The 72,089-nt window shown below is 39.8% G+C and overlaps 1 protein-coding gene across 1 annotated transcript; it reads left to right on the top strand.

Moving 5' to 3' along the window:
* The first annotated feature begins 24,928 nt into the window (after window positions 1-24,928).
* LOC122452932 (nucleolar protein 12-like) lies at window positions 24,929-61,269 on the top strand. Its single transcript, XM_043486751.1, has 4 exons — window positions 24,929-25,011; window positions 42,979-43,209; window positions 60,213-60,451; window positions 60,606-61,269. Exons 1-4 carry the CDS (start codon window positions 24,929-24,931, stop codon window positions 61,010-61,012), a joined length of 960 nt encoding a protein of 319 aa, XP_043342686.1. The 3' UTR covers window positions 61,013-61,269.
* Window positions 61,270-72,089: the final 10,820 nt, after the last annotated feature.

Raw genomic sequence — 72,089 nt, 5'->3', positions numbered from 1 at the left:
CAGTGGACATCTATGTTGCTTCCATGTCCTGGCTATTATAAACAGTGCTGTGATGAACATTGGGGTACACGTGTCTCTTTCAGTTCTGGTTTCTTCGGTGTGTATGCCCAGCAATGGGATTGCTGGGTCATATGGCAGGGTCTATTTCCAGTTTTTTAAGGAATCTCCACATTGGTCCCCATAGTGGCTGTACTAGTTTACATTCCCACCAGCAGCATAAAAGGGTTCCCTTTTCTCCTCACCCTCTCCAACATTTATTGTTTGTAGATTTTTTGATTGCAGCCATTCTGACTGGCATGGCATGGTACCTCATTATGGTTTTGATTTGCATTTCTCTGATAATGAGTGATGTTGAGCATCTTTTCATGTGTTTGTTAGCTGTCTGTATGTCTTCTTTGGAGAAACGTCTGTTTAGTTCTTTGGTCCATCTTTAGATTCAGTTGTTTATTTTTCTGGAGTTGAACTGCATGAGCTGCTTGTATATTTTTGAGATTAATTCTTTGTCAGTTGCTTCATTTGCTATTATTTTCTATTCTGAAGGCTGTCTTTTCACCTTACTTATAGTTTCCTTCATTGTGTGCATGTTTTCATCTGCTCAGCCAGTGTATGTCTTTTGATTGGTGCATTTAATCTATTTACATTTAAGGTAATTATTGATATGTATGATCCTATTACTGTTTTCTTAATTGTTTTGTTTTATTTTCTGCAGGTAGGGCTTTTCCTTCTCTTGTTTTCTGCCTGGAGAAGTTCCTTCAGGATTTGTTGTAAAGCTGGTTTGGTGATGCTGAATTCTCTTAACTTTTGTTGTCTGGAAAGCTTTTGGTTTCTCCATCAAATCTGAAGGAGAGTCTTGCTAGGTAGAGTTTTCTTGGTTGTAGGTTCTTCCTTTTAATCACTTTAAATATGTCATGCCATTCCCTTCTGGCTTGTGGAGTTTCTGTTGCAAAATCAGCTGATAGCCTGATGGGAGTTTCCTTGTATGTTGTTTGTCCTTTTGCCCTTGTTCCTTTTACTATTTTATCTCTGTCTTTAATTTTTGTCAGTTTGATTACTATGTGTTGCTGTGTTCCTCCTTCGGTTTTTCCTGCCTGGGTCTCTCTGGGCTTCCTGGATTTAGTTGACTGTTTCCTTTCCCATGTTCAGGGAGTTTTTGGCTATTATCTCTTCAAGTATTTTCTCAGGTCCTTTCTCTCTTCTTCTTCTGGGACCCTTATAATGGGAATGTTGGTGCATTTAATGCTGCCCCAGAGGTCTCTTAGGCTGTCTTCTTTTCATTCATTTTATATATTCTGTTCTGTGGCAACGATTTCCACCATTCTGTCCTCCAGGTCATTTACCCATGCTTCTGTCTCAGTTATTCTGCTATGGATTTCTTTTACTGTATTATTCATCTCTGTATGTTTGTTCTTTAGTTCTTGTAGGTCTTTAGTAAATATTTTCACCTCTTCTCAGTCTTTGCCTCCATTCTTTTTCTGAGATCTTGAATCAAATTCATTATCATTATTCTGAAATCTTTTTTGGAAGGTTGCCTATCCCCACTTCAGTTGTTTTTCTGGGTTTTTATCTTGTTCCTTCATCTGGGATGTAGCTTTCTGCTTTTTCATGCTGATTAACTTTCTGTAATGTGGTTTTGTTTTAGTCACTGTAGGAATATGGTTCTTGCTTCTTCTGTCTGCCCTCTAATGGGGGAGGCTAAAAGGCTTGTGTAAGCTTTCTGATGGGAGAGACTAGTGGTGGGAAAAACTGGGTCTTGCTCAGGTGAGCAGGGCCTTGCTCAGTAAAGCTTTAATCCAGTTGTCTGCTGTTTTTTTGGCCTGAGATGACCCAGCTCTATGGTCAGGTTAACAAAGGGGACCTTCCCAAACAGCTATTGCCAGTTCCCCCCATCTCTGCAGTGAGCCCCTGCTGACCCACGCCTCCACAAGAGACCCTCCAACACTAGGGGGTAGTTTTGGTTCAGTTTCCTGTGGAGTCATTGCTCTTTTCCTCTGCATCTTGGTAAGGTTTTTTTTGTGCTTTCCAAGTCTGGGGTCTGTTTTCTCCAGGCCTGTGGAAGTCTTGTAACCAAATTCCACTGGACTGCAAGGTCAGATTCCCTGGGGATTTCCAGTCCCTTTGTCAGTTCCCCAGGCTAGGAAGTGTGATGTGGGGACCTGAACCTTCACAACAGTGGGAGAACTTCTTTGATGGGGTATATTTTTTTGATAGGTTCCAGCATCCTCCTGTCGATGGTCGTTCAACAGCTAGTTGTGATTTTGGTGCTCTCGCAGGAGATAAGCACACCACCTTCTATTCTATTCCACCATCTTGAACCAGCTATATTTTGGATATTAATCTCTTAATGATTGCATCATTTGCAAATATTTTCTCCCATGCCATAGGTTATCTTTTCATTTTGTGTATGATTTCCTTTAATTAGGTCTCATTTAAAATTTTTTGTTTTTATTTCCATTCTCTAGGAGACAGATCAAAAATAATATTGCTGTGATTTATGACAGAGTGTTCTGCTTATGTTTTCCTCTAAGAGTTTTATAGTGTCCAGTCTTACATTTCGGTCCATTTTGACTTTATTTTTGTGTGTGGTGTTAGAGAATGTTCTAATATCATTCTTTTACCTATAAATGTCCAGTTTTCCAAGCGTCACTTGTTGAAGAGATTGTCTTTTCTCCATTGTATATTCTTGCCTTCTTTGTCATAGATTAGATGACCATAGTTGCATAGGTTTATCTCTGGGCTTTTTGTTCTGTTCCACTGATTAATATTTTTGTTTTTGTGTTAGTACCATACTGTTTTGATGATTGTAGCTTTGTAGTATCTGAAGTGAGGAAGCCTGATTCCTCCAGCTCTGTTTCCTTTCTCAAGACTACCTTGACTACTTGAGGTCTTTCATGTTTCCAAACAAATTGTAAAAATTTTGGTTCTAGTTATGCAAAAAATGCCATTGGTAATTTGATAGGGATTGTGTTGAATCTGTAGATTGCCTTGGGTAGTATAGTCATTTTGCATTATTGATTCTTCCAATCCAAAGAACATGGCATATCTTTCATCCATTTATGCCATCTTCAGTTTCTTTCATGAGTGTCTTATAGTTTGCTATATACATGTCTTTTGCCTCCTTAGGTAGGTTTAGTCCCAGGTATTTTATTCTTTTTGATGTAATGGTAAGTGAGATTGCTTCCTTAATTTCTCCTTCTGATCTTTTGTCATTAGTGTATAGAAATGCAACATACTTCTGTGTATTAATTTTGTATCCTGTGATTTTATTGTATTCATTGTTGGGCTGTAGTAGTTTTCTGGTGGCATCTTTAGGATTTTCTGTGTATAGTATCAAGTCATCTGCAAACAGTGACAGTTTTACCTCTTTTCCAATTTGGATTCCTTTTATTTCTTTTTCTTCTCTGATTGTCATGGCTAGGACTTCCAAAACTATATTGAATAAAAGTGGCAAGAGTGGATATCTTTGTCTCGTTCTTGACCTTAAAGGTAATGCTTTTCACCATTGAGTATAACATTAGTTGTGGGTTTGTCATACATGGCCTTTATTATGTTGAGGTATGTTCCCTCTATGCCCATTTTCTGGAGAGTTTTTATCATAAATAGATGCTAAATTTTAACAAAAGCTTTTTCTGCATCTATTGAGATGATCATATGGTTTTGATATGTTTATCATTGTACCAGGAATTTCTGATACAATGATAAACACATAGTTGACGCAATAAATATGTATGTAAAACAAAAAAAAAATTGATTTCTTTTGTCTGGATCATTATCTTCATAAGTTGCTGGGTCACATTTCCCTAAAACGATGATACATTTTCAATGATTTTCAGACTTTGGTAGATGAGATATCTGAATTATCTTGTTCCCAAGTGTACTCTTAGGCACAACTTTTACATTTTAAAGGTGAGGAGGGATATTTAGGGGCTACCAAGAGGAAGATGGGGGCAAAGGACTCTAGCAAGACAACTCTGCTGTTATTGGAATGTTGTTCATGTTATAAAAATAGCCTAAAGAGAGCGCTCAAGCTGCTGTTCAATTTTGATTGATCAGTGTCAATTGGGAAAGGAAGAGACCGGCATTGCTACTGAGTTGCTTCCATGCCCCTCACCTCAACTTCAATTAGAGCTGTCCAGTTTGGATCAACTAAATATATTTATATGTCCCATATTATTTTTCTTCAAAAAATGATTACACTTCTATGGGGGAAAAAGGGAGGGAAGGAAGAAACAAAAAAAAAAAAAGGAGAAAAAAAGAAAGAAAAGGAAGGTAGAAAGAAAGAGAAAAACTCAGTTTCTAGTGCTAGTCTTGAAGGAAATTTCCATTCCTAAATGCAAATCATTTGAAAGGCTAAAGAAGGGCTGTCTACTTTCTGAACCGATAACAGAAAATTTCTACTCCATTATGCAAGTCTAGAGAAAAGAAATGGTTTATAAACATTGGCTTTTTCCAATCCATCAGGGCGCCAGGACCCTGTGTTGCCAAGAGACACCTCTAGTACTGAAATGAAATAAGAAGACCCATGTTTACATTAACATCCCCATTTGACTCACTGTTTGATTAAGACAAAGGAGAGGGAAGAATCAGCCTGCCCAGCATCCTGATTGGAGAGGGCATAGCATGAAGAGAAGCTGTACACACAGTCCCCATCAGGGGCAGAGAGTAAGGAAGGCATTTTATGAGCATCATGCCTCAATCTCCATTCCTCACTCTGCTCCCCACCACTTGTGTCCCGTACAACCCCACCATTTCTTAATCTGGCGTTAAGAAAGAGACTGATAGACCTTCTGGCTAGTGCAGAGATGTCTGAGGAAGCAGCTAGAACACTGAAAACAGGGTAGGTTTTGGAGTCTGACAGGGGTACCGTTGGAAGTGTTTATTTTCACAGGAAAATGAACAAGAAGGTCTAATTTTTCATGAAGTCTGCCACTTATTATCTTCATCTACCATATATTTAATTATTTTTATGAAGAGTGAACAAGAGTGAGAGTGTTGTAGCTGAATGCCTCAAAAAAACATGAGGAGAGTGTTTTCATATGCTTGCTTTGTTCCTATCATTTGAGTAAAAAAGGTCAGAAAAGGTGCATGCAAAGAGAAGGATTGTGTATTGATGATTTAAGGCAGGTGTTCTCAACTTGACCCCAACATGTGACAGACACGTGGATGAGTTGCAGATGGTTGGGGGAGAGGAGGTAACTATGCAGGAGTGTTGTTTCTTTAAAAAAAAAAAAAAAAACTTTAATTGACATATAGATGATTTACAGTGTCATGTTAGTTTCAGGTGTACAACAAAGTGGTTCAGTTCTATATACCATATAGATACATTTTTCAGATTCTTTTTCATTTTAGGTTTTCATAGGATACTGAATATAGTTCCCTTGTTGGTTATTTATGTTATATATATATAGTAGTGTATGTATATTAATCCCAAACTCCTGATTTATCACTTCCCACTCTTCTTCTTTAGGAACCGTAAGATTATTTTCTATGTCTGTGAATCTATTTCTGTTTTATAAATAAGTTCATTTCTATTATTTTTAGGCCCCACACATAAGTAATATCATATGAGATTTGTCTTTCTCTGTCTGACTTACTTCATTTATTATGATAAACCCACAATGATCTCTAGGTCCATCCATTTTGCTGCATGACTGAATAATATTCCCTTGTATATAAGGTACAACATCTTCTTTATCCATTCATCTGTCAGTGGATACTCAAGTTGCTTCCATGTCTTAACTATTGTAAATGGTGCTTCTGTGAACATAGGGGTGTATGTATCTTTTCAAATTAGAGTTTCCATCTTTTTCTGGATATATGCCCAGGTGTGGGATTGCTGGATCATACAATAGCTTTATCAGGGTTTCCCTGATAGTTGGTAAAGAATCCACCTGCAATGCAGGAGACCCCGGTTCCATTCCTGAGTCGGGAAGATCCCTGGAGAAGGAATAGGCTACCCACTCCAGTATTCTTGGCCTTCCCTTGTGACTCAGCTGGTAAAGAACCCACCTGCAATGCGGGAGACCTGGGTTCAATCCCTGGGTTGGGATGATGCCCTGGAGAAGGGAAAGGCTACCCACTCTAGTATTCTGGCCTGGAGAATTCCAGTGGGGTCACAAAGAGTTGGACATGACTGAGCAACTTTCACTTTCGTAAATAGCTTTAAGGATGACGTTTCTAATAAAAGCTAAAGCACCAACATTTGTAAATAGTTCATTTGTTTGTTATGGATCTGACAAACTACAAAGGCATTCCTAAAGTAATGTCTATCTTCCTCATTTACATGTCAGCTTTCTGGAGTAAACCTGAAAGAAGTGGCCATATAAATCACCAGGAAGTCATTGAAAATATCCCCCCACCCCACCTCTCCTCTGCTGTCCATGCAGGAACCTTTGTGAGAAGTTACTTGAAATGTAGTTTGGGTTTTTTTATTTGTCTGAACTTTCTATCACAATTTTAGTCTGAGAGTGTGTTTCACTTAACAACATCCCATGTGTCATGGTTGAGAAGAGCCGAAGCCCTGGCATGCACAGGAAAATGCATTTTCCTGGATTTTGCCACATCAGTTCCTGAGCTGAATAGCTTCAGAGCATTCCTGAGGAGATTTTAAATGGGTTAAAAGTGTAAAGCACTCAAAACAGTGTCTGATGCTGTGTGTGCCAGTTGCTGTGTCCTTAATAAGATTAGGCACCAGGTTTAGAAGACGCTGATAAGACGTGTTCCTTGCCAAGATTTGCCGTGATGTGAAAGGAATACCTTTGCACTCTCTAATCTCTCTTCAAAAAGCACTAAAAGGCAATAAACCAGAATCAGGAGGAAATTATTAACAAATGAATTGTCCCTTTATCTGTTCTCTAATTTACTCTACCACTGATTTTGGTCTTTCCTCCATTATGACTTTCTTTTGTCTACTCAGATCACTTGAGGTTTCTTCTACCTTTTTACTCCTTCTTAATTCACCTCCACAAGCTTTGACTGACATCTACTATATGCCAGAAATTGTGCTAAATAAGCTCAAACATAGAAAGACAACTTCTCAAATGTTATTCTTCCACCCTCACTTAAAAATCTTGTTCCTTTGCACTTCCTGTCATCTGACTGTAACACCCACCTTCTCTTCTTTCAAAGTCATTTACAAAACTCATAGCCACTTCCCATGTTTAGTTAAGATTTTATCGGTAGTCTTCCTCTCCATCCTTGACTTCTCAATACCAAGTATGTATTCACTTTCCCAGTGGAGAACCCACCTTTTAACAACCTAATAATGTAATTCTCCCTTGACTTCCTCAATTCCAATAAGCTTCATCTTCACCACACCCATCCAGTCCTGCTTCAGTTCCCAATACCCAGGACCACACCTTGAATCTTATCAAGACTCTTCTACAACAGAAGTCACTGTTTCAAACATGCTACCACTCCCTCCCATCTCTCCGGCCTTCTCACTCACTCATCACAGATACTTAGACCTTACTGAGATTTGTCATCTTTGGACCCTTCACTCTCTCCCATCTCTGCTCTCTCTCTCTGCACTACCATCTCTTTCTAGCCCAACCTGCATGGTCCATTGCCTCTATGGTACTCTTTCAAATAATCCAAATCCTTCAGTCTTCTATGTCCTCCCAGTACATATGAAACAGAACTGTGCTGGAAAAAGCTATTTTAATTCCCTCAAAAACATTGCCATCTTAACATTATCATTTATTTCATAGGTAAACTTTCAGGAGTCACCTCCACTCTTTCATCTGCCATTTAGTCTTCAACCATTATCATATGTCTTCTACTTCCTTATTTCTAATGATAATACCTTCCCAAGATCATTATGTTATAGCCACACTTTCCGGGAAACAGACTCACTCAGAAGGACAATGCAGATAGTGGAGTGCAGTTTATTACACCGGCAGGCCCAAGGCAGAGTCTCCTCTTAGCCAAGGGCCCCGACCAGCATTTGTGAAAATCTTTTATACCCCATGTGTCCAAACCCACTACCCCAATTCCCTTGAGACTTACATAAACAAAGGAAGGGTAAATACAACTACAATAACCCCATCATTCACGTGTTATGTGTTCAAACAGTCAATAATCAATAAGCCCGCAGTTACATTCCAAATAGTTAATAACTGATAAGCCTGTGCTTACATTCTGATAGATAGTGTCCGGAGGCAGGGGTGATTAGTGTCTGTTCTTCAAGATTCCCCTGCCCAGAGCGGGGTCTTATCCTTCCATTGTCATTCCCACAGGCGCTAAGCACAGAGTTCAGAGTCCACTGGAGAGGTGGCCGCGCATGATCAGCACAGACAGGCCTGAGATGGAGTCCAGGCCCTATGAATTCCTTCTTCAATTACAAGCTCTTTGTTGATAAATCCAGAGGACTCATTTCATTTTTTATCACTGGACTCTCAGGACTATTTTAAACTTTCAGTTATTCCCTTTCAAAGCCTAGTACAGCTTTCTTAGCCCCATTCCTCTTCCTTCACCTGCTTAATTCCTACATTATCCTTGGAACTTAGCTCTAATGTCATCTCTTCCAGAAGCCTTCCTTAACTCTGCACAAGTACATTATGCTTCCATTTAATGTGTGCATGCTCAACCTTTCATTACAAATCATCCTGTGTTGTAATTTCCTGCTTACTTTCTTTAAGTGAATGACTATATAATCAGATGGACCCTTCCCTCATCATATCTATACCCTGAGTGCTTTTGACCTCCTTGTGGTTATCAGGAAAATGTGGTAAAAATTCTCACTAGAGTCATGAGACTAGATACCAAGTCACATCTCAGATATCTCATAGGGGTAGGCTTTCAGAGAAGTTTTTAATAGGTCAGATGCCTTCATTTTGCAATATCATTACTCCCATCACCATAACAACATCTTTCCCATTATAAGCAATGGGGACCATTAATTGCAGGGATAACTTGGGGATGTCTAAACTCATAGTACTCATCTAGTGGTCTCATCTTCTCTATAGGTCCTTCCTATGCATTGGCATGCATCACAACCAATCAACACCTGAAACTTCCCTTCGGGGTCAAAACCTTTACAGTAACTTGCCCGCAGGAATATTCTGAGCCATATTATTCCATAATGTGTGTGTTAGTTGCTCAGTCATGTCCAAGTCTTTGCAACCGCATGGACTATAGCCCACCAAGATCCTTTGTCCATGGGATTCTCCTGGCAAGAACACTGGAGTGGGTTGCCATTTCCTTCTCTAGGGGATCTTTCCAACCCAGGGATTAAACCTGGCTCTGAGCCACCAGGAAAGCCATATTCTATAATAATAACCCTTGGTATTCATTAAATTTAATAGGCCTTACATATCAAATATAAGAAAATAAAATAATCCTGATTCTATCAAATGATACTCTAATCATAGTATCAATTTCTCAAATTCTTAAGGGAAAAGTCAGGAGAGGTCAGCAGGTGTCATATTAACCATCATGAAATTATACAGGGACCTTTTGGAGGAATAAAAAGAAAAAAGTACAATGTAAACAATGAGTTTTAGATTCAAGATTATCACTAAAAACCCATTGGCTCTGGAGTTGTGTGCCCATCATAGATTCATACACGCCTTCCCAGTGGAAGGAAGAATAGAAGGATGGGAGGAAAGGACAAAGGGTGAGTGGTAATGGTAAAGACTAAGAGAAAGGAAGGGGAAAAGGAAGAAAGGAAATAAAAATTTGATCCTTGCTCTTAATAAGTTCATAGTCCAATGGTAAGTGGTTTTGACAACTGCTATTACAAAATATAAACAAGATGCTAAGGAGATCTTCATTAAGAAATTACTTTAAGGAAACAACCAAAACAGAAAGCTATATCTGGACTCATGACAGCAAGTCCCCACTTAGAAACACCTGGCAAAAAATATTATCACCTTCTAGAATGGGAGGAAGAGATAGTTAAGGAGTTTGAGATCAACATGTACACACTGCTGTATTTAAAACGAATAACCATCAAGGTCCTGTTGTATAGCACAAGGAACTCTGATGAACATCATGTGGCAGCCTGGAGGGGAAGAGTTTTGGGGAGAATGGATACATGTATGTGTATGGCTGAGTTCCTCTGCCATCCACCTGAAACAATCACAACATTGTTAATTGGCTACACTCCAATATAAAATGTTTGAAAACATGTATTATTTCCTTCTGCTGATGCTCACTTCCTCAACACATAGGAAGAGGCTGAGGAAAAGGACTTTGGAGTCAGCCTCACCTGGGTCCCAATCCCTGTATCTGCTGCCTGCCTATGTGATCTGACATCCCTGCCCAGTGTCTCTATTTCCTCATGTGTAAGCTGGGTGGAGGTATGACACCACCCTCCTCGCAGTCTCACTGTGAGCATTCTGTGAGATGTGGGGGAATAAAATACTCAACACTGTGGTGATTGTTCTTACTATGTCTCCATTTATTTCAAGGTTTCCTTTGATGTCTGTTTCAACCAAAACTCAGTAGGATAAAATGATGAGAAGTCCCCACACAGACTATGACTGTGGAGATTGCCCCATGCAGGAAGGAACATTACTTTGATGATGGCTAGCTCATCATTTTTGAAGAGAATAATGTGTGCAATCTTCCTTCAGGCTCTGGCTCCACACCTACTAAGAGGTGTGGAAGAAGATATGAGTTTGACTGAGCATAAAGAAAATTTGAGGATGCTTCATGGCATTTAATTACTTGAGTGCATGTCAGAACTTGTGTGGCCATGAGGTAAAGAGCTAGTGCTGTGAGAAAATCTAGCAGACATACATTTTATTTTGTTCATTATTAACAGATAAGGGTAGTTACATTTTTCTGGCATTTTACAGAGAGCATGTTTTAAGTTGCATAGAAGCAACTAACTTCAGAAAAATGTAGATTAGAAAACTACCCACAGAGGTTCATATTAATATTATCCACCCTTCAAGATATCTGAAATTCTATTGTTTGAGTTTGTAAAAACAAGGGCCAAAAATCGTCCTTATTAAAACATAAATGTCCATTGGGAAATAAATATTTTAAGCTATTTTCAGTCATTTGTACCTTAGGGTTAATGAATGTCAGCATTTGTCCTGTGAACATATTCATTTGTATCTTTGAATTAGTGAATGTCAGGGTCTGCCCTGAGATTATGTTTGGATAAGTCAGGCAGAGGTGAGGAACCACCAGGTCACTAAATTTCTGAAAGTGCAAGGAGAAAAATTACCCAAAGGAAAAGGAATTTTAACCCAAGAATCTGGGTGCAATAAACATTGACTTTGAGCACTTCATCACTGTATCTCACAGGAGGCCTACTTAGAGGCAACAGATGGTGCATTTTTTTTTAATTGAAATATAGTTGATTTTAAATGTTGTGTCAGTTTCTGGTATACATCAAAGTGATTCAGTTATACATATATGTGTTCTTTTTCATGTTCTTTTCCATTATGTTTATTCAGTGTATTGAATATAGTTCCCTGTGCTGTAGAGTTGGTTCTTGTTGTTTACCTAGTTTTTATAAGTAATTTGTATCTGCTAATCCCAAACTCCTAATTTATCCCTTTCCCATCCCCCCTTTCATCTTTGAGAATAAGTTTGTTTTCTATGTCTGTAAGTCTATTTTGTAAATTAGTTCATTTGTATTAATATTTTAGATTCCACACTTAAGTGATAATATGTGATTTTTTTTTCCTTCTCTGTCTAACTTACTTCACTTAGTATAATAATCTCTAGGTCCAGCCAAGTCACTGCAAATCACATTATTTCATTCTTTTTCATGGCTGAGTAGTATTCCAGTGTGTGTGTGTGTGTGTGTGTGTGTGTGTGTGTGACATCTTCTTTATCCATTCATCTGTCGATGGACACAGGTTGTTTCCATGTCTTGCTATTGTAAATAATGCTTCTATGAACACAGGGGTGCATTTATCTTTTCAAATTAGTTTTCTCTGGATATATCCCTAGAAATGGAATCGGTAGATCATATGGCAACTTTATTTTTAGTTTTTTAAGGAAGCTCCATTCTGTTTTCCTTAGTGGTTGCACCAATTGACATTCCCACCAGTAGTGTATCAGGAACACACCCTCTCCAGCGTGTTAGTTTTTTTTTGTAGACTTTATAATGATGGCCATTCTGACCCTTGGAGATGATACTTCCAAGGGTTAGAATAGTTTTGACTTGCATTTCTCTAATAGTTAGCTACGTTGAGCATCTTTTCATGTATCTATTGGCCATCTGTATATTTTCTTTGGAGGAATGTCCATTTGTATGATCTGTGTATTTTTTATTGCATTCTTTTGTTTTGTTATTGAATTGCATGAGCTGTTTGTATGTTTTGGAAATTAAGTCTTTGTCAGTATTTTTTAACACATGTGCTATCCATAATCTCAGTTTAAAGGTGCATCATTTTGAGAATGTCTGAGGGAAAGCTCCTGAAACATTTTGAGTCCTTGGAGAAAGAAAAGAGTGTGATAGATAGACAGATAGCTAGACAGACAGATTTTCCCATTTAAAAAGTTAGATTGTACTTTTAATGTGTTGGCAATTTAATGAATAATATTTTGCAAAATATTAATACACAGGGAGATTGTTTATTCATTTAAATTGCAAATTTTACAAATGAAAATCTCAGCAATATTCCACTAACATTTATCAAATGAAGGCATCATTCATCTAAGCTTGAGCCTCATCACCCTACAAAGTAATTGCCAAATGAAAATCAAAATACCTCTGAAATTTAGATTTTGCTTGTTATCTTAATTTACATATCTAGATCATATAACTCTTTATATATAAGCCTGAATATATTTGAATACAGAGTTCTGCTCCCAATATGATCAGTGGTACCCAAACAAGGTAGCATGGTCAGTGGGAAGAAAATCAAGTTTAAAGTCATATGGTTTGGATTCCTCCTCTCCCAGATCTGGAGCAGATTTAACATACCCATCTATGTTGAATTGAGTTGGCCAAGACGTTTGTTAGTGTTCCCCCGTAAGATGTCATGAAAAAACTGAATGAACTTTTTGGCCAACCCAATGTTTTTCTCTTTACTAAACAAAGATAATAGTAATACCATCCCATGGGCATTGTTAGGCATTGTGCTATGAGTGTTTACCCTATAGTTTTACTTTTATGAATGTTTTATATATTATGTAGAGACACACATTAAAAAGCAGAGGTCTTTATGTCCAGGTATAAAGCTTGGTCACTAAATTCTACATGTAAAAAAAAAAAAAAGACAAACATAATCTCTACATGTAAGAAAACACAGTCACAAAATTCCCTATGTTCATGTTTAAAACATGGTCATTAAATACTTACCTGGGAATATACATAAATGATGCATAAAACCAAAAGTAAGATCAAAGAAATGACTGCTTCAGCCCTTAGTTCCTCAAATAAAATATCCAACTTCAGCTCCCTGGCACATCAAGCTTATCACGGACTGACTTCACTGTGATCAGGTCCCTAAAGGCTTAGACACACAAGTGTGATTGTCTGTGCCCAGTGTGCTTATACACTGACCTATGTCAGAGTTCAAAGGCCACCTCTTCAAAGGGGACTTTTCTATTTTCTTTCTGAAGAACTATTATCTCACTAATCGCTCTCTGTGCTAAACCTGTTACTGCCTTTTTGCACCTATTACAATCTGAAATAGCTTGTTTATGTTTTCCCTGTGAGTTGCATGTCCATGGAGAAGGAAATGGCAACCCGCTCCAGTATTCTTGCCTGGAGAGTCCCATGGACAGCGGAGCCTGGTGGGCTGCTGTCCATGGGGTCACACAGAGTCAGACACGACTAAAGCAACTTAGCATGCATGCATGCATGTCCATAGCATCTCTGCTCCTCCTGCTCTCACACCACACAAAATATGAGTGTAAATTCCCAAGGAGTAGGGTATGTGCATCTTCGCTGTTATATTTACAACCTCTAGAAGAGTGTATGGAATCGTGTTTAATAAATAGACATCAATAAATGAACATCAAACAGTTCTCCATGTAAAAAACATACTCTGTGCATGCAACGTGACTTACACATTTATCTAAATCAGATCTGTGCCTTTTTCTTGACCAGATCTGGTGACATGTGCTATGTCTTTCTTCTGGAACTTTGAAAGAACTAGATCAGTGGCTCTACTTCTGACCCTGATTTCTCCCTGACAATCCAGGTATACTGGGTCTTGAAGTATTGAGGCCATTTCCCCAAAAGTGTGGAAATATGAGCTAACAGATTGTGAACTGCCAAATTCTCTTTCCAGCTCAGTCGGAACATCGTCAATGACAGTAATGTTGACAGGTTTAACTTCAGAAAATATAGGGATAATGTGATTTCAGTTATTCATTTCCTCTGGTTGATAGGTGGAAATCTGAGCACTGTATTTAGACACTTGGTAAAGAATCTACAGTTGTCCATTTTTACCTCCTTCTGACAAGGCTGCCATCACTCTGTTGCATCTTAAGAATTTTCCAGAACTCAAAGAACGGACAAGTTTTGTTAGCTTGCTTCTAAACTGGCTTCAGTGTATGCACATACCAAGGATTTGTCTTCAGTTATTTATACCAGCTCCTATCATTCCCTCAGCTTTGTGGTTATGAAAGCATCTTTTTTGGTTCCCTTATACGTATGGATTTTTATCACAGTTTAAAATAAAGTTTGGTGATCTTGTCGAAACAATATACCTAGTTTCACTATTTTTTTTTTTTTGGAACACCAAAACCCTTAAGATATAATTAGTGGTTTGGTGACCAAACTCCCCAGACAATTAGGGCAGATCACAATCTTTATGGCATGTGAACCTGATCAGAGTGAATGGATCAGATGTGCCCCACACAACGTGTTCAGCCACTCTCTCCAGCCAGGAGGGTCTCTTTAGTAAACCATTTCTTCAAGTGTGCTAGTCTATCATCACAGCAATAAACACTTAAAGCCCTCTCGCCATCAGCCATTGCCTCCTTCTCAGCGAGCCACATATGCAGGCACTTCAGTTGTGTCTACAAACACACACTAGTAGGGGAAAATCAAAGTGAAAAGCACTATTTATTTTGTAAACAACCACTCCAAAAATACACATTCTTCTAAATTTAATTATTTGCAAAATAACATGGTTGAAGACAGTCTTTTTTTTTACACATTCAAACCAGTCTTTGTTGATACATTCTTGTGCATTTATGAGAATTAAGGACTTCTCCAAGGTCATATGGTTTTCAGTGTCATCAGCTCATAACCTCAGCTCACACAGGAAGGAAGATAGAAGTTGCTCCTCCATGTGAGTTCCTATCCTGACAACAATTTGTAGTAGACTCTGGAAATTACATCAGTGCTTGAGTACCACCAGAACACTTTAGTACTTAACACCATCAACCAGGCTCCTAGGGATTACTTGAAAGATTGAAAGCAACTTCAAAAATATGAACTTAAACCAAGCTCTATAGAAGGTCAAGCTGGCACTTTTAGATTAACTCATTCCTTCCTTCCTTCATTTACTCATGTATTTCCCCCTCTATGCACACAAATCTTTCATTTCAGCAAAAGGATAAAGCCTCTAGCTTTGCTTTTTTTTTTAACTGAAAGATAATTGCTTTACAGTGCTGTGTTGGTTTCTACCAAACATCAACATGAAAAACCTCTGGTTTCAATGCAGCACCCCATCTTTGTAAAGTAAAGGTAGTTATGTTATATTCCGTAAGAATTATTTGTGGAATCTGCCCATTTCATATACACTTTTCCCCCCAGGGTTCATTGAAAGTTAGAGAAAATGGCTTAAGTCAAAAAGAAAAGCCATAACTTTAGTGATTGTATCTCAGGAAAATACTATTGATTATTGTGGTAAAGGATCAAAGTGAAAGTGTTTCAATTGTGTCCAAATCTTTGTGACCCCACGGGCTGTATAGTCTCCAGGCCAGAATACTAGAGTGGGTAGCCTTTCCCTTCTCCAGGGGATCTTCCCAACCCAGGGATCAAACCCAGGTCTCCTGCATTGCAGGTGGATTCTTTATCAACTGAGCCACAAGGGAAGCCCAGGAAAATACTATTGATTAAAGAGCAACTTTCAAATGGTGTGCATTTTTATTATTGGTAAAACATTTAGAAAACATATTTCAAAACACTTACAATAGGGTTATGGTTAGCATATAAGTACCATCATCGTGTGAGTTTAATTTTCAGAATCAAAACTCCAGTGAGTAGCAGTTTTATGAGTCCTAACACAGAGTACAGACTGTCACTGAGGTGGCAGAAGGAGGGACAGCCAGCTATGCTAACAGGGCACTATAGATACATACAGAGGAGATAATCAGCTGCCATTGGCAAAGGCTTTGACGTAAGTGACTTACCAAGTATTATGAAAATTGCCTCTGGCAGCCAAGAGTCAGCACAGGCAAAGCTTGTAAACAGAAATGAGGACGACAAGGTGGGGGCAGGTGATTGCCCCAAAGAAGAACTCACCTTCTTAAGATCGATTCCCTAATGCACACGGCTTTAGAAGGAAAAACTTCTGCTTTCTGGTTAGGCTGGTTCACAACTGTTTTTTGCATGTTTCTCTAACTTTAAATACATGATTTTCCGTCTTGCTTCACACAAAAGCCCCATTCCTAAAGCATGCTCCGTAGAAGTGCAGTTGCCCAGAGGAGCAGCCAGCAATGCTGGAATCATCTGTAATGCAGCAGAAGAGGGCTGTGGAATTGGAGAGCCTGGCTGCAGCGGCTCCACAGGCTTCCCTCTTGTAGAGGGAACATGTTGGCGTTGCACACCGGTGAGCCAGAGTTCAAGTGCTGTTATGAGTCACATTTCACACCCCTTGGCTACTGCAGAGTGTTTCGGAGGCAAACACCTCATCAGCCTTGTAGACTTGGACAAACAAGCCTCTTGAGAATCATGACTGATCTTTTTTCTCTCTTCTGAATAGGTGCCCACTCTGTCATTGTTTCAATGTAGACTCTGAAAAACAGTTCTGGAAACAAAAACACAGAAACTCAAGCAGGTTAGACTTGCTGGTCAGTGAAATTGTGAGAGTTCAAGAGGGAAGACAGTTGATTTGGAGTTGACTGAAAGTTGGGGTCATCCTCCTGTTTCCTCTTCTGCTTTACCAGCTTGGCTGTGATAGAAAAGAACGCCTGGTCCCCAGACACCCTTGACTATGAATCCATGGAAATCCATGTTGACTGTCATCTCCTTTGTGACCATCAACTCCATGATGTGAACTAGGGCTCCGTATTTTAGTGAGGTCAATTTTTCTGCACCTTTACCTGAGACCCTAACTCCTGATTCCAGAAATTTTAGCTTCCACAGAAATGCATCGGGAATTTGAAATACAAGCTATCGCTGGTGAAAGAAAGGGGGGGGTGGGGGTGGGCATGATCCCATGTTAATGCAACAAGAATCTGCCTCTTTGAAAAGGTCAATCAAGTCACACATGCAGAAGGCATGATGTACAATGATGGAGAAAAGCACGTCTTAATTCAAGTAGTTCTTTTGCTTTACTTTTAGTCGCGCTGGGTCTTCATTGCTACATGCGAGCTTTTCTCTCATTACAACGAGCAGGGGCTATGCCTTGTTGTGGTATGTGGGCTTCTCATTGCAGTGGCTTCTCTCTTGTGGAGCACAGGCTCTAGGCACGCAGGCTTCAGTGATTGTGGCATGTGGGCTCAGTAGTTGTGGCTCCAGGCTCTAGAGCACAGACTCATAAGTTATAGCACATGGGCTTAGCTGCTCAGCAGCATGTGGAATCTTCCCGGACCAGGCATCGAACCCTTGTCCTGTGCATCGGCAGGTGGGTTCTTGTCCACTGTGCCACCAGGGAAGTCCCAAGTGAGTTCTTTTAGTATCTTCTTGATTATAAAAATATGCTGAATACTATTTACTACAACTTTCAGAGGAATAAAAATCGATTCACATAATATGAACTGTGCCTCTGTGTGTATGTTAGTGATTCAGTCGTGTCCAACTCCTTGCAACCCCATGTACTGTAGCCCACCAGGCTCCTCTGGCCATGGAGTTCTCCAGGAAAGAAAATTGGAGTGGGTTGCCATTCCCTTCTCCAGGGGATCTTCCTGACCCAAGGATCAAATCCAGGTCTCCTGCATTCCAGACAACTTCTTTACCGTCTGAGCCACCAGGTTTCATGATTAGAGCTATGAAAAAATGCTTTTCTCTTACTCTTTGCAGGGGTCAAAAACAACTATTGCCTTCATCTCCATCTTGTGAATGTGACCTGATCAAACAATGGTTTCGTCACTACCACTGTTTTACCTAATTTTAAACTTTTAAGAAGCTATGCTGTCATTTCAGTTGGATCCTCAGCTTCAATACTCTTCTGTATATATTCGGATATAGTCTTTAAAACCCCCTTGGCTATTGAAAACTAAAGAGCACACATCTTTGATTTTGTCTTTCTTCCAAACTCATAGTGGTTTATCCAGTCTCTTCCACCACCTTTTTCAGAATTTGAGCAATGATGACACAGGAATATTTTGTGTACCATCACATAGATGCTATATTAGCTTGCTGGGGCTGCTGTGACAAAGTACCACCAACTGGGCGACTTAAACAAGAACAATTTATTGTCTCACAGTTCTGGAGGCTAGAAGTCCAAGACCAAGGTGTTGGGAGGGTTGGTTCTTCTAAAGGCTGTGAAAGAGGATCTGTTCACGGCTCCCACCTATCGTCTGGTGTTGTTCACTTGCTAAGTCATGTCTGACACTTTGTGACTCCATGGACTACAGCATGCTAGGCATCTCTATCCTTCTCTATCTCCCAGAGTTTGCTCAAACTCGTGTCTATCTTCTGGTAGTGTGCTGGCAGGCAAGTTTTGGTATTCTTTGGTTTGTAGATGTTTCACCCCAACCTCTGCCTTTGTGGTCACATGGAGTTCTCCCCGTGCCCGTATCTATATCTGCGTCCAAATTTCCTCTTTGGATTAGGAACCAGCTTAATGACCTCATCTTAACTTGATCATCTGAAAAGACCCTATTCCCAAATAAGGTCATTTTCATAGGTACTAGGCATTAGGGCTTGAACTGGAAAGGCATAATTCAACCCATAATTGATGCTAAATAAACATCTGTTGAGCTGAAATTAATTGTGCTCTAGAAATTGCAAACCTCTACCCAAACCTATAAGACAGAAAAAGCAGAACACGTTTGTCCTGCCTGAAAGAGGGCACAGTAAATGTAGGCGGCAAACATTTCATTCACCAGATACTCTGAGTGGGTTCAGGAAAAATGTTTTTGTAACTGGACAATTAATAAGCAAAATGTTTGGCCACAGATGTTTTAAAGCTATAGCCAGGACTATACATTCTGATGAGTAAATTGACTCCATCTATAAGTCAAGCTGGCTTTTTTTCTGATTTGCGTTTTGACCTAGATGAGTCATCTAGGTTGACCCCCCTGTGGTGGCATTTCCCACAACGTGCTGTTAAAGCAGCTGTTTCCTCTCAGAATCACCCCCACCCTGTAAACCCTCAGCAACTACATTCGCAAGTTAGAGAAGTAGAAAGCTGAACGGAGTGGATGCTTGGCGGCTGAATCACAATTCAAGACAGGTTTGCCTTTAATAAGTTAATTTTAAGTGTGAAGAATTGATTTATATCCCCAATCAGTGGAGTATACTTTGACCTCAAAGTTTTCATAGCCTTTTCTAGTCACTATAGATTTCTCATTTAGTGCATTTTCCTGTCTCAATCATGCATTCTCTTTAATTTCCTTTTTTTTTCCCCCCATGAAATGCAAAAGCAGAAAGTTCTTGGGCTCAAGAAGTTCTCTAATAATTAACAATAGATGAGAACCAAGACTTTGTTCATAACAGAGGTAGTCTGCTTTTGTTTCCAAATTAACTTGTTGATAGCATGGGTATAGTGTTTCTATTCGGTTTACCCCAGTGCCAAGCTCTGATTGGATGGAGTGGCATAGGGCAGCAAGTTATAAAAACAGTCATGAAACACTCCCATGTTTGCATTCTAGGTTCAAATATCCATGGGGAATTCTCGATACCTGTTCTTATTGTACAAAGATGTTTCAGACTATTGGGATCTCTTCAGAAGGAGCAGAAGAGAGAATAAGGATGGTAACTAATATTTGTTAAAAATGAATCATGCTTTAGGAACTGTTAGATGTACACATATATTAGCACTAATTCAAACCAATTCTGTAAGAAAGGTATTATTATCCCCACAGGCCAGAAAAGGAAACAGGGACTCAGAAAAGTTAAGTAGCTTTCCCAAGAACACAGCTGGCAAGAAGGAGAACTAGGATTCTGTTCTAGACACCAAAATCTACTCTTTCTCTTTTGTCATAAACATTAATATTTTTCACTTAATCAGCTACATAAAAGCTAAACCCAACACCCACTCTCATTATATTCATGAGAAAAGCTTATTACAGTCACTGGTAATTGCTCTTATTGTTTGCAAAAATTATATGAAGCTATTGTTTCTATTTCTGTTTAGGTTAATAATCTGTAGATATCTGAGTCACTTGTGAGAAATCCTGGATCTTTAGGTTAATAATCTGTAGATATCTGAGTCACTTGTATGAAATCCTGGATCTAACAGGATAGGGAAAGAATATCATTTTACATGCCATTTTCTGAAAATAAAAAATTATACATAAATCCATACTTAATTGAATTCAGCAGAAAACACTAATAAGAATTTATAGCTTGCAACAGAGGTCAGCAAACTATCACCTGTGGGCCAAATCCAGCCTGCTGCCTGTTTTTACACAACCCAAGAGCTAAAAATGTTTTTTACATTTTTCAAAGCTTAAAAGTCATAAATCAAAATAAGAAGACTATTTTGTGAGAACCATATGAAATTCAAATTCCACTGTCCATAAATAAGGGGTGTTTGTTGTTGTGTTGTTGTTGTTTGGAACACTGCCATCATCATTCATTTATGTACTGCCTGTGGCTTTGAGCAGAGTTGAGTATCTGTGACAATAGTTTTGGCCTGCAAAGCCAAAAATTTACTACCTGGCCCCTTACAGAGAAAGCTTGGCAAACCCAATTATACCAGTCACTGTGGAAGGATCTATTACTATAACCAGATGATACACAGACTCTGCTCTTCAGGAAAGTACAATATAGGAAAGGAATAGGATGTGTGCAAGTATTCTGAGGACAGATTAAGCAAGATCAGTGTCATATGAGATGTTCAAGTTCAGCAAATATTCAAAGTAGGGGAAGATATAAAAGGCATGGAGATGGAGGCTTGTGATCTATCTTGTATCCTCATCCTACTTTATATAATAACTGAAAATCAGGGTTAGTGCACATTGGGCCCTTTGTCTGTCTTTATTCTGCCTCAGACATGCACACACACATACATACACGTGACAGATCACAAAAGGCATTTTTTCAGGGGTGACCTTATTCTCAAAATTCTATTTTTACCCCAAAATATACCAATTACACCAAAGTCATGTATATGAAACTCTCATATATTGTCCATGAATTTTAGAGCTCAAAAGAATTTAGACACTATATAATCCAATGCTTTCATTCTATGGATGAAAACACCGAATCCTGAAAGGTAAAGATGATTCCCAAGTTCAAACAACTAGTCGATGACTGAGCTAGCAGTAGAGGAAGGGAAAGAACCTATAATAGAATACCTGCTTCCATTTACATTTTCTAATTTAACTTTCACAATAACCTTTCAAGGTGGATATTATCTCCATTTTCAAAAAAAGAAAAAAAACACCCTGAAGCTTAAAGAAAGTAAAGAAAACTTACCAAGGGTCTCACAGATACTTTTTATAGAAGCTAGAAACTAAAACTAAGACTCCAAATCCTCTGATTCTTCTACTTTAGAATCTTCTAGAGATCTTTAGTAGAAATATATTTATCCTAGTGCACATGAATTGCCTACTTCCAAAAATAAGGTTATCCAGCTTCAAAGTCACATATTGCCCAGAAAAATTGGTTTTCTTTTCCATGCATCTTACCCTGAGCATAGTTCTGGCAAACTTCATAAAATAACATTGGTCAGTTACAGATTTGCCTTATGTCATTCTTGCCTAAGATTAAATTGGTCAGGGTAAACATCTAGAAATGCTGATTCCCTTTCAGAAGAACATGAAGTAAAAAATCTGGCAGCAGCATATTACTTCCTTTCCTACATTAAGCACACACTAGGCCAAACCAATGAAGCATTTATTTTCATCACAAAATTCAGGCGTACATGTTAATCTGGTCCTTGGTACTTAGACTCTTGACCGTTTATTAGTTTTGAATTGAAGTGAAGTCGATCAGTCATGTCCAACTCTTTGTGACCCCATGGACTGTAGCCTACCAGGCTCCTCCCATGGGATTTTCCAGGCAAGAGTACTGGAGTGGGTTGCCATTTCCTTCTCAATGTGGTTATATAGAAATATATCCATTTAAACACACACACATGCTCTCTATAGCTTTTACCCTTCAAAGGTCCTGTACTCAGACCTGTAAAGGATATATCAGAGACTGGCTAGATGTTCACCCTGAACCCATTTCTTCTCCTGCCTATGCTTATGACTAGACTACATTTCCCAGCATCCACTGCAACTAGGTGTGGCCATGTACCTGAACTCTGGCCTATGAAATGTGGGCAGAAGGGAACCATTCCCCACCAGGTCAGCCAATAAACCCTCTGCACAATCATCCATATTGCCTTTCTCCTGAACTATTGACCACACATAGACAATCTGCTGAAGATCTTCAAACCATCTAAGAGGTGATTGAGCCTCTGAAGAGAAAGAAATTGGATCCCTAAGTGACTGCATGAAGCAGAGCATGTCCCTCTGGCCCCTTCTATCTGCACTGGCTGCTAAGAAAGGCAGAAATAAATGTGTTATTCACTGAGATTTCCATAGAATTTAGTCAGTCATAAAGACCCAAAAACGATTCCATTGAAGCAGCTTGAATATTTCCAGCTATTTGTTTTTATTTCCTTTGGATCCTATCTTACTTTATTTTTAAAGTTCATGTTCTCAGTTGAGGTGGCTTTTTATTGTCCAGGGTGAATTTGAGTATTGGCAACAAACAAATGAAATTTGATGCCAAATTTTGTAACTGAAGATTTAATAAAGCTACAAAAATCTGTTTAAAAATTAAGCAGTAAAGTTACTAATCAAAATTAATATGTGACTCTAAAGCAGTGACTCTAATGCAAATCTGACCACCCTATTGGCGCACAGCCACACTCACTGTTTACATATGGTCTGTGGATGTTCTCACACAGTATAGGAGCAGAAGATAGGAGCAGAAGTGAGTAGCTGCCACTTGGTTGGCAAATTTAGAATATTTATTATCTGACTCTTTATAGAAAATTTTGTTGACCTCTTCTCTAAAAGAACAAAATTCATTTTCTTTTTTAATTGATTTTGAATGCAGTTCCAAAATGTATGTGTGGGTATGTTAGTCGCTCAGTCGTGTCTAAGTCTGTGAACACATGGACTGTAGCCCACAAGTCTCCTCTGTCCAAGGGATTCTCCAGGCAAAAATATTGGAGTGGGTTGCTGTACCCTCCTCCAGAATAAAAATTACAAAATATTTTAGTTGTGCAAGCATTATAGGATCAATTATAGAAACCCCTAAGAAAATGATGTTGAAAAATATTACTTGTGAAAATATATGCCCCTTGAGATGGTAAAAATTCAGTAGCTTATACCCTAGGTCTTTTAATAAAGTTAAAAGACAAATTATATACTAGAAGAAAATAATTGTTCCTCAACTATTAGTGTCCAGAACAGATACAGAATTACAAGTCAATCTAAAAAAGATAAGTATATTAATAAGAATATAGAAAAAGGATAGGCAGAAGCAGTTCACCAAAGTCAAAATCTAAATGTCCAGTAAACACATGAAAATGGCAAATGCAAGTTAAAGCAATAATTAGTTCATTTAACATCCAAATGACTGGCAAAACTTTAAAATCTGAAAATCTCAAATCATGGTGAGAATGTGGGAAAGCAGGAACTTTCTTGCTAGTGGGCATGTAATTTTTATTGCTACTTTGGAAAATAATTTGGTAGTTCCAAGGCAGGTTGGCTCCTTGCATACACATCTTACAACCCAGCAATTTCATTTCTAGAAATGTACCCTACAGGAATTCTCACATATTAGAATAAGGAGATTGTCCAAAGATGTCCACTGAATCCCTGTTTTTAACAGAGAAAACTGGAAACAGCCTCTGTTAGTAGGGAACTGGATAATAGAACTAGGGATTATTCATACATGTAAAATTATATGAGTTAAAATGAATTAACCACTTCTACTTGGATACATCTCAAAAACATGATGATGAATTAACAAGCAATTGCAAGAAGAATACCCAGTAGCATACCATTTATTTAAATAGTTTAATATCTGGAAGTATAAGTGTTTGAGGACATTTTTATATAGTAAAATTATAAATTTAAGTTTAAGTAAATGTTAGAAAAACATAGATGTCAGGTTTAGATGATAGTTACCTCTGAAAAGGGAGGGAAAGGGCATATATGGGATGTTGCACCTTAGCTAAAATCTTATAGTTATTTCTTTAAAACAGAGAAAGAGTGAAAGTAAATGTGGCAAAATTATAACATCTTTTATTGACTGGTAAATATTTATTTATTATGGGTTTTTAAAATTTTTTCTAATGCTTGTTACATTTTTATGTGACCTTTTTTTTAAGGCTAAAATAACCAGTCACTCCCCTTTATGGTTGCAGTGGGTTCTCTACTGTCTGCACTCAATAGGATACCAGGCAGAATGCAGCACGTGATGTTCAGGAGATCCTGACTAGACTGTCCATTCAGGACTGGGTCCACCTAAAGAAGCCAGTTGCCATGACATGTCTTTGCCTTGGGATTTTTAGATAAAGTAATCTGCAGACCTCAAATTGGTATTTACCTACTCCCTGCTTAAGGAATTACTAACTCTGCAAAGTTACAACTTCCACAGCTTTTGAAATTTTAATCCATGATTAGTCATCTACTTCTCTCTCATTGTATGAATTGCCTTCCGAACATGGTAACTAACAGACCATCACTCGGAGCCTTGGAGTGTGCTGCTGCCTCAGTCTACACCCTTGGTCAGGTCTGTGCTGAAAAGTAACTTTCTCATGATGCAAGCAGACTAAACACCTCTTTCCCATTTTACCTTGTCACTGCACTCTCCCCTTATTAACACCTGTCACAGTCATAATTCATTAAGCACTCATTGATATATAATTGATGTATTTTATTCATGGTCTTCTAGAGAAACAGAACTGATAGGAAAGAAAGAAAAAAGAGAAGACTCATTATAGGGATTGGCTCCTGCAGTTATGGAGGCCAAAAAGCCCCACAAGCTTCTATCCGCAAGCTGGAGCCCCAAGAAGGGCAATAGTATAATTCAGTTCTTCTTCAGACCCAGGAACCTGCGGGCCACTGGTGTAAGTCCTTCTGTTTGAAGGCATCATGAGGTCTATCTCTCCCTCTAAACAGTGGGCTCACAGAGCAGACCTTCAGCTTGTCTACAACAGTGTCCCTGGAGCCAAGTTCTGTGCCTGGAACAGGTGCTCACTAATTTTTTGGTAGAATGAGAGTCAACTCTCTGCTGAAATGCAGAAAAGAGTCCTGTCCAGAATCAAAAACACTGCATGAACCAAATAGATTCTCCATGTCTGCTCAGCATAAATATCTTAACATGCAATGGATCAGTAGCACTCTGAAGATCTGATTTCCAACTCTGGCTTGGCCACTTACCAGCCCCAAATCCTCAGAAAGTTAGGAGTGCAAAGAGAAGTCTTCAACCTCAAAAGAGGCTATCTAGCCAGTGTTAGCTGAAGTGACTTAGCAGCAGCAGCAGCAGCAGCCAGTGTTTAGAGGCCCAGATCTCTCACTTCGTCCTTATGTGGTCTTGGGCAATTTATTTAATCTGAGTCTATCTCATTATCAAAAAAGCTGCTGCTGCTGCTAACTGTGCAACTCCATAGACGGCAGCCCACCAGGCTCCCCCGTCCCTGGGATTCTCCAGGCAAGAACACTGGAGTGGGTTGCCATTGCCTTCTCCAATGCATGAAAGTGAAAAGTGAAAGTGAAGTCACTCAGTCATGTCCGACTCTTAGCGACCCTATGAACTGCAGCCCACCAGGCTCCTCCGCCCATGGGATTTTCCAGGCAAGAGTGCTGGAGTGGGTTGCCATTGCCTTCTCCATTATCAAAAATAAAAAGCAATAATTGTACCCACCTACAAATTGTTATGAGTATGATTGTATGAGTTGTATCCTTGGATTGTTAAAATGATCACAAAATATAAGAAAGAAGGAGGAGATGGACAAGCAATAGGAAAGCTTATAAACTAGAAATTATAAACTCATGTGGTATTATTATTCTGTACAAAACATCTTACCATGCTCTGCTGAAAATGCAAAGAGATACAAAGAGCTATGACACATATTCCTTGCCCTTGAGCAGCTTACAACCTCAAAGAGAGAATAATGTGTATGCATTTTAAAATTTTTTTTTTCTTTGCCCACATATCTTAGCATGGGGGAGCTTACTTCCCCAACCAGTGATTGAACCCACACCCCCTACAGAGGAAGCATGGACTGTTAACCACAGAACCTCCAGGGAAATCCCTATGTGTGAATGTTAAAAATGAACAAATCCAGCAGTTGTGCTCCTTAGTGTTTACGTAAATGACTTGAAAACTTATGTTCACATGGAAACCTACATGCACATGTTTAAAGCATCTTTATTTAGAATTGTGAAGGGTGAATGGATAAATAAACCTATGGTCCATTCATACAATGGAATACTATTCAGCACTAAAACTAAATGAAATATCAAGCCATGAAAAGACATGGAGGAAATTTAAATGTGTATTACTAGATGAAAGAAAACAATCTGAAAATGCTACATACTGTATGATTCCAATTATATGACATTTTGGCAAAGGCAAAACTATGGAGATAATAAAAAGATCAGTGATTGCCAGGGGGGAGGAGGGAAGGAAAGACGAATAGGCAGAGCACAAAAAAATTTCAGGGCAGCTGAAACTATTCTGTGTGCTACTACAATGGAGATATAAATCACTGTATATTTGTCCAAACCCACAGAATGTACAACATCCAGTGAACCCTAGTGGACTTTGGGTGATAACGATGTGTCAGTCAGTATAGGTTTATCAGTGGTAAAAAGTGTACCATTCTGATGGGAGGTATTGATAGTGTGGGAGGCTATTCATGCAGTGAGGCAGAGGGTATCTGGGAATTTTCTACCTTCTGTTCAATTTTTCTGTGACCCTAAAAATAAAGTATATTTTTAAAAAATACTCACAATGCAAAGCAGTCCTAAGTGTCTAGGGTGTGGGGTAGACCAAAGTGCAAGGAGATCAGCAGAGACCAGGGCCATCAATGCAAAAGTAGCAAAGGTGCATGGGCACAGCCTAAAAAACAGGACTGGAATGGCTCCAGGAACCAGAACAATTCAATTCGAGGTCTACAGGGAATCCCACCCATCCAAACACGGCTGAGGATGAAGGAGGAGGAGGAAGCCCCCTTTTATCCAAGAACAAATTCAAAAGGCTATTATCCGAACTGTTGGCACTAAAAAGAGCAGTAAACACTCATCTCAATAAAACTCCTTAAATACAAAAATATTTAGTATGCCCAGTCTGGCTCCTCTCAGTTATTTTTTTGTTAAATTCTCAATGCAGAGTACAATTTACTTCTCCATTTAAAAAAAAAAAAAAATCTTTTTTCCATTCTGTTTTGGTTTGTGGGTTTTTGTTGTCATTTCTTCCTAAAGCGCTGTTTCCTCACATTTGCATCTCCCAGCCTTTTTAATGTGATATTCCATTTAAACTGCCTTTTAATTGTACGTGCTGCCTTGGCAGAACATGACTGATGTACTCGCGTTAATTAGGGCTCCAGTCAGCAGCCTGTGCCAGCTGGAAACTGAGAAACAAGCGTAAATTATTCTGTCATCAATCAGCTCGAAAATGTTTGAATCACTAATTAGTTTGCAATTTGGGTGACAGTTTATCTGACGCAGGCGGTGTCAGAAACTTCAGATCTTAGATGAATAATTTGCCAGGAACAAGCGCAGATTCCCTGCTTTTAAATACATGAAGGTTTATCTGCACGTTGAAAGGTGGCTCAGCGGTCGTCATTAACTTCCAACTGGGACTATGTAAATCAGAAATCAGTGTGAGCCTCTTCAGGCCTTGGTGGCTTAACAGATGATATTTAGAGAAAGAAAGCCTCTTTTCTCTTCTTTTTTTTATTAATAATTCATAAACTGATAGACAAGGATGTTTGGGTTTGAACAGCTTTAAAAAATCACAATGGTTTATTTTAAAAAGCAATCACCCCCCTTTTACATGAAAATTAGTTGCGCTGTATCTTGCTGTTTAACTGATTTATTCTCCTTTATTATCATGTGACTGGAATGTTAAACGAGAAGTGATTATTAGCCCTTGTCCTTTCAAGAAGGATCATTATTAGGATTTTATTAAATGGCAGACTTATGTTTCTGTTTAAAGAGAAAGGTATGTCGGCCAGGACTGGGGGAGATGGGGAGGAAATAAACAATAAAAAATAGAAAAGAGAAATTTTTGTCTAAAAGCGTCATAAAAATCTATCATTTGTCCAGTAACTCATGCTAGGTGGCATTAGTGGTAAAGAATCCTCCTGCCAAAGCAGGAGACAAAACAGACGTGGGTTCGATTCTTGGGTTGGGAAGACCCCCTGGAGTAGGAAATGGCAGCTCTCTCCAGTATTCTTGCCTGGAAAATTTCATGGACAGAGGAGCCTGGTGGGTCCTTGGGATCCTTGGAGTTGCAAACAGTCGGACATGAATGAGAATGCATACACATACATACAACGGACGCTAGTATGACCCCTGGTTATTTGAACTGAGGATCAGGCTTGCATTAACTGTTGTAATAATTCCCTGCATTAACTGTTGTTGGGAGAGTATGTCATCTGCGGGATACTTTAGGATTATAGTATGATTTGGATCTGTAGCTCCATTATTGCTGCATTAAAGGCCATGCGCTGCACTACGCATAGACGATTGAGGCTAAAGGGAGTTGTCACCTTTCAAAAGTTATTAGCAAGAGGTCAATTCAGGCCATCCTATTAATTATAACAGACCTAGAGAGTGGCAAAAGCAATACTGCCCACTTCTAGAGTGGAAAAGGGGAAGAGAGAAAAATGAATGAGTTGAGAGTATTCTGCGCCTTCCTCATAGCTGGCTTAGAGCTTGAGAACAGCTGTCTAGATGCAGGAGCAGTGGGATTTAAGGAATCCTCAAAAGGGGAGGGTGGGGGAGCACATGGACCAGTGCGCAGCGCAGACTCCACAGCCTGCTCAGCATCCAAGAAAGGAAAGACGGTGAGAGAAGCAGAGCTAAAAACTGTGTGTGTCACTTTTTCTCTCAGTGCAATGTCCTAATTTCTCTTTTTAAGAGATTGCTTGATAACCTCCCATAGCCCAAAGCCACCTGGTCAATCAGGCCTCCTCCCAGAATTTTGGTTCATCATTTCACCTCTAAAACTATTTCCTGAGATCAGGTGGGGCAGTCTCTCTTTGGATCAGCAAATCTAGCTCTTAACCAGAAACCCACGTGGGTCTCTTCTTCTCCTCCCTACCCACCTGCATACTTCAGGCCATTGCACTCCTTCCCAAAGCACAGGTGGGAGTTAGGTTTGGCAAGGGCAATGATAGTAACCAAAGATAAGATGTCCAGAATGCCCACAGTGTGTTGAGAGGAGAGTGGGGGGGAAAAAAAATCTGATTAATGAGTACTATAAAAAAAAAAACTACTGTTTCAGTTTGGGGATAGAATGTTTAGCCTGTAGGTAATGGGAAGTCATTCAAAATTTCCAATTATATATCTCCAAATTATAATGAAGTTAGTAAAGTGAAGGGTATAATGTGTACAATTGCAGTAATACTGCTTTCATTGTATGCCTTAAAATTGGCTTATTTGGAACAGAAATGTCCTAAAATCATCTCTGTTCTTTCAAAGTCATTCATTCAATTAAAAGAGAATTATGAGAATTTTTTTTGTAAAAAAAGCAAGATACAAAAAGATGACAAGACAAGCTAAAGCCTGGGAGAAAACATTAGCTAATCATATATCCAACAAAGGACTAGTATCCAGAATATATAAAGAATTCTCAAAACTCAGTGGTTAAAAAAAAAAAATCCAATTAGAAAATGAGTGAAAGACACAAACTGAAATTTCACTGAAGAGGATATACAGATGGCAAATAAATATGAAACTATGTTCAGCACCATTAGCCACTGGGGAAATGCAAATTTAAAGCACAGTGAGATATCACACATACCTAGCAGAATGCTTAACACACAAAATAGTGGTATCACCAAATGCTGGCAGAAATGCAGAGACTGGATCATCCATACACTGCTGGTAGAAATACAAAGTGGTTCAACCACTTTGAAAGTGAATGTGACAATTTTTCTCAAAACTAAATGAACCATACAAGTCAGCAGTTATACTCTTTGGCATACAGTCAAGAGAAATGAAAACTTACATTTATACAAATACCTGTACATGAATGTGCGTAGCAGCTTTCTTTGTAATAGCCAAAACTGAAAAAAACTCATATGTTCTTTAATGGGTGAGTGGTTAAACAGACTGATGTGTATCCACACTCTAGAAGACTACTCAGCAATAAGAAAGGAACAAACCCTTCATATACGCAGTAACTTGAATAAATCACAAGAAAATTTTGCTGAATCAAAAATAATCAATCCCCAAATGTTACATACTGTACAATTACAGTTTATATAACATCCTTGAAACAACATAAGTGTAGAGATGGAAAAGATATTGCTAGGTTTTAGGCTGGAGGAGAGAAGACAGGGAATGGGGTTGTAAAGACAACACAATAGATCTTTGTGATGATAGAACTGCTTCTGTATCTTGACGGGTGGTGGTCGTTACATGACCTATTAATGTGGTAAAATTGAATAGAATGAAATACACACACACACACACAAATGAGTACAAGTAAAACTGGGGACATATGAATGAGATGGGTCAGTTGCATCAATGTCAGTATCCTTGCTGTGATATGCACCAGGGTTCTACATGGGGAACTGAGTAAACAGCGTGTGGGGTCTCTCTGCATCATTTCTTTCAACTTCATGTGAATATTCAATTACCTTGAAATAAAAGGATTTATTAAAAAATATAGTCTGGAAAAAACACTGACAGTACCTCTGCTTAGAAATCTACAGAAACACAAGACCCATGTAGAAGTTCTGCCATCATTTCAGAGGTGAGCATGCGAGTGGGTGTAATTCGGGAATCCAGATTGGTGGCACCTCTCCCATGTTGAACACATGGCTTCTAAGGCCACTCTCGGGTTGGGGAAGTGGGGTTACCATCCCAGACGGCCGGAAGGAGAAGAATCTGGAGCAGCACACAAGGCAAACTTTATGAGCCGAGCTAGGAAATTATACATCCCACTTGCTAAACAAACAAACAGGAAAGTTCATCAGAGCCCAAGAGTAGACTCCAGCATTATTTCAGTCCTTTCCGTCCTCAGTACTTCTGAGAAGAATGAAAATAGCCTTTTAAAATGAAAATATTGAAAATTATATTTCTAGAATCTTTGGGATGATGGTGCAGCTTACCACTGCCAATGAAAATGACATATCTTTAAATCTTGATCACTTTTTTCAAATCATTTCACTGTCAAGCTATTCAGTAAAAATCCAAAACTGGCAAAACAATCCAGTGATAACCATATTAGCCTAGTAATGCCTACATTGCCTTTTATAACCCTCAGCATCCTTGGAGAGGGAAATGGCAATCCACTTGAGTATTCTTGCCTGGAAAATCCTATGGACAGAGGAACTTAGCAGACTAAGGTCCATGGGGTTGCAGAGTTGGACACAACTTAGCAACTAAACGACAACAATCCTCAGCACCTTAGTACAAATTGGGCTTTCCTGGTGGCTCAGAGTTTAAAGCGTCTGCCTGCAACGTGGGATACCGGGGTTCGATCCCTGGGTCGGGAAGATCTGCTGGTGAAGAAAATGGCAACCCACTCCAGTATTCTTGCCTGGAGAATCCCATGGACAGAGAAGCCTGGTGGGCTACAGTCCATGTGGTCACAAAGAGTCAGACACGACTGAGCGACTTCACTTACTTACTTAAGCATTTGAAAGGGTGGGACAGTAGACTGGTTAAGTTTTCTGTAAGAAGTTAGAAGGGAAGTTGTGCTCAGAATTTTTCAATAGATCTTTCCTGGATAGAGCATGACATGAAACTACCTTGGGGGAGCTAAGATGCATCATAAGAACTTTGACTGCCAGGAAGAATCTAGAAGAGTTTAGCCATTGCATATTTTATAGACAGCCATCTGATTTATCCAATCATTCATTCAAATAATGTGCACAAATGTGCAAGTACTACACTGGTGTGCTTGTGCTCAATCATGTCTGACTCTTTGTGACCCTGTGGACCATAGCCCTCCAGGCTCCTCTGTCCATGGAGTTCTCCAGGCAAGCATACTGGAATGGGTTGCCATTTCCTACTCCAGGGGATCTTCCCAACCCAGTGATCAAACCTGCATCTCTTGCATCTCCTGTACTGGGAAACAGATTCTCTACCACTGTGCCACCTGGGGAAAGTACCACACTAGGTATTAGAGATTCAGTGGAGAGCAAGATAGATCCAATCTGGGCTCCATGGAGTGTATTACCTCTTCAAGGATTGAGGTATTTTAAAGTTTTATTAGTGCTATGATAGGAGAAGTAGGGTTTACTTTAAGAACACATAGCAGGAGTCTAGGCTTAACCACTGAATGCTTCCTTATGGAAAATTAAACTAACTTGTGATGAGTAATTAAATAGGGGAAGAGGCGGGAAAAGAAGCAGAGATGTATATATCGGGTCAGTAATTCTTCCTTATGAGGGCAGTGGTAACAGAGAAGTGGACAAGTTTGGGTGAACACCCCAGGCTCCAATCAACCTAAAGAAATGGGAAGTTTGATAATGAAATTCAGTTTAGACCTCCTACGAAGACAATACAACTCTGTGATGATGGAATGGTTGCAGCAGGAAAAAGTGAATAGGACAACCTGCTTCCTCTGTCCACTCCTCAGTGATGTTGTTGTTTAGCCGCTATGTCATGCCTGACACTTTCCGATCCCACAGACTGCAGTCTGCTTAACTCCTATTCCCATGGGATTTCCCAGGCAAGGATACTGGAGTGGGTTGCTGTTTCCTTCTCCAGGGGATCATCCTGACCCAGGGATCAAACCCACGTCTCCTGCTTGGCAGGTGGATTCTTGGGAATCCTCTTAGCAGAGGGATTCTGGGAAGCCCTCTCCTCATTAATTGAGAAGACAAAATCCTCAGTTGTGTCTCCTTCTCTCCAAAGTCAGTTCTAACTTTTTAACTCATGTAGCAGCATATTTCAACCTTCTAGAGACTCTCTAAAATATTGATTTGCCACTGATATTAATTGGGCTATGGATTCAGCTATTCAATCTTGTTTCTTTGCCATTACCCTAAAGCACCACCTTCAACTGCATGGTCCAAGTTGACTTATTCCTTGTCCCAGTCCAGCCAGCAAATATTGCAGAAGGGAAAAGGAAAATAGGGGAATGTCCCTTTATCCCTAGGAACTGACAGATGTCCCATCTTCACGCATTCTATTGTCCAGAATTTAGCCAGGTGCCCACATCAAACCCTAAGAAAGGGAAATATTGCCTTTGCTCTAGGTGGCTATGTTCCTAGCTAAAATTAAAAATTTGGTTAAACAATGAGATGAAGGGAAGTATGCATATTGAGATAGATATCAGTCTCTGCCACACCATTTTCTTTAAATGTGATTGATCCTTCCAATAAGAGTTTAAATGTAGCTTTAATTCAGACTAACCAGTTGTAAAACCCCACTGATGCTGAAATACAAAGAAAAAAACAATTCTGTCTTATGAAAAGCTCTGATCATTCATTTGATGGGGGCACATTAGACCACATTATTTGGCTCTAGAAGTCTGTAAATTAAAGGAAAAGCTATCCTACCCACAAGCCATCTTGAATTTTACATTCAGAATTTCTATAGCTTTGGGTTGTTGTTGATGTTCAGTCACTCAGTTGTGTCTGACTTCATGACCCCATGAACTCTGCAGCACACCAGGCTTCACTATCTCCCAGCGTTTGTTCAAACTCACGTCCACTGAGTTGATGATGCCATCCAACCATCTCATCCTCTGTCACCCTCTTCTCCTCTTGCCCTCAAACTTTCCCAGCATCAGGGTCTTTTCCAGTGAAGACAACTCTTCACATTCGGTGGCCAAAGTATTGGAGCTTCAGCTTTGGGAAATGAGTCTAAAATTAGGGAAACAGAAAACAATTTTTTTGGCCTAGTGTGATACATACATCTGTTAAAAGACAGAGACAATTATTGGCCTGCTCCTTTATTCTATCATAAACATCAGAGCATAGTAATTCCACCCTATAACCTACCCAGATAAAACTACCTACATTCTGTCTGCATTTCTGACCCCTGCAGACTCCATGTAGTTTTCTGGAGGGAAAATATAAAGCTGGTAGTGCACTGCCGTACTACTGATGAAGTTTACCCCCATTTCAGCTCTAACCTCAGAATCTCAGTAGCTCAGAGATTGGGTTTCATTCTGACCTCTATGACTGAATCTTGCCTTATTTCTCACTAGCCAAATATTTGCCTCAACCCCCATTTCTCCTGTAAATCAGTTATCATCTCATATTTTCTTTCTCTTGCATTTCTTTCTTGCCCCACTTCCTATTTATAGCATCCCAATTCATTCTTTAAATGAAATGATTATCCCATTCACCAACTAATTTGGTGATTAGATGCTTAAATACCAGTCTGTTTGTAAAACAAACCATTGTTAAGCCAACCCATCTTAAATTCTTTTATAACCCACTTAAACAAGCATTCTTGCTTTCTCTCTCAGTCTCTTTCTCTTTTTTTCTGACAGACCAGTATTGATGCTTTATTAACAATATTAACAGTTATTTCCTACATGCAATTTTCGCTTTTTTGTCTTCTTTTCTACTTGAGAATTTCTATTCAAATGTATCCATCATTTGAAACATTAGTTTGGAGCCGCAGTTTATTTGTAGACATCTAGTCCTTTAATTCTGCCTCAGTTTCCTCTATTGCCTTCTACTATGGGAGATATTCCCATAACTACCTTAATTGGTTTGCGCCTTTGTGGAGTGGTGTTGCAGTCAGCTAGGCTGGGGCTTCCTTCATAGCTCAGTTGGTAAAGAATCCACCTGCAAAGCAGGAGACCCAGGTTTGTTTCCTGGGTGGGGAAGATTCCCTGGAGGAGGGATAGGCTACCGACTCCAGTATTCTTGGGCTTCCCTTGTGGCTCAGCTGGTAAAGAGTCTGCCTGCAATGTGGGAGACCTGGGTTCAATCCCTGGATTGGGAAAATCCCCTGGAAAAGGGAAAGGCTACTTCACTCCAGTATTCTGGCCTGGAGAATTCCATGGACTGTATAGTCTATGGGGTTGCAAAGAGTTGGACTCGACTGAGTGACTTTCACTTTTCACTTTTGCTTTGCTAGGTTGGGCGGGAGGAATAAACCCATCAGTTCAACAGCTTACTTCAACAAAGGCTCATTTTTCACTCACTCATGTCACATGTTGGCTGTAACCCTACACTATGCCATCCTTGTCTGGGAACATGGTCTGAAGGAGAAGCCCGCATCTGGGACATGCCAGCTCAAGGCCAAGAAGAAAGAGGGGTGGCAAAGCCAACAGTGCTCTTGGAGTCTCTACCCACAGGTGTCACGTGTCACTTTCACACATGGACCTTTGGTCAAAGCAAGTCACAGTGCCAACCGACATACCAATGGAGCAGAAATTATAATCCTCCCACAAAGACAAACTAAGCAGAAAAGGACCCAAGTCTTTTAACAGAAATACAATCTTCTGTAACTCCAAAACTGTCCGCATGAGCATTCTGGCTTACCTGGCAATGACTAGTTAAGACTAGAGGTATCTCCCCTGTGATAGGAGATGTTGAAACTTCACACATCTCTTACGGTCTCCACGGATGGCGTAACTGGTTTTTCCATTCATTACTGTAAACACCTGTCCCTTAAGTCTGTTTAGCATCCAGTCTTTCTGATCTCCCACTGATAAAGCTGCTCTCACACTTGAACTACTCCACAAGAGTAGAGTGGAAGGGAGCTGGGAAGGGTCTCACCCTGAGAGCACAACCACCAAGCTTCCACCAGACCCTGGCACAAACATGCCTTTACTCAGGACACCAACAAATAGGAGGCTGTGTGCCTGCTCATGCTGAGAGATCTATAAGCTGCTTCCTTAACCCCTGTTGGGTTGACATTTTGGAATTAATTCTCACTTCAATCTTCCATGTCAGAGCTTCAATTTACAAGGCACCAGTCAAAAGAATATTTCCTTTCCTTCTCAATAATATAATCAAAAACTGGACACACTGCTACCACGTATACATCATGAACAAATCCCAGCCTTGTATTCCATATAATCTGGCTTCCATATTCATGGTTAGCCACATCCAAATTAATTTAGCAAGCTCTTCCATTTATGTGATTATTCCCAAAAAAAAGAAAAAATAATAGAACATAGGTATTAAAACAGCAAATGCCAACAATTATTCAGGTTCAGTTCAGTTCAGTCGCTCGGTCGTGTCCGACTTGTTGCGACCCCATAAACCACAGCACACCAGGCCTCCCTGTCCATCACCAACTCCCAGAGTTTACTTAAACTCATGTCCATTGAGTAGGTGATGCAATCCAACCATCTCATCATCTGTCGTCCCCTTCTCCTCCTGCCTTCAATCTTTCCCAGCATCAGGGTCTCTTCAAATGAGTCAGTTCTTCACATCGGGTGGCCAAAGTATTGGAGTTTCAGCTTCAACATCAGTCCTTCCATTGAATATTCAGGACTGATTCCCTTTAGGGTGGGCTGGTTGGATTTCCTTGCGGTCCAAGTGACTCTCAAGAGTCTTCTCCAACACCACACTTCAAAAGCATCAATTTTTCGGCACTCAGCTTTGTTCATAGTCCAACTCTCACATCCATACACGACTACTGGAAAAGCCATATCCTTGACTAGACGGGCATTTGTTGGCAAAGTAATATCTGCTTTTTTATATGCTGTCTATGTTGAGCATAACTTTCCTTCCAAAGAGTAAGCCTCTTCATTTCATGGATACAGTCACCATCTGCAGTGATTTTGGAGACCAAAAAAATAAAGTCAGCCACTGTTTCCACTGTTTCCCCATCTATTTGCCATGAAGTAACGGGACCAGATACCATCATCTTAGTTTTCTGAATGTTGAGTTTTCACTCTCCTCTTTCACTTTCATCAAGAGGCTCTTTAATTCCTCTTCACTTTCTGCCATAAGGGTGGTGTCATCTGCATACCTGAGGTTGTTGATATTTCTCCCAGCAATCTTGATTCCAGCTTGTGCTTCATCCAGCCCAGCGTTTCTCGTGATGTACTCTGCATATAAGTTAAATAAGCTGGGTGACAATATATAGACTTTACGTACTCCTTTCTCTATTTGGAACCAGTCTGTTGTTTCATGTCCAGTTCTAACTGTTGCTTCCCGACCTGCATACAGGTTTCTCAAGAGGCAGGTCAGGTGGTCTGGTATTCCCATCTCTTTCAGAATTTTCCAATTTGTGGTGATCCACACAGTCAAAGGCTTTGGCATAGTCGATAAAGCAGAAATAGATATTTTTCTGGAACTCTCTTGCTTTTTTGATGATTCAAGGGATATTGGCAATTTGATCTCTGGTTCCTTTGCTTTTCTAAAACCAGCTTGAACATCTGGTAGTTCACGGTTCATGTACTGCTGAAGCCTGGTTTGGAGGATTTTGAGCATCACATTACTACTGTGTGAGATGAATGCAATTGTACAGCATTGCCCTTCTTTGGCATTGCCCTTCTTTGGGATTGGAATGAAAACTGACCTTTTCCAGTCCTGTGGCCACTGCTGAGTTTTCCAAATTTGCTGGCATATTGAGTACAGCACTTTCACAGCATCAACTTTTAGGATTTGAAATAGCTCAATTGGAATTCCACCCCCTCCACTAGCTTTGTTTGTAGTGATGCTTCCTAAGGCCCACTTGACTTCACATTGCAGGATGTCTGGTTCTAGGTAGTGATCACACCATCGTGATCATCTGGGTCATAAAGATCTTTTTTGTACAGTTCTTCTGTGTATTCTTGACACCTCTTCTTAATATCTTCTGCTTCTGTTAGGTCCGTACCCTTTCTGTCCTTTATTGAGCCCATCTTTGCATGAAGTGTTCCCTTGGTATCTCTAATTTTCCCAAAGAGATCTCTAGTCTTTCCCATTCTATTGTTTTCCTCTATTTCTTTGCACTGATCACTGAAGAAAGCTTTCTTATCTCTCCTTGCTATTCTTTGAACTCTGCGTTCAAATGGGTATATCTTTCCTTTTCTTCTTTGCTTTTCACTTCTCTTCTTTTCACAGCTATTTGTAAGGCCTCCTCAGACAGCCATTTTGCTTTTCTTGCATTTCTTTTTCTTGGGGATAGTCTTGATCCCCGCCTCCTGTACAATGACATGAACCTACATCCATAGTTCACCAGGCACTCTGTCTATCAGATATAGTCCCTTAAATCTATTTGTCACTTCCACTGTATAATTGTAAGGGATTTGATTTAGGTCATACCTGAATTGTCTAGTGGTTTTTCCGACTTTCTTCAATTTAAGTCTGAATTTGGTACTAAGGAGTTCATGTCCTGAGTCAGAGTCAGCTCCCAGTTATGTTTTTGCTGACTGTATAGAGCTTCTCCATCTTTGGCTTCAAAGAATATAATCAATCTGATTTTGGTATTGACCATCTAGTGATGTCCATGTGTAGAGTCTTCTCTTGTGTTGTTGGAAGAGGGTGTTTGCTCTGACCAGTGCATTCTCTTGGCAAAACTCCATTAGCCTTTCCCCTGCTTCATTCTGTACACCAAGGCCAAATTTGCCTGTTATTCCAGGTGTTTCTTGAGTTCCTACTTTTGCATTCCAGTCCCCTACAATGAAAAAGACATCTTTTGGGGGTGTTAGTTCTAGAACAATTCAATAATAGTTCAACAATTATTAACCCTAGTCTATTACTTTTCATTTCAAAAAATAAACAGAATCTAAATAAACTCAAATACCAAGGTAACCCTAAGGAATTATCTTAAATTTTTTTCGTTTCTTTTAACTCACTCAAGAGATTATATTTACCTATTTCTCTCCCCTACCATAATATAGTTGTGAAAAAGCCCTGGTCTTGAAGGTTTCCCACTTCTACCAAAAGCTTGTCTATGTAACAGTGTTTATATGTGCATCTATAAGAAATGATCTGTGATCATTTAGCTGAAAAAGTAACTGCTAACAGACTTAAATATATTTTAGCCCTTTGATCATCATTTCCCCATACCATATCCATGGCAGATATTAACAATCAATCTCAGCACTCTGTCTTTCCATCCCTAATGTCAGCCTTAGGATCCTGCTCCTCACAGTGCTCCTGGCAGTAGCCCACTACTGATGGAAATCATGCTGGAGGTGGAACTAGACATAGAAACTGCCATCTTGGTACCAGTAATCACTGGAAGTTCTTTGACACCATGAGAGCTACCTGTGATCAACCTTTTCCTTACCTAGTCTCTGGGGCGTTTCTCCAGGTTAGTTTCCCTTTGCTCAGAACTTGATGCTTTCTATCCATATAAAACATGATTTACCCATCACTTGATTTTAATTTAGTGAGTTTTCTTCCATTCAATACCTTGGTTAACTGCCTCTTGTGCCTAGAATTTGTAACCCTATTTTATTTTGAATATTTCAATCCACATAGACACTGCAACACTATTAATATCTTTAGCAGACTCCTGGTTCATTTAAACATTTCCTTTCTACACCTTTGCAAGCATCAAAGTTTTGAGCAGAGATATAAAATAATTTTATCAAATAAATATCTGGAGTTCTAAATAAGCCATTGTAATTTCATGATGTTTTAATTTCCTGGGGCTCACTTAACAATGTACCATAGTCTGGATAGCTTAAAATAACAGAATGTATTATCCTACAGTTCTGCAGTCTAGAAGTTCAAAATCAAGGCATTGACAGGACCATGCTCCCTCTGAAACCTATAGGGGAGCATCTTCTCTAAACCCTCTCTTGCCTCTGCTCATTTGCCAACAATCCTTGGGGGTTCCTTAGCTTGTAACTGCAGTGCTTTGATCTCTGCCTCCATCGCAGGGTATTCTTTCCTCTTGTGTCTATATATCTGTGTGTCTTCCCCTCTTCTAAAAAAGACACCAGTCATACTGGACTAGGGCTCATTTAAAAGACTTCCTCTTGACTTGATTGCATCTGCAAAGATAATAGGGTCACAGTCACAGGTACTAGGAATTAGATCAGTTTACCTTTTGGGGCAACACAGTTCAACCCATAACATAGTTTTGGATATAGTTCTAATTCTCTAAGGTAACATATTGCATCAGAGCCTAATTAAGGGAGATGATGCTTCATTGTTGTATGAGAGGTTTGTCTCAGCTCATTCATCTGCTTGCAAAAGTGTGTCATCCCCAAACATTTATGTTTCCAAATGAGGCACCGTATACCAAGTGAGAGAAGATTTACTGGCTACTCTTCCCATATGCAGTCTCACCCTGAAGGAGTGGTTATTAAACCAGCAAGTACTCTAAATAGGTTCTGATTCCTTTTCTATGAACAACATCTTCTTTTTTAATTTATTTATTTTTAATTAGGATAATTGCTTTACAATACTGTGTTGATTTTTGCCATACACCAACATGAACCAGCCATAGGTATACATATATCCCCTCCCTCTTGAAACTCTCTCATGTCCCACCCCATCCCACCCCTCTAGGTTGGCAGATAGCACAGTTTGAGCTCCCTGCATCATGTAGTGAATTTCCACTGGCTATCTATTTTACATATGGTAATTTACATGTTTCCATGCTACTCTCTCAACTCATCCCACCCTTTCTTCTCACACTGTGTCCGCAAGTCTGTTCTCTATGTCAGTGTCTCCTTTGCTGCCCTGAAAATAGGTTCATCAGTACCATCTTTCTAGATTTCACATATATACATTAATATATTTTTTTCTCTTTCTGACTTATTTCACTCTGTATAATAGGCTCTAGGTTTGTCCACCTCATTGTAACTAACTCAAATGTGTTTCTTTTTATGGTTGAATAATATTCCATTGTATGTATGTACCACAGCTTCTTAATCCATTTATCTTTCGATGAACATATAACCTGCTAACATATCCTAGCTATTGTAAATAGTGCTGCAGTGAACACTGGGGTTCAGTTCAGTTCAGTTCAGTGGCTCAATCGTGTCTGACTCTTTGCGACCCCATGAATCGCAGCACGCCAGGCCTCCCTGTCCATCACCAACTCCCGGAGTTTACTCAAACTCATGCCCATCGAGTCGGTGATGCCATCCAACCATCTCATCCTCTGTCGTCCCCTTCTCCTCCTGTCCCCAATCCCTCCCAGCATCAGGGTCTTCTCCGAAGCGTCAACTCTCCATATCAGGTGGCCAAAGTATTGGCGTTTCAGCTTCAGCATCAGTCCTTCCAGTGAACACCCAGGACTGATCTCCTTTAGGATGGACTGGTTGGATCTCCTTGCAGTCCAAGGGACTCTCAAGAACACTGGGGTACATGTGTCTTTTTCAGTTATGGTTTCTCAGGGTATATGCCTGATAGTGGGATTGTTGGGTCATATGGTAGTTTTATTCCTACTTGTTTAAGGAATCTCATACTTTGAACAGCATCTTAATTCTTGATAGTATCCTTTGCAAGGCATAATGAATCTGCATGAAAACGAAAGTATCTTATTTACACATTTATTATATATCATGTATAAATGCTGCTGGTTTGATGTTATAAAAATAACACACTGCCATTATAGAAAATATTTTTTAAAGTTGTTAAAAAAAAATAAAACTTATGTAGTCTACTATCCTCATCTACTTTATTAGTATTTTTACATAATTCCTTCTAGTCTTTACATATAGATTTGAAAAATAATTATGATGGTACTACAAATACTAATCTGCATGCATATTCTAGTGAGTGGCTTTAAATCTGTAGCTTAATTGTGATGAAAGAAACAAGGTCTACTGAGTTTCTAGTAAGGAGAAGAAAAGAAAAAGACAATACTTCACTCATTAACTCCAAGTCTCAAAAGTTACATGATATGTGTGAACAGCTTTAGTTCATAATAGATAAGTAAGGATTAGGTCATCAGCTTATAGTAGATAACAGAGACATTAGGTCTACCTAACAAAGAAGTTTAGATACAAATGACCTAAACAATACCATCCTTTGTTCACCTCAGATACATGGGACACTGTGTAAATATTGAATGGGATACATGTGCTTGTAGCTATCACATAAACCTAAATAATTGAAATGTAGAATTCCAACATTAAATAAGCTGCTATATGTGCCCTGCTTTTCTTGAAGAAAGTGATATGTATTTCTTAGAGCTAATGAAATATGCGATAGAAATATAAGCAATGTCTTTAGTTTCTGATTTGTTTTCTACCTTGCTTGTAATTCACAGCAGTTTCAGTTTATCTATCACTACACGGGCAATTCCCCCAACATTCTGACCTCTCGGTTTGTCATCTTCCTGAAATCTAGTCACTTTGATCTCTGTACCATTAAAGCTGCTCACTGATAAAGCCACATTTGGAGTCCAGTATTCACTCAAAATTCTCTCTATTTCTCCAACCAGCACCTCCTTTCTCTCAGACTCAAAAAAAGTCTAATTCCTTGAAATTTGTCAATTATTTTGCTTATGAATCTCATCTTGACCTCATATTTCTATACAAATCGTCAGTCTTTGGTCATTCACCATTTTCTCCATTTCTACTACTGAGCAAAAGAATTACAGAAAAGTCAAGAAACTTTGCGAATCTATCTTCAACCAAGCCTTCATTGCTTAATGTCTCATTTCAGAGGATTACTGCTCCCTCAAGAATCTTTCCATTTTCACATGCTTCAGACCCTCACCTCCCCCTGAGATTCACTCTCACCACCCAGAAAATGCCACACCTGCCACTTTTAAGGAAGGTCAAAGCCTTTGTGGTCAGGCCAACCTGAAACCTTCACATAGCAGCTGTGTGACCGTGAGGGAGGCAGTTCACTTCCTGTGGCCTCGGGTCTATTATGAGGATGAAACAAAAGAAGTCTGTGAGGACACATCAGCCAGCACCTGGCAGATGGTCAGAGCCCGGTAAATGTGGGTAGGACCCCAAAGTGGAGTATCAGACAGCTGCCTACACTGCCTTTGCTTAAGTCTGGCCCAAGCAGGGTTTCTCACATTGAGACTCAACTCTTCACAAGACAGAGGGCTAGAAGGAGGTGATGAGACCCAGCCATTCAAGCTGACTTGAGGAGCCTCACCCTCTTCCTTTCTTTTTCTTTTCCTGGCCTCTTTCTAAGAGGAGTAGATCTGTGATTTATAAAACATCACTGAAGAGAGAGAAGACAGGCATGTGAGGTGAAAGCAGGAGAGAGAGGATCTGGGTCTGTCAAGAGTGGTTAAGTTTTCTGTGTTCACTTGTGGAAACTAGAATGCAGAATTGTGTGTCAGCCTGTCCAAATTGAAGAGACTATATGTACAATGTACTGATTTACAGCTAGGGCCAAACTGAGGCACAATGAGGCTTCAAAAGTTGGCTTTGGTAATACCTTCCTACTTCTCTTTGATGGTCCCCATTGCCAATGGACCCCATCAGGCTCTCCTCCCCACACCAGCCTGGTATTCTACCCAGGCCTCCCATGGGGTTTCCCTTGTGGCTCAGATAGTAAGCAATCTGCCTGCAATGCAGGAGACCTGGGTTTAATCCTTGGGTCAGGAAGATCCCCTGGAGAAAGGATAGGTATTCTATCCTAGTATTCTTGCCTAGAGACCCCATGAACAGAGGATCCTGGTGAGCTACAGTCCATGGGATCCCATAGAGTTGGACACGACTGAGTGACTAATACCCTCTTTCTCTCCACTCCCTGGCCAATCCATAGACCTATTGTTGTTTCTGTTGCTTAGTTGCTAAGTCATGCCCAGCTCTTCTGTGACCCCATGGACTGTGGCCAACCATGGATCGCCACTTCCTTTCAAAATATGGCTGTCCTGTGTTCCAGTCCCTAGGGGCTGAGTGACAGCCACCTTCTCTAAGAAGGAAATTTTAGGTTACGCACACGTTTATGAATATTGACTCTCTGTCCTCTTCCAGTTAACATACTTTCTTATTGTCCCAATACTGTGGCTCTAATGCTGAGAATTTGGGACATTTTGACAGAGCTTGAGGAGGTATTTTTAGACCTTCAATACTTTGTGGCCCCACCATGGAGATGACCGTCTTTATATTAATAGTTTACACGAAAGTTCAATCTGCAGTAAACAGCTCATAAATAGCAAAAACCACAGCTACTGAATCAAAGCGAAATGAGCTGTTTCAGTAGTCTGGGGGTTAATGAATGTTCTGACTCAGGTAGGGTGGTTTAGTGAGCAGCAGGTGCCATGGACCAAACTAGAACTCACTGCCCTTTCTAAATCAGTCGGGTCACTTTATGGAGAGAAAACAGGAGGTCTGCAATGTACTAGGTGCCATGTAATTTTTTAAAAAATCTCTCAGAAAATAGAATCCCTTATCCAAAATAGAGGAGGGGTATGATGGTGGTAATGTCCTGATACTACTTAATTAAAATAGTACTTATGGGGCCCATAATGTGCACCCCAGGTGTTATCCTAAGTACTTTACATAATAACTCACTCACTGCTCACAATAACCCTCTGAAGTGGGTCCTATTACTAGCTCCCCTTTACAGAAACAAACCCAGCGGAGCACGTCTGACAAGAGCATGTATTGCCTCATTAGGCTCCCATAGCCCCTCTGTGAGATGCATGGTATTATCTATTCATTTTGCAAAGGGGCAAATCGAGTGCGATAAAAATGCTGTAAGAGGTGGCAGGTAAAGGTTACATAGATTTGGTGCTAGGTCTCTGGGCTCTGAAGCCTGTCTCTTCTCATCACCTCAGGCTGCCTGATCTCCTAAAGTCACCACTTCTCCTTCCACAAAAGTGGCAACTGACAACTGAATGGATTCCTGTCAACAGACACACACAACGGATAAGCTCAGGCATCTTGGCAGGTCTCCCCTGTGCATTATGGTCTCAGTGAGGAGGGCTATAAAACAGGGACAGAATGAAAGGAGTTATGAGTACTAAAAGGCTATAAAATCTCCTTGGATTTGGTTTCTAACAAATCAAATGTAGAGGAAAATCCATCCTGCTGATCTCTGAGCTCTGCAGAGCTGGTCTAATTCTGAGTTCTTTCTGAAAGCTTCAGCACTTTGCAACACAACACTCTACTGCTCCTGTTTTTAGGGTGCAGTTGTTTTGCATGGGGCACTTTTGAAGCTTGTCCATGGTTCTGATAATAGTTCTCGATTAGGACCTGGATTCTGGACTCCGTTCAGTCACTCAGTCGTGTCCTACTCTTTGTGACTCCATAGTCTACAGAACACCAGGCTTCCCTATATATCACCAACTCCCGGAGCCTACTCAGACTCATGTCCATCGAGTTGGTGATGCCATCCAGCCATTCATCCTCTGTTGTCCCCTTCTCCTCCTGCCTTCAATCTTTCCCAGCATCAGGGTCTTTTCAAATGAGTCAGTTCTTCCCATCAGGTGGCCAAAGTACTGGACTTTCAGCTTCAGCATCAGTCCTTCCAATGAATATTCAGGACTGATTTCCTTTAGGATGGACTTGTTTGATCTCCTTGTAGCCAAAGGGACTCTGAAGAGTCTTCTCCAACACCATGTCTCAAAAGGAACTATTCTTCAGTGCTCAGCTTTCCTTATAGTTCAGCTCTCACATCCATACATAACTACTAGAAAAACCAGAGCCTTGACTAAATGGACCTTTGTCAGCAAAGTAATGTCTTTGCTTTTCAGTATGCTGTCTAGGTTGGTCATAACTTTTCTTCCAAGGAGCAAGCATCTTTTCATTTCATGGATGCAGTCACCATCTTCAGTGATTTTGGAGCCCAAGGAAATAAGGTCTGTCACTTTCCATTGTTTCTCCATCTATTTGCCATGAAGTGATGGGACCAGATGCCATAATCTTAGTTTTCTGAAGGCTGAGCTTTAAGCCAACTCTTGCACTCTCTTCTTTCACTTTCATCAAGAGGCTCTTTAGTTCTTCGCTTTCTGCCATAAGGGTGGTGTCATCTGCGTATCTGATATTTCTCCTGGCAATTTTGATTCCAGCTTGTGCTTCATCCAGCCCAGCATTTAGTATGATGTAAAACTCTGCATATTAGTTAAATAAGCAGGGTGACAACATACAGCCTTGACGTACTCCTTTCCCGATTGGGAACCAGTCTGTTGTTCCATGTCCAGTTCTAACTGTTGCTTCCTGACGTGCATACAGATTTCTCAGGAGGCAGGTCAGGTGGTCTGGTGTTCCCATCTCTTTCAGAATCTTGCACAGTTTGTTGTGCTCCACACAGTCAAAGGCTTTGGCATAGTCAATAAAGCAGAAATAGATGTTTTTCTGGAACTCTCTTGCTTTTTTGATGACCCAATGGATGTTGGCAATTTAATCTCTGGTTCCTCTGCCTTTTCTAAATCCAGTTTAAACATCTGGAAGTTTATGGTTCATGTATTGTTGAAGCCTGGCTTGGAGAATTTTGAGCATTACTTTGCTAGGGAGTGAGAAGAGTGCAATTGTGTGGTAGTTTGAACATTCTTTGGCATTGCCTTTCTTTGGGATTGGAATGAAAACTGACCTTTTCCAGTCCTGCAGCCACTGCTATATTTTCCAAATTTGCTGGCATATTGAGTGCAGCACTTTAACAGCTTCGTATTTTAGAATTCCATCTGGATTCTGTAGGAATTCCATCTGGATTCTGGATTGTCTATGAGGAAGTCTCTCTCCCCATACATTGAAAGGATGCTTGTATCCCTTCTCCAGCCCACCTCACAGAAGAGTGACTTCTGGCATCAAAACCAATCCTTGGTGACTTATGTTAATGTCCTGCAGTGGTGTGATAAGAAATGGAAGAAGAGGAAAGGAATGTTGTAGATGATCATGAAGGATGTGGCCACTTGAGCAGTAGAGAATATTCAGATGAGTTGGAGAGAAATAGAAAAACAGTGTAACATGTATCCATTTGGCAATTAAGATAAGCATTTTACTCTGCAAAGGAAAACTTTATAAATATTTGGATTCACTTACTTTGTTAAGCGTTTGCTATTTATATAGTATTAAAGATATTCCAAACACCTAGTAGGGACTCAGTAAATTACTGTTGAAGGAATGGATTAATACAGATACTAAAAGGGGACAATGCCATCTCTAAAATGTATAAAAAAGGATAGACAATAAAATATTTTAACATTCATGATTTTACTTTATATGTTGGGGAAAGCTTCTTTTAAAATACTTATTTGCTCTCACCACTGCTTTTGTAGCCTTGCTTCCCTTATGAATAATGCTAGTACATTATATGGAAGCTCCATGTTGTTAGATACACTTTATTAAGACCATGGCTGCTGACTTCTTGGGGTTTTCTTTCCTCCAAATTGAAAATGTTAGTTAGCATTGGTTGTTCTATGACAGTAAGAACAGGCAAAAAAGGGGACAATGGTCCACTGTTCTGCCTGTTCTCTTGACCCTGCAGTCCCTGATGAATGAATTAACTAAAACCAGCCATGGGAATATTGTTTGTTGCACATTCTGTTTCTATTTTTTTTAATGTTTGGTTTATTCCTTTTTAGTAAATGTGTAATTCATTTACTTTTTGCTGCACTGGATCTTTGTTGCTGCTCACGACACTTCTCTAGTTGCAGTGAGTGGGGGCTACTCTCTAATTGCAGTTTGCGGGCTTCTCATTGCTGTGGTTTCTCTTGTTGTGGAGCACAGGCTCTAGAAAACAGACTCAGTAGTTGTGTCTCATTGGCTTAGTTGCCCAGCAGCATGTGGAATCTTCTGAGACCAGGGATCAAACCTCTGTCCTCTGCATTGGCAGGTGGATTCTTAGCCACTGGATCACCAGGGAAGTCTCTGTTCAGGCTTTTTATATAAAGTAAAGTCACTCAGTTGTGTCCAACTCTTTGTGACCCCATGGACTGTAGCCTACCAAGCTCTCCTGTCCGTGGGATTTTCCAGGCAAGAGTACTGGAGTGAGTTGCCATTTCCTTCTCCAGGGGATCTTTCCAACCCAGGGATCGAACCTGGGTCTCCTGCATTGCAGGAAGACACTTTACCATCTGAGCCACCAGGGAAGTCTTTTATATATAAAGCGTGCTGTCAGACTGCACTGCCAAACTGAGGTTGGGTTGATCCCCCACTAGGGGTTATCAGGAGTAGAGAGGAACCTGCTTAAATGGAGTGCATTCAGGAGAAAGGCAGAGTGGCTGGTGGAAGCTGGGGTTTTTAGTAACAAGGAGATTGCATAGAAAGCATCTTTCATAGGAAGTCAGCCAGAAAGAAACAGTAAAATTAGGGCAGAAACCACAGCCTGGAATAGAGTGCAGGGAAGTATGGAAGCAACAATCAGAGATCAATTACAGGCAGTCTGGGTGACGTGGAGGTATTCAGAGGATCTGATGAGGGTGAAGGGTATAATGAGTGATGGAGTAGAGTAAATGTGAGTCCCAAGGAGTCATATGAATGAATGTCTGAAAAGAAATCAATAAGAATATGAACTAGACTGATCAGGAGCCATTCAGTCAACCAGAGTGGTGGCACCGGGCAGGCTCACTTAGTGTTCAGGATAGCAGTGGTCCAGAGGCGGAAGTGCAAGTAATCTCACCAGTTCAGTTCAGTCACTCAGTCGTGTCCGACTCTTTGTGACCCCATGGACTGCAGCACACTAGGCCTCCCTGTCCGTTACCAACTCCTGGAGTTTACTCAAACTCATGTTCATCAAGTCAGTGATGCCATCCAACCATCTCATCCTCTGTCATCCCCTTCTCCTCTCACCTTCAATCTTTCCCAGCATCAGGATCTTTTCCAATGAGTCAGTTCTTTGCATCAGGTGGCCAGAGTATTGGAGTTTCAGCTTCAACATCAGTCCTTCCAAAGGATATTCAGGACTGATTTCCTTTAGGATGGACTAATTGGATATCCTTGCTGTCCAAGGGACTCTCAAGAGTCTTCTCCAACACCACAATTCAAAAGCATCAATTCTTGGGCACTCAGCCTTCTTCACTGTCCAACTCTCACTACTGGAAAAAACATAGCCTAGACTAGACACGCCTTTGTTGGCAAAGTAATGTCTCTGCTTTTTAATATGCTCCCTAGGTTGGTAATAGCTTTTCTTTCAAAGAGTAAGCCTCTTTTAATTTCATGGCTGCAGTCACCATCTGCAGTGATTCTGGGGCCCCAAAAATTAAAGTCTGTCACTGTTTCCATTGTTACCCCATCTATTTCCCATGAAGTGATGGGATCAGATGCCATGATCTTAGTTTTCTGAATGTTGAGCTTTAAGCCAACTTTTTCACTCTCCTCCTTCACTTTCATCAAGAGGCTCTTTAGTTCTTCCTTTGCTTTCTGCCATAAAGGTGGTGTCATCTGCATATCTGAGGTTATTGATACTTCAGCTAACAATCTTGCTTCCAGCTTATTTTTCATCTAGCCCAGCGTTTCTCATGATGTACTCTGCATATAAGTTAAATAAGCAGGGTGACAATATACAGCCTTGACGTACTCCTTTCCCTATTTGGAACCAGTCTGTTGTTCCATGTCCAGTTCTAACTGTTGCTTCCTGACCTGCATACAGATTTCTCAAAATACCAAGGGAACATTTCATGCAAAGGTGGGCTCAATAAAGGACGGAAATGGTATGGACCTAACAGAAGCAGATGATATTAAGAAGAGGTGGCAAGAATACACAGAAGAACTATACAAAAAAGATCTTCATGACCCAGATAATCACAATGGTATGCTCACTCACTTAGAGCCACACTTTCTGGAATGCAAAGTCAAATGGGCCTTGGAAAGCATCACTACAAACAAAGCTAGTAAAGGTGATGGAATTCCAGTTGAGCTATTTCAAATCCTGAAAGATGATGCTGTGAAAGTGCTGCACTCAATATGCCAGCAAATTTGGAAAACTCAGCAGTGGCCACAGGACTGGAAAAGGTCAGTTTTCATTCCGATCCCAAAGAAAGGCAGTGCCAAAGAATGCTCAAACTACCACACAATTGCACTCATCTCACACACTAGTAATGTTCAAAATTCTCCAAGCCAGGCCTCAGCAGTACGTGAACAGTGAACTTCCAGAATCAGCTGTTCTTAGGAAAGGCAGAGGAACCAGAGATCAAATTGCCAACATCCATTGGATTATCGAAAAATCAAGAGAGTTCCAGAAAAACATCTATTTTTGCTGTATTGACTATGCCAAAACCTTTGACTGTGTGGATCTCACCAGGCATCCAAGAAATGCAAGCACCAGGGACACAGACAGTGTAGATGTCCTGTGAGGGTGCGGCAGCGCTGGTGAGCTAATTGGTATGTCTTATTTTATTTGCTGGAACAAGCTAAGACTATCAAACTTTGCAGGCTCAGAGAGAGGAGATAATCAAGGCCATAGGCCTGACCATGGCCTGGCAGCCCCTGGTTGATTCTGGTAAAGGACATGAAAGTCTGGGTCATATTGGGGGATGGATAATGTAAATAATTGAAGGCTCAGGGTTCTCCATTTAACATGAAGTTATTAAATGCCTACTATTGCCAGCCGTTGTGCCATGTTCTAAAGGCTTCAGTTATTTGCAGAAGAGAAACAGTCCCTCTGATGTTGGAGTTTACAGGTAAAAAGCAATTACAAATACAGAGTGAAAAGTACTGTAATGGTGGTGATCCAAGACTTGATAGAAACAGAAGAAGGGTCCCTTGTCTAATCTTGGGAGTCAAAGAATATTTCCAAGAAGTGACACCTAAACTGAGACCTGGGGATAATGAACAGCTTAGCAGATAAAAGGGCGAGTGGGGTGTTAGAGAGAAAAGAAGACTCAGGTGTAGGGTGGGAAGGCTACAGTGGAGAGTGGAAGGTTAATCCAGTTTTGTTGGTATGGAATATATTCAGAGACCTGACTAGAGAGATACTCAAAGGCCAGAGAATGAGGTACTTTCTAAGGATGTTAAAGAGGATGTTTATCCATGCATCTCAGCCCCGTCCAAAGTGTTTAACATTATGATATGGAATGTAGAAATCTCACCCTATATTGTATTAAGACAGCTTGAGTTTTAGGGTTGAGAAGGGCTGGTTTAGATCCTGGCACTGCCACATACTTGGTAAAAGTGGGTGATTGCTCACATTCTCTGAGCCTCAGTTTTCCCTCCCTGAATGGGGATTCTTTTTCAACATTGCATATTTATTTTTGGAATTAAAGTGTTTCTCATGTGGAAAGAGCAGCCATCCATTTAGGGAGAAACATTCAGTAAATGGAAATAATGATTCATTCAGGTTTTCTTTTACTGTCCTTGATATCTTATGACACTATTTGAAGTCTTGATGGTCTCAGTAAGAAAGGACAATGGCTACAGCATTGATACAGAAGATAAATTTGAAGCCTCCTTTCCAATGTGCCACTAACAGTGTCAGCTGAAGCCCAGAGTAAAGTGGTTTCCTATCTGTTAAACAGGGGCAATAACACTTGATTCCTCACTTCCAGGCATGTTGTAAAGTTTAATTAGATGTTAGCCATAAAGTACCATGAACTTCTCAGAGAAAGGCAGCATATAAATACAAGTTACAGAGCTCTTATTATTCATCTTTCTTCTCTGATTTATCTAGAAGCCAGCCTCCTATAACTCAGAACTTAAGCATTTTATCCCCAAATATTCCTGATCTTTCTTAGAGGAAGAGTTAGGCTCTTGTTCTTTTTTCCTCCCTCTGTAAATGTCTGACGCTCTGAATTTCACTCAGCCTCTCCCTGCTCACTCATTTACATCATCTGATGGATTGCCTTCACTCACCCTATGTGCTTTGATTGGATGACCACAGAGATAGCTTGATCTTCCTGAGTACTCTCTTGAACTTTCAACTTTAATAGGTACCAATGGAATTCTAATCAAGGCAGGGGAGACTATTGATTATTTGGCACTATCATGAGTGCACGATTCTCTAAATCTTTTCTATTCCATTGGTTTGAGAGTAACTGGTAAGTCATTAGGATTGAGACCATGCCCTTCTAAACTGAAGACAAATTTCTAACTTGGTCAGGTCACTTGTGCCTTAGCGCCTTAAGACTGTCATTTCTGCCCAGTTTTATTTTTCATATATTATTAAACAAGACAGATGTTATCATCTGCTTTTTCTATGAGTGGGGTTTCCACAGACAGAACTAAAAGCAATGTAGTCTTACAGAACTGTTGAAACCTATGAATAGGTTCCAATTCCTTTTCTCCTCAAATGAAATTCATTGTTTTTGTACAAACTGCAAAACAGGAACTAATGTTATTAATTCTTAATGGGGAATTATGAACTTTAATGAAAATCCACAGTTGAATTTTTCAAGGTTGGACTCAAGTATTAATCTCTCTGGTATCTTCAGGATTTACAGCAGATACTGCATGTGTCACAGACTACAACAATATTGGATAAATAGACAAAATTTGGGGGGGAGTGAAAAGGGATCAGACCATTTCACTGTATCCTAGAAAGGTAGAAAAAAATCACTAAATCAATATTTAGATGTGATTTCTACCAGAATTTAGCTGGGACACAACAAATATCTAGTTCTAGAGAGCAGGATAGATGGAGGGTTCAAGGAGAAGAGAGGTTTGCAAGAGTTTGCAATTGTATCCATAATACTTAACTTTAAAAAAAAAGATCTAACGCAAAGAAGGTAAAATGCTAAGATTTTATAAGTGGCAAATGCATGGCTATTCTTTGTACTATTTTTATTCTTGTGTAGAAGTTTAGCATAAAAATATAACATTGCAATAGCAGCACCACTTGCAATACTTGTAATTTTGAAAAAGAATAGAATCATGCATATAAATTGGTTTCCCCCTTATGGAAGCTTCAGGGCTCTAGTCAAGGACCTTGCACGCTTCCTTTACTGGTAAGATGTTACTAATGAAAAGCTGACACTGAACTTGGAAATGGAAACCTTCATGTGGTTTTGAGAGTGCCATTTATGAATTAGTTCTAAAATTCTTTACAACTAAAAGCAGAAATTTACATTTGTCCTTGTTACTCTTCATCTTAAGGGCCCACAGATCTAACCTATTGAGATATTTCTTTTAAAAGCATTTATTGTTTTTATAAAGTCAATACACATATATGTTTTAAAAATAAAGCAACACAGAAAAAAAGAAAGCAAGAAATTGCTAAAAATTGCACCCTCCAGAAATAGATGCATTGTTCATCCGCATTTTCATTCACAAATTAAAAGATAAGGAATATTTAAGTGGAAAAGAATGTTTTCATTGAGTTTAAACATATTTTCATTTAAAATACATTTTTTAAGATAATTGTAACAGATAGAAATCTATTGTGGAAACAGAAGGAATTGATAAACTTTGGATAAGTGAGTCTTTTCCACAAAAGATATTAATTCTATGCTAAACGCTCTAGCAGGGGGGATCGGGATGGGGAATACATGTAACTCCATGGCTGATTCATGTCAATGTATGACAAAACCCACTACAATATTGTAAAGTAATTAGCCTCCAACTAATAAAAATAAATGAAAAAAAAAAAAAAAAAGAGTAGATTATAGAGCTCTGGGTTCTGGTCTGGAGTGTAAGGAGTTTAGACGTCTTCTCCATCCTAACAAGCAGAAAACTGAACTAACTGAAAAATCAACAATTCTTAGATCTGTCAGAGAAGTCACATGAGCAAACCACAGCCCCCAAAATTGAAGAGACAGGTAACTTGTGGGAGCAAAAACCTAGACACCAGAAACTTCTATAGGAAACAGTACTAGGGTAGAAAATTCATAGCTGTGATTGACAAATTCCTGGAGGTTCAGTGTGAACAAGTCTGGGAGATGAAAACTCCAGGCGGACCAAGTCAGAGTGCACCTCGCACTTTCTTAAATTTTAGTCCTGGGAGTTCTACGTTTCTCATGGTAAAGACGAGAGAAAAATCCCCTCTGGCTTCTCTCAGAGGGAAGAGGAAAAGTGACCATTTTGAAACACACCAGAACATTGTGTTCTTAGCAAAATCTGCCCTCAGGAGAAATGCCTTTGATTGGTTATTTGTAGTCTGGACATGACCAAGAAAAAAAATCTCTGAGTTTGAGAACATGTCAATAGAAACTTCTAAAAATACATAACAAAGAGAGAAAAAAAAAAGACTGGAGAACAGAATATCTAAAAACTATGCAAGCAAGATGAGAGTGGAAAGAAATATTTAAATTAAGAGGAAAAGCCCATCCAGAATTCTCTACCCTGTGAAATGACTCTTCAAAAGTGAAGAATTAAAGACTTTCTCAGACAAACAGAAACTGAAGAAATTTGTTACCAGTACACCTTCCTTGAAAGAAGTGTTACAAGAAGTTCTTCAGGGAGAAGGAAGGCAGTATGGGTCAAAAATTGTTATCTACATAAAGAAATGAAAAGCACTGGGTAAGTATAGGTAAAATTAAAACTTTTCTTATTCTTAATTATCTAACAAGTAAGTTTATTCAAAATAATAATGACAACGTATGTATTTAATTATATATGCTTTTTATGGCATACTTCTGTAGGCTTATATATTAGTAAAATAAATGAAAGTAATGATACAGGGGATGGAAGGGAGAAATTCAAAATATTTTGATATTATAAGGTACTGGCACTTCTGTGAAGTGGTATAGTGTTATCTGAAAGTGAACTTGGATTACTTGTTTAAGTATATTGCAAAGGCCCAAAATAGCCAACTCAATATAGAAGAAGAGCAAAATCAGAGGACTCACACAGCCTGACTTCAAGAATTACTACAAAGCTACAGTATTAAAATGTGTAGCATTGGTTAAATATATATATAAAATATATGTGTATATATATATGCACACACTCACACAAATAGATCCATGGACCAGGATATATAATGCAGAAACAGACCCACATAGATAGAGTTGGCTGATCTTTGAGAAAAGAGCTCTGTGAAAGACAGTCTCAAGAGAATGAGAAGACAAGCCACAAACTGAAAGAAAATATTGGCAAAAGGCATTTTTGAGAAAGGACTGTTTTCAAAACATACAAAGAACTCTTAGAATTCAACAATAATAAAATGAACAGCCTGATTTTAAAAACGGGCAAAAAAGCAGAAAAGATGCCTCACTGAAGAAGCTATATAGATGATAAATAAGTAAATTTAAAGATAACATAATTTGTCATTAGGAAATTGTTAAATTTCAATGAAGTATTAGGCTTCCCTCCTAGCTCAGTTGGTAAAGAATCCACCTGCAATGCAGGAGACCCCATTCGATTCCTGGGTCTGGAAGATCTGCTGGAGAAGGGATAGGCTACCTACTCCGTTATTCTTGGGCTTCCCTTGTGGCTCAGCTGGTAAAGAATCCACCTGCAATGTGGGGGACCTGGGTTCCATCCCTGGGTTGGGAAGATCCTCTGGAGAAGGGAAAGGCTACCCACTCCCATATTCTGGCCTGGAGGATTCCACGGACTGTAGAGTCCATGGGGTCACAAAGAGTCGGACACAACTGAGTGACTTTCACTTTCACATCCCTATGAAAGGGTTCCCCAGGTGGAGTAGTGGTAAAGAATCTGCCTGCCAAAGCAGGAGACACAAGAGACGTGGGTTCAATCCGTGGGTCAGGAAGATACCCCTGGAGTAGGAAATGGCAACCCATTCCAGTATCCCTGCCTGGAAAACTCCATGGACAGAGGAGCCTAGCAGCTATAGTCCACGGGGTTGTGAAGAGTTGGACACGGCTGAGCACAAATACACATACCTATGAAAATACTCAAAATCCAAGATACTGACAATACCAAATACTGGTGAGGATGGGAGTAACAAGAATTCTCATTCATTGCTGGTGGGAATGCAAGATAGTAAAGCCACTGTGGAAGACAGTTTGGCATTTTGTTACAAAACTAAACATACTCTTACTATAGGATTCAATAATCATGCATCTTTGCATTTACCTAAATGAGTTGAAAACTATGCCCACACAAAAACCTGCACATAGATGCTCACAGAAGCCATATCTGTAATTGCCAAAACCTAAAAACAACCAAGATACCCTTTTTTTAGGTGAATGGATAAACTGTGGTGTATCTAGAAATGGAATGTTATTCAGCACTAAGTGAGCTATCACACCAGAAATATGTAGGAATCTTAAATGTCTGTTAATATTTCAGTGTTATAGATTGAATAGAAGTATCCCTCTAAAGTTCACATTTGAAATCCCAACTCCCAAGGTGATGGTTATTAGGAGGTAAGGGTCTTTGGAGGTAATTAAGTCATGAAGGTGCAGTCTTCCTGGGTGGGATTAGTGCCCTTATAAAAGAGATCAAGAAACACCCGGCCTCCTTCCCCTACTTGAGTAGAGGGCAGAAAAGACCCAGAAATGTGTCCTCACTGGACATAAAATCTCTAGACTTTGATCTTGCACTTCCCAGCCTCCAGAACTGTGAGAAATAAACATTTGTTATTTATAAGCCCCAATTTTAAGGTATTTTTGTTGTTGTTGTTACAGCAATGCAAACAGACTAAGACATTAAGTAAAAGAAAATAATCTGAAAAGGCCACATACTGTATGTTTCCCATTATATGGCATTCTAGAAAAGACATAACTATGAAGACAATAAAAAGATCACTGTTGACAAAGAATTTGGGAAGGGAGGAAGAGAGGAATAAGCAGAGCGTAGATTTTTTAGGGCAGTTACACTATCAAGTGTGATACTATTATGATGGATACGTGTTACTATACATTTGTCAGAACAGTAGAATGTACAACAAAGGTGTGAACCCTAATGTAAACTATGGACTTTGGGTGATACTGATGAGTCTGTTTAGGGTCATCCATTGAAACAAATGTACTACTCAGGTGAGGATGTTGATAGTTGCACAGGTTACATTAGTGTAGGAGCAGGAGGTATATGGGCTGAGATTTTTCTTTCTTCAGACTTCAGCTGGAACATCAGTTCTTTCTGGGTCTTGATCTACTGGTTTTCAGGCTGGTTCGCTGACCAGCAGCCCTCTTGGGACTTAAACTTCATAACTGTGTGCACCGATTCTTCAAATTATAGATATAATATATATATATATACATATATATATATTTATATACTGTTGCTTATGTTTCTCTGGAGGGCCCTAACTAAATTTCTTTTTAATAAAAAATGTGTCATGGCACATATACTGGTCACTCAAAACCTAACTTTTTAGGAAACCTTTGCTTAACCTTATGTGCTGCTGCTGCTGCATTGCTTCAGTCATGTCTGACTCTGTGCGACCCCATAGACGGCAGCCCACCAGGCTCCGCCGTCCCTGGGATTCTCCAGGCAAGAACACTGGAGTGGGTTGCCATTTCCTTCTCCAATGCATTAAAGTGAAAAGCGAAAGTGAAGTCGCTCAGTTGTGTCCGACTCTTTGCGACCCCATGGACTGCAGCCCACCAGGCTCCTCCATCCATGGGATTTTCCAGGCAAGAGTACTGGAGTGGGTTGCCATTGCCTTCTCCGTAACCTTATCTAAATGTCCCTTAATTCTAATGTCACAGTTATAGAATATTTACCTGTGAAATTCAGAGAAGCAATCTAGGCTAAACATTGTAAATCACCAATCAAAAGTTTCAGCATCCACCTTTTCCCTCTTTGGAGAACAATGTTTACCATCTCCATTCCACACATTCTCAAATGTTCAAGTCATCTACAAGTTTGTCTGCTCCATATTATATATTTCAACTGGACTTGAAGTCTGAAACTCAGTTAGCATGTGCAGGTGCTTCCTTACTCTACTCTTCTGTTTAATACTTTAATTTCCTCTTGGAGATGCTTTATTTATCCTCCTCAGTTTGGAAATTATTCTCCCTCAGGGGAAGACAGAAGCAAGATCATGTTTTGAAAAACACATGGGCTTTGAAGACAGTAAAAACTTCAGGCTCTGGAACGACTTAACTCATTGTGCGAGCTCTTGCAACTTCTGTGCCCTTTCTGACATGGAGGTCAAGTTTTTACTTAATGATATACAATAGCATGATGTTTCATAGGAACAACATTGCAATTAACAAAAAGACACTGCCAGAGAGGGGAGTCAAGGTCCTTTAACATTGCTAAAGCATTGGGAAAGTAGCATTGACATATACACACAACCATGTATAAAATAGTGGAAAGCGGCTGTATAGTACAAGGATCTTAGCTCAGTGCTCTTTGATGACCTAGAGGGGTGGAATGGTAGGGAGCTGAGGCTTAAGATGGAGGGGACATATTTATACATATGGCTGTATCATGTTTTCATACAGCAGAAACTAACAACATTGTAAAGCAATGATATTCCAATAAAAAAATAAGCACAGTTGACTTCACATAGATCACTTCACTGATCGGAAGAGACAGCGTCAGTCCCTTTGGATAGGCAAGCTTCTCTGATCTTCAAAACCCCATAAAGACACCCCACTATCAAGATATCTCCCTATCATTGTGACAATACTTGCAAGTTCTTAAAGAAGCTTCCTTAGTCATTACCACCCAGTTTCATTTTTCTTTTCTTTTTTCCCCCTGTTCTCGTCTTTTCTGTTCTTTTGACTCTTCTAGCTTCTACATGCCTTCCATCCACTAGGTACAAGTAACTAGTAACATCCCTAACGTATTCTTGCAAGGATGAATGCAAGGGAGTTCTGCCTCTCAAGGTCAATTTCTCAAGTGGGTACCCCTCTCATATTAAGGCTCTAGGTTGGCTGAAGTTTATTCCTATGCTGTCTACTCTTGGAGATTCTATGAGGATTAAAATGTTCAACTATTCAGAAAGTTAAAATTACCCCCCAAAATGTAGTATGCAGCTAACTCACACCACATTCTCCATTTTCTGATGAGTGAAGAACATTTTGGTTGCAAGTGACAGCAAAACTCAATCCAACTTAAACAGCCTTTAATAATGAAGATTATTAGACATTAAATGGTATGGACATAACAGATGCAGAAGATCTTAAGAAGAGGTAGCAAGAATACACAGAAGAACTATACAAAAAAGATTTTCATGACCCAGATAACCATGATGGTGTGATCACTCACCTAGAGACAGACATCCTGGAATGCAAAGTCAAGTGGGTTTTAGGAAGCATCACTACAAAGCTAGTAGAGCTGATGGAATTCCAGTTGAGCTGTTTCAAATACTAAAAGAGGTTACTGTGAAAGTGCTGCACTCAATAAGCCAGCAAATTTGGAAAATGCAGCAGTGGCCACAGGACTGGAAAAGGTGTTTTCATTCCAATCCCAAAGAAGGGCAATGTCAAAGAATACTCAAACTACCACATGATTGCATTCATCTCACATGCTAGCAAAATAATGCTCAAAATTTTCCAAGCCATTCTTCAAAAGTACATAAACCATGGACTTCTGGATGTTCAAGCTGGATTTAGAAAAGGCAGAGGAACCAGAGATCAAATTGCCAACATCTGTTGGATCATAGAAAAAACAAGAGAGTTCCAGAAAAACATCTATTTCTGCTTTATTGACTATGCCAAAGCCTTTGACTGTGTAGATCACAACAAACTGTGGAAATTCTTCAAGAGATTGGAATATCAGACCACCTTAGCTGTCTCCTGAGAAATCTGTATGCAGGTCAGGAAGCAACAGTTAGAACTGGACATGGAACAACAGACTGGTTCCAAATAGGAAAAGGAGTACATCAATGCTGTATACTGTCACCCTGCTTATTTAACTTATATGCAGAGTACATCATGAGAAACGCTGGGCTGAATGAAGCACAGGCTGGAATCAAGATTGCTGGGAGAAATATCAATAACCTCAGATATATGGATGACACCACCCTTATGGCAGAAAGTGAAGAACTAAAGAGACTCTTGATGAAAGTGAAAGAAGAGAGTGAAAAAGTTGGCTTAAAGCTCAACATTCAGAAAACTAAGATCATGGCATCTGGTCCCATTACTTCATGGCAAATAGATGGAGAAACAATGGAAACAGTGACAGACTTTATTTTTGGGGGCTCCAAAATCACTGCAGATGGTGACTGTAGCCATGAAATGAAAAGATGCTTGCTCCCTGGAAGAAAAGCTATGATCAACCTAGACAGCATATTAAAAAGCAGAGACATTGGCAACAAGAAGAAGAAGCGAGATGGCGACGACCGGCAGCAGCGACTCATCCTGAGCTTCGATGAGGAGAAGCGGCGGGAGTACCTGACAGGCTTCCACAAGAGGAAGGTGGAGCGGAAGAAGGCAGCCATTGAGGAGATCAAGCAGCGGCTGAAGGAGGAGCAGAAGAAGCTCCGGGAAGAGCGCCACCAGGAATACTTGAAGATGCTGGCAGAGAGAGAGGAGGCTCTGGGCCAGGCTCTGGAGCCAGTGACTTCCCGGGTGCCGCTCTATGGAGTAGAGGGGGCCATTACACTCCAGGGCTGGAGTCAGGGGTGGGGTGCGTGCTGGAGCCTGCTTGCTTGTGTCCTGGGGCTGAGGCCCGGTCCTGTACCCACCCTGCACAGAGGAGGCCGACGAGCTAGACCGGCTGGTGACAGCAAAGACAGAGTCGGTGCAGTATGACCACCCCAACCACATAGTCACCGTGACCACCATCAGCGACCTGGACCTCTCAGGGGCCCGGCTGCTCGGCCTGCCCCCGCCCGAGCAAGGGGCCGGGTCTGGGCCTGAGGAGGAGGCGTCATCCGTGGAGAAGCCGACCAGAGCCTTACCCAAGAAGTCCAGAGACCCTCTGCTGTCCCAGCGGATCTCCTCTCTCACGGCCTCACTGCATGCACACAGTCGCAAAAAGGTCAAGAGGAAACGTCTTCGCTGGGCCCAGGACACCACCAAGAAGCCCCCGAGCGCCACTCGTACCAGCAAGACCCAGCGCCGCCGGCTGACAGGCAAAGCCCGGCACAGCGGGGAGTGAGCTCTGAGACCCTGGCCAGGCACCAGCCTGGTCAGCAAGGACCTGTCCTATCTCATAACCCAGCCTGCACCCAGGCAGTGACTACAGCCCAAGCTTGGGAGGCCAGCACCCCTCCAGCCTGGGGTTTGGACTCCAGAAGGTGCAGGCAGCTGAGAGCCGGCCTCCCCCAGGAGAAGCCTCCGGGGGCCAAGTTTGGGGTGTCTGCCCAAATGTGTACCTCCCTGGACCTTCATCAGATTTGTGAAACTAAAAAAAATAAAAAATAAAAAAAATAAAAAGCAGAGACATTACTTTGCCGACCAAAGTTCATCTAGTCAAGGCTATGGTTTTTTCAGTAGTCATGTATGGATGTGAAAGTTGGACTATAAGGAAAGCTTAGCATTGAAGAATTGATCCTTTTGAACTGTGGTGTTGGTGAAGACTCTTGAGAGTCCCTTGAACTGCAAAGAGATCACACCAGTCTAACCTATAGGAAATCAGTCCTGAATATTCATTGGAAGGACTGATGTTGAAGCTGAAACTCCAATACTTTGGCCACCTGATGCAAAGAACTGACTCATCGGAAAAGACCCTGATGCTGGGAGAGATTGAAGGCAGGAGGAGAAGGGGACAACAGAGGATGAGATGGCTGGATGGCATCACCAACTCGATGGACAGGAGTTTGAGCAAGCTCTGGGAGTTGCTGATAGACAGGGGTGCCTGGTGTGCTGCAGCCCATGGGGTCACAAGGAGTTGGACATGACCGGGTGACTGAACTGATAATGAAGATTATTTATTATCTCACATAACTTAGAATTCCAGAGATAATTCTAGATTTAAGAGAGAAATGATTTAGAAACTCACTGAACCAATTTTTTCTCTTTTCTTACCCCTCTGTCTTTTATGATTTCTATTCAACTTCAAGACTCTCCCCACTAATGATTTTTTGAAAGATGGCCACAATAATTCAAGACTGTTTCAACACCAGCTTAAAGAGAGTGTCTGATGGTTCTTACATATGTCCTGGAATTCACACTTTCTCACTACTCTAATTGGGCCAAATATCAATCCTTGAACTAAAACTTGATAGTCAGAAGGAGGGGGTAAAGTGATGGGATAAAGTGAATTAGGATCCATCTCTGGAACTGAAAATGAGATCAGTCCTGCACAAACCTTATGCATAAAGTGAATTAAACAAAGGAAAATTAGGGTACTATAGAAAGGAGATGTAGGGAATAAATGTGAAAAAGACAACAAATGACTGTCCTCTACATGATTTTTTTTTCTCCAAATAAAATGGTTAAAGTACTTGACTCTTCAACCTTCATGACACCTTTCTAATTGGCATTCTGTTCTCTTATATTTCTCTTTTGGTTGGCTGGCCCTCCGTTTTTAATCTATTGTTTGTATTGAAAGCTGAATCTACTGGATAGTTTTTTATGCCCCTGTATTGATTTCTATAATCGTTTCCCCCTTTCCTTTCTTATTGGTTATTCAGGTTAGAATTACATTTTAGAATTATATGATCTCTTCTGGGTGTTTCTCTATATATTCCTCCAGTAAAGGAAACTGACAATAGTGATAACTATATTGGTGGCGCTAGTGGTAAAGAAGCCATCTGCCAAGGCAGGTAGACTCAAGAGAAACGGGTTTAATCCCTGTGTTGGGAAGATCCCCTGGAGAAGGGCTCAGCATCCCGCTTCAGTATTCTTGCCTGGAAAATTCCATGGACAGAGGAGCCTGGTGGGCTACAGTCCACAGGGTTGCAAAGCGTTGGACACGACTGAAGCGACTTGGCACATCTGTTGTTATTGGGGGAGATAAAACTAGCATATCAGCGGGCTCCCCTCTTCCTTCTTTACTATACTTTGTGGTGATGGCCACGGGTATGAATGTGTCACAGGAATAAGGTTGGAGGAAACACGGGATGCTAAAGGAAGAAAGTTTGCTTAGCAATCTTTAAAGGGGTCAGATTAAAAGAAAAATCTGAATCCTGAACACCGTCCTAGAAATTGTTCTCCATGCTGTTTCCCAGGCCCACCTCTCCTCTAATTTGAGTTTTCTATCTGTGAAAGAAATAAAGTTTTGTGGTGGTGAGGAAAAAAACCCTCAGGGTGATCGTATGCCATTTTGTTTTATCCACACTCCATTAGCCCAGGTAACTGAGAGCTGACTTCATTTTCCTCTCCTATTGAGGCCCTTCATATTCTCTCTCTCTTTCTCACACACACACACACACACACACACACACACACACACTCTCTCTCTCTCTCTCTATCCCTTTCACGATCTCTTTCATCTAAAAATATGCTGCTGCAGCAGCTGCTGCTGCTAAGTCGCCTCAGTCGTGTCCGACTCTGTGTAACCCCATAGACGGCAGCCCACCAGGCTCCCCTGTCCCGGGGTTCTCCAGGCAAGAACACTGGAGTGGGTTGCCATTTCCTTCTCCAATGCATGAAAGTGAAAAGTGAATGTGAAGTCGCTCAATCGTGTCTGACTGTTCGCGACCCTATGGACCGCAGCCTACCAGGACCCTCTGTCTATGGGATTTTCCAGGCAAGAATACTGGAGTGGGCTACCATTGCCTTCTCCACTAAAAATATGAGATATTCTAAATATTCCCTTTAGCCAGCAATCAGATGACAGTTCTTTATTATAATGAGTTAGGGATGCAGAGAAAGGTGGTCAATAAAATTTTGGTTCAACTCAAATTTTTGTGACTCAAGGAATTACATTATGTACATGTGTGTTCATCAAGAGTTCTTTTATTATTTTGTTAATTACACCAACTTAAAATCTTTAAAAATCAAGTAGTGAGTTATTTATAAGAAAGAAATTAGAGATAAGATTTGAACAATCATCTTTCCTATATATGCATTCAAGATATCAGAAATATAACCTTCAAAATTGTGAATCACTATGTTGTACATATTAAACATGTAACATTGTACATCAACTATACATCAGTTAAAAAAAAGAACTAGGAATATATCTTATATCATCAATCTCCACTCCTACCCAGTTCCACACACAAAATGCCCTGAAGTTTCTGAGATCTGTAACTAATATTTTTTTCCATGATACATCTAACCATATATCATATTTCTCACAGACTTTGAAATTCACTAGAAACAATTATGAAATATATGTGGGTATCTTCCTCCTCAATTACTGGTATACATTTTCTTAAGATAACTTCAACCAGGATTTCGTTTGTCCTCCTAGTAAGAGATTCAGTTTCACAACTGAATTCTTATCATTGAATATCATTTTTAAGTAATTTAGCACATATTTTAGCTCAGTAGTACCTTATGGTAACAAAATAAAACACTTTGCCAGTTCTTTTTATCATGACTGAGGCCACTTGGCCATAATCACTGTGCAGGTGCCATATTTATGTGATTGCAACCAGAGGTTTGGTCCTGAGTTGATAGTTAACTGATCCTTCTAAGAAATGATAAATATTAGCTCTTAACCTAATATACAAACATATAGCAAATTATTTATTCATTGATATTTTTCTTTAAAAAAATAAGTGATTTATTGACAATACCGGGCATCTCTATTTTAAGCCCTGTGAAACTCTATTTAACTGTTATTTCCAGGTAAAATGCTTTAAGATAGCATAATCTTGTGGGATTGCATTTCCATTATAAAAAAAAAAAAAACTGTTGCTTTTTTACCATAAACATTTTCAAAAGGTGTTTGGAAATAAAAAGGAGTTGTATTCTAAGGGAGCCCATGAGACCTACCACATAATGATGAAACTGGTATCAGCTGGGAGGGAGCTGGAACTCAATGACAAGTCCTAAAGCTAAAGTTCAGAAGAGTGAAGAGGTAACTAGAAATGTCACAAATGGGGAAAACAGAACAACATCAGCAAATCACAAAGTCATGGGCTAACTCACTGAAGACAGATGGGGATGGGTTAATCAGAGAACATGGAAGAATAGAAAGTCAAATGGAGCCACTGAAGAGTGAACTCACCACTCCTTACATCTGTGTGTCATGCTTCACCGGGTACTTCCTGAGTTTCAATCTTCCAGAACCAATTTGAAGAGCTTATTGTGTATTATAAAGCTTGTTGCTAAGGGAAGCATCACTAATAAGTTTAAGATATTTAAAGATTGAGAAGTAGTTTGGGATCAGTTCTCTCCTCTCACCAAAAATCAACAAGGTTTATGAAATGTGTCATTCATACAAAGCCCAGCCAGCCATCTCATGACCCCTTGTGGGCATAATTTCATGTGAAGACATTAGTCCGGCATCCAAAATAATTGGGGGGAAAAAAGTAAATTTTGATTGCTGCCATTCATAAAAAACGCCTAAGAGGGAATGTATCCAGAAAAACATTAGAAATACTCTCTTTCCTATCCTGTCAATATTTTCCACATGTGGCAGCTTCTGCAAAGTCCCTGCTCTTCTCCATAAGCAGTCCAACTCTCAGGAACTCTCTCTCCGTCTAGGTGATGTAGCATCTCTTGTCTCCTCCCTGATCTGTCTCTGGTATAGCCTCTTTAATACGTGGCTCATTTTAACTTCTCTGATTTCTCTCAAGTCCCCTGTTCCTCCTTTACCAAGATTCTTTAGAGCAAAATGATGCCTAACAACTTGCACAGCAAGTAAGATTTCTTTTCCTGTCTTCCAAGACGGTTTGTTGAGGTTGGGGAAAGGTGGTAACTTCTCTATTTTCTCCTGCCTCACCAATGACACAGAGAGCCTTTCCTTTTAAAGTAACAGTTTGTTAAGTAGCAAGGGTGTAAAGAAAAACTAGGGCTTTACTTTTGATTTAAAGAATACAGGCAAAGCTTTCATTTGAAAGACAGCAAAGCCCAAAATCCTTGACCATGTACATATACCAAGGACACTTTGAATCCAACTTCACAAATTCAAGCTGAAGAAACAGTTAAGTTAAGCTGAGGGATAAACCAGGGTCAGACTTTGTGATAACTCAGAGAAGATCTCAATGTGTTTATTTCTTTTAAGAACTTGCTTTTTTACATTAACAATTTTTATCTTTCACAATAAATATTTTTATTTGAAATAACAATTATCAAATGGGCAGAATTACTCTTTTATCTGTGCTTAAAATAAGACTGTTTGGATCACAAACTCCTAAATATGTCCAACTACTGGCAGAACATTGTAATATCAGGTAAAGAAAGAATTACAGTCTCTTGAGTGATGCTGCTGCTGCTGCTGCTAAGTCGATTCAGTCGTGTCCGACTCTGTGCGACCCCATAGACGGCAGCCCACCAGTCTCCCCCGTCCCTGGGATACTCCAGGCAAAGAACAGTGGAGTGGGTTGCCATTTACTTCTCCGAAGCATGAAAGTGAAAAGTGAAAGTGAAGGTGCTCAGTCGTGTCCGACTCTTCGAGACCCCATAGACTGCAGCCCACCAGGCTCCTCCGTCCATGGGATTTTCCTGGCCAGAGGACGGGAGGGGGGTTGCCATTGCCTTCTCTGACTTGAGTGATGAGTCATCCCAAAATCAGATGAAGTATGTTCAAGTGTATGAGAAGAATGTTTGAAAATTAACAAACTTTCACTGGGATCATTTATTTTGTATCACTAGCAATGATCTCTTTCTTCTTTATTGCACTCATCACAACACCATTCTTTAAATTGTGTCACTTTGCATCATTGTCCACAGAGCCTCACTCGTTTTCTGTTTACAAGTCATTTATGTCTAAAGTAGACAGATAGAACGGAATCAGGGGTCATGATAAGTGAAGGCAAGAGTTTCCTATAGAAGAAAAATATAAAAAAGAAAAATGGACAGAGAAGGCACATATGAGAAGCATTGTTATCAATTGGTGGTCATTAATAACAATGAATGATTATTAATTGATAATTATATTAGTGTAATTTAGTATTAATAATTAATCATGCCAATTGATAATTATTAATAATTAATACTTGGTGCTATTAATTGGTGGGTTTTTTTTATTTTGGCTCTATCAGGTCTTCATTGCATCATGTGGGATCTTTCCTCATGACACTAGGACTCTAGTTGTGGCACATGGGCTTAGTTGCTCTGCAGTGTGTGGGATCTTAGTTCTCCAACCAGAGACTAAACCTGCATCCCCTGCATTGCAAGGAAGATGCCTAACTGCTGGGAGAAGTCCCTGATTGGTGTTTAATCAACAAACTCAAGAGAAGACATGAAAAATATAAGCAAAAGTTAGCTAAGGTCTGTGGCCAAGAGAAATTCAATTGTGCAAACAGTGGAAGGGGCAAATTTAAGGCATGAGCAGATGACCAACATTAAAGTCAGGAGCACAGGAAGTAGCGAAGTTACAGTTACCCTAAACTTAGCTGTTTTAAAGCAACGGACATTTATTGTGATGTAGTTTCGGTGCAGCAGAAATTTGGGAAAGGCTTATCTAAATATTCTGGCTCAGGGACCTTCTTGAGGTTGCAGATAAGCTGTCAGCTGGGGCCTAAAACATCTGAAGGTAAGTACCTAGGAGATTTGCTTCCAATATGGTCATGCACCTGGCTGTTGGCAAGAGGACTCATTTCTCCTCTAGCTGTTGGAGGGAAGGTTCAGTTCATTGCTACCTGACCTCTTCTTAGGACTGGGCTTGAGCACACTCTCAAAATGCCAGCTGGTTTTCCCCCAGAAAGACTGATGGAGAGAGAGAGCATGCACAAGATAGAGGATGCAATGAGAAGTCACATATCATTACTTCTGACATATTCTGTTAGAAGCATATCGCTAAGTCAACCCTCACTCAAGATGAAAACAATCAGACTCCACAATAAATAAGTCAAAAGTTTTATAGATATATTTTAAACCATCAAACATACAAAGAAGCAAGAGTGTTCCGACCCTAAAGTAATTCCTGACTCTGTGCCTTGTATACATGGTCGAAGATTTCATCAAAGATAGAATTATAAGACAGAATAGAAGACAATATGGTAACTACAAGGATTTTGTATATGGTAAGGCTGGCATCACAATCAGTAGGGGAAAAAAAGCATTATTTTAAATTATGTTTTAAATATGTTGGATACATTATGTGTACCATTTAATGCACTTTTATTTTTCTTAATACTTTTCTGGATCAAACAGCCACCTTTTTCTCAAAAAACCATTGTATAGCTTGTATTTTTTCTGTAATAAGTATAAAGAAGCTTATACTTCTCTTTTTACAGTACTTTTCACAGCAACAGCAATTGACCTATGTTTGGCATTCTGGGTAATGACCATGTTCCAGAGATTGCAATTTTAGTTCAAAGGAAGATGGGGTGGAAAAGGCAAAAGGTGAAACAGGTATTTTACAATTTTTAAGAGCTCCAGAAGATGTCAGATTATACAGAAAGGGAAAGCAAAGAAAACCCAGGAAGGTTTAGAAAGACAGTCACACAGAGGAGGTCTCTGGCAACAACGGAACACCAACACCAGAGACAAGAGAGAATTGTCCAAAGCTGTTGGGAGCACTGACAAGAGAAATAGATAAAGGTAGAAGGACAGAGATAAAATTTGCATTTGGAATCTAAATTAAGTGTGTGAATGAAAGAAATAGACATTCAAATTCGAACATTTCTCAGGATGAGAGAGTAGAAGCTGTCAATTCTCTGAAAACATCATGGAAAAGGTGGGGTTTCAGTATCTTCTCAATTAGAAAAGATACTGAAGGTCTTATTAGAAAGAACAGGTTGGAGTCAAGCATGGATGGATATCAAAATTGTCCCACATGACTCGGGGCTGTCTGCAATATTACTGTAAATGAAATGAACTTGGAACGTTGAGCCCTAGAGATGAGTTAGATTTGAAAGAACCACTTCCAAGTTCTCAGGCTTACTAATATTGAGACAGTGGTTTTTCTATAAAGAGGTTGCAGTGCCATTATATCCTTCAAAAACTTTAGCAACACTGTATTTGTTGGAACTCCAAATCTGTTCATAGACTCCTGTAAGGTAAAGGCAGTTCATCCTGTATGTACATTTAAGTCATTAAAGAAACAGAGAATCAGGCCAATTACTCTTTTTTCCTCCAATCTCAGATATTATATATTCATCATAAGATGCACTATTATTTTATGTAGTAGCAATGCTGGCAACTAAATTTTATTGTTATCTTCTTTTCTCTTTAAGAGGCAGAAATTTTGTCACCATGTTATTCCTGGTGATGAAAGAGAATTGATAATTCCAAATTTTGAAAAGTAATCCATTGCTCTCTCCAGTATTTTCTCCCAAGACACTTATATCCATTTTGCAAGTTTTGACACCAACACTCTTTTACTCAATGAAATCCCATGATGCCAGAAGCTAAGCATGTTCTGCTCAAAGTCACCAAATTGTTTCTGATAATTTAATGCCTTATGAATAGTCCTACATAGTGTATGAAGCAATCACACATGTTCCTTGTTGCTTTGAAACTTCTTGTATCTATTCCTAAGGATTTGGCAGTTTCTCCTGCATTTAGTTGCTTTGCTTAATGCATGATATGCAATCCTTCCTTTGTGTGTAAAAGTTTCATCTACTACTCAGAGGCGTCTTTCTTACTTAGGTCACATGAAGCACATAAGTGTTTCTCTTGCTGAACAATATAGAATATAAATCCCCTTTCCAATAACAAATGTGTCTTCTGTTTGGTCTTCACATCTGAATTTGCAATAACGTAATTCAATGCACAGAGTATAATCTTGAGTACATCTTAAACTGTATAAATTCAACACATGTGTGTGCTCATGCACTCAGTCCTGTCTGACTCTCTGTGACCCTATGGGCTATAGCCTGCCAAACTCCTCTGACCATGGAATTTTCCAGGCAAGAATACTGGAGTCTGTTGCCATTCCTTCTCCAGAGGATATTCCCAACCAAAGGATCAAACGTGCATCTCCTACATCTCCTTCACTGACAGGTGGATTCTTTACCACTGAGCCACCTGGGAAGCCCCATATGTAATATCAGCAATTAAAAATGTAATTGAGGTGACAACAATATAAATAGCCATGACCAAGTTAGTGCATGCACATATAACTATTTCATGACAGCTGTTTACTGACACTGACTGCACGACAGATCACAATTTCAGAGGTGAAATTCAAAATGAGTACATCTTCTAACTAAAGAAAGAAAACTTTTCACAAAAGAATGTGAAATTTTTCATGTTGGACAATTTTGTGATGTCATCTACTTTGGGAGCAGTATTCTTGAGGACGGGGAAGGAAAAGTTATTCAACTTGCTTTAATAATGAATTACATTATAATATCATGACTATTAAAAATTCAAAAATAAGAAGAGTCAATAAAGCAGCATAGAGAGCCTCCAGAAAGACCTTGGCCTGTGTTCAAATTATGTACATGGTAAAGATGGAATCAATAGAAATAATTGACAAATAATAGACAAACTGATATAAAATAATTTTCAATAGGTAATATTTTTGAATGTTTGAAGTATTTATGCAATAATTTTGAATTATTTAGGATACTTTTCTATGTCTTTCAAGACTCCTAAAATAAGTATTCATTATTTTTATAATGAGGAAGTGGCAAAAAGGGGATCACCTTTGTCACATAATAAGAAGGCAAAAGCAATACATTCTTATCAGATAATATAACTCAGCTGGTAAAGAATCCACCTGCAATGCAGAAGACCCAGGTTGGATTCCTGAGTCGGGAAGATCCCCTGGAGAAGGGATAAGCTACGCACTCCAGTATTCTTGGGCTTCCCTAGAGGCTCAGATGGTAAAGAATCTGCCTGCAATGCAGGAGACCTGAGTTTCATCTATGGATTGGGAATGTCCTCTGGAGAAGGGAAAGGCAACCCACTCCAGTATTCTTGCCTGGATAATTCCCTGGGCAAAGGAGTCTGGCAGGCTATAGTCCATGGGTGGCAAAGAGACAGACACAGTGAGTGACTTTCACTTTCACTTTTCTATGTCTTCCAAGATTCCTACAATAAGTATTCATTATTTTTATAATGAGGAAGTGGGGGAAAGGGAATCACCTTGGTCACATAAGAAGGCAAAAGCCATGCACTCTTATCAGATAATGCAATAGGTAAAAGGCACATAACACAGATATTAAAATAATTGTGATTTACAAGATTTACAAATGTTTCCTATGCTTGAAGAATGAAAATATTTTTACTCTTGTTTGGATTGTGAAGTGTAAAAAGACAGTATTTCTTTGGTAAGAAGAGAATTAATTTAAATATATAATTTGATGAGTTTACATAAGTGACATGTACTTTTGGACTTTAAGGGCTTCCCTAGTGGCTCAGACAGTGAAGAATCCTCCTTCAACGCAGGAGACCCAGGTTCCATCCACAGGTCAGGAAGATCCCCTGCAGAAGGGAATAGCTACCCACTCCAATATTCTCGCCTGGAGAATTCCGAGGACAGAGGAGTACAGGGGTCAAAAAGATTTGGACACGACCAAGCGACTAACAGTTTGACTTTCATTTTGAACTTTAATGACATTAGTTCATACTGTAAGGTCTTGAAATGACAATTAGCAGCATATCATATGCTAATCAAAGACTTTCTCATTAACTAAGGTTTACGGAAGACCTTAGAAAAACAGAAAAAAAGAAAATGCACTGTCCATCAGAGGAGTTTAGATATTTGCTTTCAATTCACACAGACAGCCTGATACATAATTGTAGATAATTTTAAGATAAACCCAATTCTTCTGGTACCAGAATTGGGAAGACACCAACTGGGGTACACAGAACTGGAATGCCCATCACCAAGTACAGACAAGTTTTCCCTAAGAAGGATTAGAAAATAAACTTGTCATCTTAAGGGGATGGCTTTTCCACTCTGTTCCTCCAAGGTACTTCAACTCTGATTACCATCTCTGGAATGAAGGAAAGATTCAGCCTACATACTCATTAAATTGGAAGATATTTTGAACAACCTGCCACTTTTGTCAGCCTGCTGGGAGAGACAAAATTTCTCTCACTTTTTACTAGATCCCTTTCACACAGAGAGAATTTAAAACGTCTCCCCAGAGGCTGGAGGTTGAACACTTCTGTGGGTTTTTGCTCTACTACCTGACTCTGAAAAACAGTTTTTTTTCTAAGTGGGTGGAAAGCTGAACAAGCAATTCATCTTACTTTGATTGATGGATTTATCAATA

This window comes from Cervus canadensis, chromosome 14, assembly GCF_019320065.1.
Source record: "Cervus canadensis isolate Bull #8, Minnesota chromosome 14, ASM1932006v1, whole genome shotgun sequence".
NCBI classification, from domain to species: domain Eukaryota; kingdom Metazoa; phylum Chordata; class Mammalia; order Artiodactyla; family Cervidae; genus Cervus; species Cervus canadensis.
Note: the sequence above shows the minus strand (reverse complement) of the source record. Positions and strands in the feature narration are given on the sequence as shown.

What these genes read in the sequence shown, in the direction of transcription:
- LOC122452932 (XM_043486751.1), top strand. Translation starts at nt 24,929, where the DNA reads ATGGTAACTAACAGACCATCACTCGGAGCCTTGGAGTGTGCTGCTGCC. An exon ending in TGGCAGATGGTCAGAGCCCG is followed by an intron (nt 43,210 to 60,212) that starts GTAAATGTGGGT and finishes ATTAAAAAGCAG; the next exon opens with AGACATTGGCAACAAGAAGA. An exon ending in AGAGAGAGAGGAGGCTCTGG is followed by an intron (nt 60,452 to 60,605) that starts GCCAGGCTCTGG and finishes CACCCTGCACAG; the next exon opens with AGGAGGCCGACGAGCTAGAC.